This window comes from Monodelphis domestica, chromosome 3 (assembly GCF_027887165.1).
Source record: "Monodelphis domestica isolate mMonDom1 chromosome 3, mMonDom1.pri, whole genome shotgun sequence".
Lineage (NCBI taxonomy): Eukaryota > Metazoa > Chordata > Mammalia > Didelphimorphia > Didelphidae > Monodelphis > Monodelphis domestica.
In genome coordinates this window covers 72,752,436-72,821,574 of record NC_077229.1, presented here as the reverse complement: position 1 = coordinate 72,821,574, position 69,139 = coordinate 72,752,436, and the positions used below count along the sequence as shown (strand labels likewise).

At 42.1% G+C, this 69,139-nt stretch overlaps 1 protein-coding gene across 1 annotated transcript; it reads left to right on the top strand.

Annotated features, from left to right (window-relative positions):
* Nucleotides 1-10,459: 10,459 nt before the first annotated feature.
* On the top strand, nt 10,460-30,526 carry IL12RB1 (interleukin 12 receptor subunit beta 1). The gene is made up of 9 exons (XM_056820978.1): nt 10,460-10,695; nt 12,750-12,919; nt 14,417-14,592; nt 17,133-17,166; nt 20,019-20,138; nt 21,763-22,098; nt 24,023-24,202; nt 27,511-27,648; nt 30,456-30,526. Exons 1-9 carry the CDS (start codon nt 10,547-10,549, stop codon nt 30,524-30,526), a joined length of 1,374 nt encoding a protein of 457 aa, XP_056676956.1. The 5' UTR covers nt 10,460-10,546.
* Nucleotides 30,527-69,139: the final 38,613 nt, after the last annotated feature.

Genomic DNA, 69,139 nt, shown 5'->3' with positions numbered 1-69,139 from the left:
TTAAATGACTTGCCCAGGGTCACACAGCTAGGGAGTGTCTGAGGTCAAATTTGAACCCAGGACCCTCTCTAGGCCTGGCTCTCACTCCACTGAGGTTACCCAGCTGCCCCCTTATAATGTGTTTTGATACAGGAGAATGAGGAAATACATGGAAGGAAACATTTCTAGGGGCAGTTTTTAAAGGGCTTTGAATGCCGGGTTCAAGACTTTGGACTTCATTTTAGCTTGGCAAATGGCTTTGTTCATTAAAACCAACAGATAGCCAGAGAGGTATTTTGAGAGAGGGAAGGACCTTAGAGACCACAGAGTCCAACTTTTTCATTTTACAGATGGGGAAACTGAGGCCCATGGTTGCCTAGGGAAAGAAGGGCAGAACTGGCCTTTCTGGGTAGACTATTTTTCTGGGGGGGAAATTTTATCTAATTAATTGATTTAGAATATTTTTCCATGATTCATGTTCTTTCCCTCCCTTCTCCCCCCTCCCGTAGCCAATGAGTAATTCCATGTGTCATTGATCAAGACCTATTTGTGCCAGGGTGATCGCTTAGTCATATCCCCATCAGTCTGGGTAGATTTTTGCTGGGTCTAGGATTCCTCAGGGGTCTAGCGGACAATAGAAAAGAATAAAATAGGATAGAAAGATAATATATATAATATAACATATACAATATAATATATTATAATATAACAATATTATAAATATATAAAACAAAACAGAAAAGAACGCTGTGGCCTCCTGCTCAATTCAGGGGCAAAGGGTAGGGCTTCTGTGGAGTCTAGAAAAAGGAGAAACGAAGGATTTTTCAGTCCTACCCAATCTGGGGGAAAAAACCGGCAATTCTGGTGATTTTTTTATCTAAAAAAAAAATAAAAAAAAAAACCCTTACCTTCCATCTTGGAGTCAATACTGTGTATTGGCTCCAAGGCAGAAGAGTGGTAAGGGCTAGGCAATGGGGGTCAAGTGACTTGCCCAGGGTCACACAGCTAGGAAGTGTCTGAGGCCAGATTTGAACCTAGGACTGCCCATCTCTAGGCCTGGCTCTCAATCCACTGAGCCACCCAGCTGCCCCATCTAAAAAAAAATTTAAGGCAATTCTAAAGGGCTCATCTGAGACTTTTTGACAGGTAGATTCCAGATTGGAGGAGAGGATTTCCAGTGACCATGCCTTAGGATAGCAAAAAGAGCCCTGGATTCAAATCCAGACTCTTTCCCTTGGGCAAACAAGACTAAAGTGAGACCTTTGGCAAATCAACCCCTCAGCATCATCCTGACAGATTTGCCTTTGGAGCAGCAGTGTGGCACGGTAGCTTGGAGCCAGGAAGATCTGGATGCGAATCCTGCCTTAGACACTAGTTGTGTGACCTTGGGTAAATCACTTCAGTTTGCTGGGCTTCCGTTTCCTCCTCTATAAAATGAGTGTGTATGTGTGTATGGGGGCATCAATGGAGTCGGATACTCTAGGCAGAAGAGAGGGACGTAGAACAGTTGTTTTTGGAAGCATCCTTTGGGAGTGCCCTTCCTGGGCTGGGGTCTGCCCAGAGACTGATTTCTTAGTGAGTCCTGCGTCTTAGGAAGGAGGGCGGAGGAGGAGGGACCAGGCAGAGAAGGGCCAGGAAGGGGGTTTCCGGTCACACTTTGCTCAGCCTCCCCTCCAGTCCTGGGGCCCCGGTGCTTTGGGGAGGCGTTGGGGCGGGGGTTGGGCCCGTAGAGGAGGTCAAGGCAAGGCGGTTGCAAACAGGAAACAGGATGCTAAGGTGTGGGCTCTCGGGGCTGCTACAGGCTCCCAGAGAGGCACGAGAAACACGGAGCCTCTGGATGCTTGGCCTGAGGGACAGTGAAAGACCCCGCAGGTGTTGGGAATTATGGGCTCCCTGAGCTTGGGCTGCCCCCACCTCCCCTCTGGGTTTATTTTCCCTCTTCCAGTTCTGGTCACACTGATCCCTCTATAAATTCCATCTCTCACCTCCACACCTTTGACTAGCTGGTCTCCCATATTTGGAAGGCATTCTTTCCTCGCCTCTGTCTTTTTTCCCTTCTTTTAAGCCTTTGCCTTCTGTCTTAGTATCAATTCTAAGAGAGAAGAGTGGCAAGAGCTAGACAATCTGGGTTAAGTGACTTGCCCAGGGTCACGCACACTTGGGAAGCATCCGAGATCAGATTTGAACCCAGGTCCTCTTGACTCCAGGCATGGGGCTCAATCAAGCCACTGTGCTGCCTAGTTACCCCTTACCTCTGTCTAATAGAAAGTCCTGCTTCTTTTGAAGCGTGACTCAGGTGGTTACTTCTTTCAGGAATCTGCCTTGTCCAAGCTTTACAACAAACTGTTCTGCACACAGTAGGTGCTTAATGCTCATTCATTGGAGCTGAAAGTTTACAAAGCAGGGGGCAGTTGGGTGGCTCAGTGGATTGAGAACCAGGTCTAGTTCAAATCTGGCCTCAGCCACTTCCTAGCTGTGTGACCCTGGGCAAGTCACTTGACCCCCATTGCCTAGCCCTGACCACTCTTCTGTCTTGGAACCAATACACGGTATTGACTCCAAGACGAAAGGTAAGGGTTTTAAAAAAAAGTTTACAAAGCACTTTTCTCACAACTGCCTTGTCAGATCAGTTAGTCGGTTGGTCAATGTGTATTTATTAAGCTCCTATTGTATACCAGGTACACACTGAAACACAAAGAGAAACCAATAATGGTTCTTGTCCTTAAGGAGCTCACGTTCTCATGGAGGAGACATCATACCAAAAGATACGTTTATACCAATTAAATGTAAATGACTATAAATTCTAGGATGCCGGGGGGAGTGTCTAAATGGAAGATAATGCTCAGAGCTGGACAACTGGGTGGTGCAGTGAATAGAATTCCAGCCCTGGGAGTTAGGAAGACTCATCTTCATGAGTTCCTATCCAGGCTCCCACATTTACTAGTGGTGTGACCCTGGGCAAGTCACTTAACCCTGTTTACCTCAGTTTCCTTATCTGTAAAATGAGCTGGAGAAGGAAGTGGTGAACCCACTCCAGATCTTTGTCAAGAAAATCCCCAAATGAGATCATGAAAGTCAGACAAGACTGAACAACAAAAATATATGGGGCACCTAAAAGGCACAGTGAAGAGACTAGCCAGGAAGGAGATCTCTGGTCATGCTTTGCTCAGCCTTAGGGTTCTGCTGCTATGTGGAGGCTTGGGGGAGCAGGTTGGGCTCTTAAAGGTGATCAAGGAAAATCAGTTGCAAACAGTTAACAGGATGATCTGGAGTCAGAGAGACCTTGATTTTAAATCTGATTTCAGACACCTCCTAGCTATGTCATGTAACCCTATTTGCCTCAGTTTCCTCATCTGTAAAAAGGGATGGAAAGGGAAGTGGCAAACCATTCCAGTATCTTTCCCGTGAAAATCCCAAATGGGGGTCACGGGAAAGTCAGATACAACTGAAAAAATGACTCAACAGCAACAAATCTCAAAGAGAAAACACTAGCAACTGAGGTGATCAGGTAGAGCTTCTTAGAGCTCAGTCTTGAAGGAAGCAAGGGAAGTCAAGGGGCAAAGGTCCTTTTTTGGGGGAGTGGGGTAGGAGTTAGGCAATGGGGATTAAGTGACTTGGCCAGGGTCACACAACTAGAAAGTATCTGAAGCCAAATTTGAACTCAGAACCTCCCATCTCTAAACCTGACTCTTTATCCAACCCTATTGAGCCAAACTAGCTTGCTGCCCTGTAGAGGTTTTTTGGGGAATGACTTGAGTTGAAAATCCATTTTTTAATGTCTGCTTTTCAATTCCTGTATTAGTTTGTAAGGTTGATATTACAATTTTATTCTACAGAACGCTAACCATCTGACTCCTCCTTTTTGAGGTGGACCAATGGATCATGCTTATAAGTGCCTGAAATAAACAAAACTTGTAAATTCTAGATCATGGAGTCAGCCAGTGCCTGGACTCAGGCAGGGCTGGAGTGTCCTGTTTAAGGAACAGCCAGAACTTTAGAGTACTCAAAGGGCAGTGAAGCCTGGAAAGGGGTCAAGTTCTAATGGGCTTTAAAAACCAAACAGGAGAGGGGGCAGCTAGGTGGCAATAGCTGGTGGATGATAGCTAACAGGGATGGAGAGATCAAGGAAGATTTTTTGAGCATGAGGGAGACATTGGCAAATTTGTAGGCAGCAGGGAAGGAGCTGGTAAACAAGGAGTGATAGTGAGAATGACTGAAGTGACATTCTTTTGGAGGAAAGGGGATGGAATGGGAGGGTCTTACATTTGTGAGTGGGCTTTGCTTTTGTCAAGGAGAAAAACTACCATTTCATGTTAAGAAAAGGGCAAAAGGGAGGGAATGTGGCAAAATTGGGACACTAATGCATTGTTGGTGGAGTTGTAAACTGGTCCAACCATTCTGCAGGGCAATTTGGAGCTTTGCCCAAAGGGCTATAAAATGGTGATCCACTACTGGGTCTATATCCCAAAGAGATCATTAAAAAAGGGGAAAAGACCTACTTGTACACAATATTTATAGCTGCTCTTTTTATGGTGATAAAGAAAAGGACACCAATGGGATGTCCATCAATTGGGGAATAACTGAACAAATTATAGTACGTGATGATGATTGAGTAAGGAATGATGAACAGGATGAGTTCAGAAAGAGCTGGAAAGACCTCCATGAACTGATGCAGAGAGAAATAAGCAGAACCAGGATAAGATTGTACACAGTAACAGCAACATTATACACTGATCAACTGGGAAAGACTTAGCTATTCTCAGCAATATGATGATCCAAGTCACTTAAACCCCATTGCCTAGCCCTTACTGTTATTAAAACCAATATTTTATACTTTAAAATATTGTTATTCATTATAATTAATTATTATTAAACCAATGTTATTAAATATTGACTGAGAATGAAAGTAATGGTAAATAAAAAGGAAGTTAACTATTCTCTGAAACAGATGTGAGTAGGAAGTGCAATCCAGGCAGACAGCTTGTACAAAGGTTTGGGGTGAGAGAGTAGGGGTAGGCTAAGGAGCTGCACACCAGTAAGGCCATTAGGCAGGGAACTACTGTGCAGGACAGGGAGGAATGAGATAAGAGGGGAGGCTGGTGCCATACTATGGGTGTTTTTAATGCCAAGCTGAAGAATCTCTATTTTATCATAGAGGCAATAGGGAGGCACAGCTGGTTCTTGAATCTATATAATCTCAGATCTCTAGATGGAAGGGTCTTCATAAACCATCTAGAGAAATTCTTATTTTACAGATGGGGAAACTGAGGCTCAAAGAGGTAAAATAACAGAGCCAATATAACACAGGGACTAAGTGTGGCTCTGGTCAGACCTGCGTTTTAGGCAAATTATATTGACAGCACTGAGAGGAAAAGGGAGATACTGGATAGAGGAAGATGAATTAGGAAACTCTTGGAATATTCAGGTGAGAAGTGATGAGGACCTAAACTAGGTGGGTGGGTGGATGATGAGCCAAGAGAAAAGTATGGATGTGAAGTATGTAGCAGAAAAGGGAACAATGAAACTCGAGGCAGTTAGTTGGGTGAGTGGGGCAAGGAAGAGCATGGTTCTAAGTTTGTGATCTTGGGTGATGGAAAGGATGATGGAGTCCTCAAGAGAAAAAAGGGAAGGGGGCAGCTGGGTTGCTCAGTGGATTGAGAGCCAGGTCCAGAGATGGGAGGTCCTGGGTTCAAATTTGGCCTTAGCTGTGTGACCTTAGTCGAGTCACTTGACCCCCATTGCCTAGCCCTTACCACTCTTCTACCTTAGAACCAATACACAGTATTGATTCCAAGATGAAAGGTAAGGGTTTAAAAAAAAAGAGAGAAATAGGGAAGCATGGAAAAGACACACATGTATGTATATATTTGTGTATCTGAGTGTTGGAATTGGTGGAGATGGAAGGGAAGAGAACAAGTCCTGCTTTTAAAGCACTCAAGTGGGGATGTGTGACAGGCAGGCGGCTCAGGATCCTGGACTGAAGAAAAAAGAAACAGGGACAGGAAACAAAGAACCTGGAGGCAGAGACTGATGGAGGGGGAATGGAGTTATCACAAAGAGCACTTCTTCCCTCGAAATTGCTGTTTTGGGGGAAAGAATGTCTTTGGAAAATGAGCTCTCCAGGACTGATGATGTCCGAGCAGGCATTTCTGCTGCTCTTTCTATGTAGGAACTCCCAGGAGTTTATCCTGTTAGGGCCCTGTAGAACAGGTAATGTGGATTATCATATCCATTTCAAAGATGAGGAAACTGAGGTCCAGAGGGGAGAACTGACTTCACACAGCCACCCTGTGGAAGAGCCAGGTCTCCCGGCTCCTAGCCCAGAGCATCGTCCCAGGAGGCAGCCCTGTCTCCGGTCTCTCTCTTCTCTGGTCCATCTTCCACCTTGCTATCAGAATAATCTTTTTTATGACATTTGATGTCTGTGTAACCTTGGACAGATGTTCTCGTCTCCTGAGTCTCAGGTAAGATGAAGGGGTTGGATTGGATGTCCTCCAAGGCCACTTTGTTCTTTCAGACCTTTCAACGGTTCCCCAGTGCCTCCATCTCTGGTGTTGTTGCTGTTGTTGGATCATTCTCAGTCATATCCAACTCTATGTGACGGAGCCCATTTGGGGATTTCTTGGCAGAGTTACTAGAGTGCTTTGTCCTTTCCCACTCCAGCTCATTTTACAGAGCCTAAAGGGGTTAAGTGACTTGCCCAAGGTCTTACAGCTAGTATTTGCACTAAAGAAGATGAGTCGTCCTGATTCCATCCGCCACATCACCTACCTGCAACTCTCTCAGGCTGCCTCTTGGGCACCACGATATCCTGAAGAGTGCTGAACCCAGAGCCAGGCAGGCTAGAGTTTGAATCCCTTTTATGATACTGACTAAAGGCATGTCCATTAGGGAATCATAGAATCAGAGTTGGAGGGTACCTAGGAAGCCATTTAGTCCACCTCCCTCATTTTACAAATGAGGAAACGGATGCACAAAAAGTCATCCAGTGACTTGTCCAGGGTCACATAGATAGGCAGTATCTGAGGCAAGATTAGAAGAGTCAGCTTTTGAATTGAATTTGATTCAGACCTATGGCTTTCTAATTCCCAATGCCCTTCCTATCCTCTATGTGACTTTGCTTCTTCAATGCTTCTAGCCTCAGTTTTCTCATCTGAAAAATGGGAATAGTCATATATAGAAAGTATTTCCCTTCCAGGATTGTGGTGATGTCCAAATGAAATAATGTATATTAAGTATGTTGGGAACTTTAAAGAGCCCATATTAACAAAGGAAAAGAGGTAGAACTCAAGATGAAAAATGCCATTCATCACCATAGATGGAAATAATGGAGTCTGAGCACAGCCGAAAGCATCCCATTTTTCTTTTATTTCCTTCATGATTTTTCTGAATGTGCAATACGTGCCTTCTTTCACAACAAGAAGAATATGGAAATATGTGTTGCATGATAGCACTTGTAGAGCATATCAGATTGCTTAGATCTTGGAGAGGGAGGTGGGAGGGAGGGAGAGAATTTCAATCAAAAAAGGTCAGAAAACAAATGTTAAAAATTGCTTCTGCATATAAATGGGGAAAATATGATAAAATATTACTGAGAGGAGAATAAAGGGAAAAAGATTGGATTTGGGGACCTCAAGTATCTTTGATGTCCATATGGGGATCCCAACCCCTAGAGAGAGGGGCTTGGGGCATCAGAAACCAGGGATCATCTAGTATAGGGGCCACCTGGGAGCTCCGGAAGGAATTCTTTTGTAGAAATGGGACTGGAATTCTTCTTAAGGATCCTCTCTCCCCTTTCTCCTCTTCCTAGCAGGAAGTCTCAAACCTCCCATTTACTCCCTCCCACTAAATGACTAAAAAAAAAACCCCCAAACCTAACCCTTTTCCTTCTATGATTCTAAAGCAGAAGAGTAGTAACAGCTAGGCAAAGGGAGTTAAATGACTTGGCCAGGGTCACACAACAAGGAAACATCAGTCTAAGACCTCTCATCTCTAGATCTGGCTCTCCTGGAAAGGCCTATGTGAACGGATGCGGAGTGAAATAAGCAGAACCAGGAAATCCATTATACACAGTAACTGCAATATTGTGGGACGATCAAGTGTGACAGGCTTTGCTACTAACAGCAATGCAATGATGATCCACTTATGAAAAAGAATGCTGTCCACCTGCAGAGAAAGAACTGTTGGAGCAGGAATGCAGATGAAAACATAGGATTTATCATTTGCTTATTTGGGTACATGATTTGGGGTTTGGGTTCTATAAGATTATTTACTTACAAAATTGAATAATATGGAAATGTTTTGCGTGATAATACATAAATAACCCAGTTTGAATTGCTTGTTGGCTCTAGGAGAGAGGAGGGAAGAAGGGAGGGAGATAATATGGATCATATGACTTTGGAAAACTTAGGTGGGAATTTGTTATTTCAATAAATGTGGCTCTGAATCCACTGAGTCACCAAGCTGCCACCCTGCACCAAATGACTCAACCTTTGTCTTTTCCAACACAGGTGAGGCATGCAAAAATGGGGAGTGCTGTTTCCAAGAGCTGCCCTCCTGGGAAGGAGGCTCAGGTACCTTCATGTTTACAAAGTACTTTATGTGTATTATCTCATATGCTTCTTATAATGCTCCTATGAAACATGCAGCTTGGGCATTAGGGTGACAACTAGTTGACCTAGTTAAGATGCTTGGGTAAAAATGTGCTTGTTTGTAAATGTTTAACAATCAGTTCTCTGGGTGGGAATGGGAACATATACAGAACATGCTTTAAAGTTTAATCTGCATTATTAACATTGTTCCACAACTTTCTTTTTTAAAAAAATCCTTACCTTAGAATCGATTCTAAATACTGGTTACAAAACAGAAGAGTAGTAAGGGTTCAACAATAAGGGTTAAGTGACTTGCCCAGGAACATACAGCTAGGAAGTGTCTCAAGCCAGATTTGAACTTCCCAACTCTAGACCTGGCTCTCTCCACTGAACCATCTAGGTGTCCCTTCTCCATAACTTTCTTAAGTGTGAACAATCAACAAAACAATAATTCAAGTCTGATTTGTAACATTTGCTGACTTCCAAGGGATAAATGCTTCCCCTGAAAAATGTACTCATAGATTCTTGAGAGCCAATTTGAGCTAATTCCAATGCATCCTTGTACTTAGGGTGCTGCAGGTGTGGCAACGGGTCAAATCAACTCATGCTGCTTTCCTTAAGCATACAGGATGACAACTGGACACTGTTAATTATCCATCCATGCAGTGTAATACTAGAGTTGCTCACCAGGTGGCACACTTCTTCAGCCACTCCTCCCCAGGCAACTCTCTGGGACATGGATACTAGTCTCCCAAAAGTCTGCACTACCCTCTCCAGTCAACAGAGGGTACTCAGTGTACAAATATTTAAGCTCTTCCCAATTCTATTTATGGTGTCAAGTAGAAGTAGTTGACTTAGCTGTTTAAGTCCATGCTTTCTGGAGAAAGAAAATGCTAGTCAGGGGGACCAGGAAAGACTTTGAGGAGGAGGCAGGTGACAGCAGAGTGGATAGAGTTCCAGGCTTGGAGATGGAAAGGACCTGGGTTCAAATCTGACCTCAGACATTTCCCAGCTGTGTGACCCTGGGTAAGTCACTTAGTCCCCACTGCCTAGCTCTTACTGCTCTTTTGTCTTAGAATTAATACTTAGTTTTACCAGTAACAGTATCAGGTAGGCGAGGGAATAGAACTGAGTCCATAATCTTATAAAATGCTTTGTAAACATATTTACAAAGTTGCAAGGCACTTTATATTTATTATCTCATATGTTCTTTATAATATTCCTGTGAAATCTGTAGCTCAGACATTAGAGTGACAACTAGTTGTCCTGCATGGGATGCTTGGGTACGGGTTTAAAAAGGGAAGGAAAAAAGGAGGCAGCAATGAATGAAATCTTGAAGGAAAAAAGAATTCTAAGAATTCTAACAGGTACCTAAGTGGTCCAGTGGATAAAAAAAGCACTCGATCAGACCTGAATTCAAATCTAGCTTTAGAGACTTACTGGTGTGTGTGACTTTGGTAAGGTCATTTAATCTTGGTCTTCCTCAACTTATTCAACTGTAAAAAAGGAATAATAATAGTATCCAGCTTCCTAACTATTATTAGCAACTTACCAGATGCTAATATTTATAAACTATTTAGCACATAGTTGTTCAGTCATTTTTCTGTCACTCTTTATGACTCCATCTGAGGTTTTCTTGGCAAGAGATACTGGAGTGCTTTGCTAGTTCCTTCTCCAGCTTATTTGACAGATGAAGAAAGCAACGAAGTCGAACAGAGTTAAGTGACTTGGCCAGCACGACACAGAGAGTGTCTGTGGCCAGATTTGAACTTGGGAAGGTAAGTCTTCCTGACTCCAGAGAGGCCATTCGGTCCATTGCACCACCTAGCTGTCCGACATGGACGTGCTTGTTTCCCTCCTTCCACGGTGAGAATGAAGTACATTCTGGAGACGCTGGGAATATCAAACCGACAAGCTGACTGATCTGATTGACCTCCTCGAGACTTTGTTTTAAGGTCTCACCTAAGAGACAGTCAATGGACGTGGGCTTCTTGTGGTCTTTTTCAGGCTCAGTGGTAGAAGCTCCAAGGGAACTACGTTGTTACAGGATTATCTCAAGTGGTTATGAGTGTTCTTGGCAGTATGATGGTGACCCCACTGATGTCACCCACTTCCTTCGGTTCTGGTAAGTAGAACGCTCCAGAATCACCTCATTCTGTGCCTCCCAAAGGCAAAGAAAATGGCAGAACCATTAAGTCTCCAACCGTCAATAAACCAGAGCAATCCTGGCTCAACACTCACCTCCTAAAACAGAAATTCTGAAAATTTCCTCGTGTCGTGGATCCTTTTGGTCTTCGGAGGGCTCATTAGAATGATGTTTTTCAATAATATTGGGTTGTGTCTCCCTATCTCATCCATTCTGGAGATGCTGGGGTCATCTGGATCCCTTTGTTGGTGGGCACAGTCTTTGGTCTGCTTTGTTTCTGACTTGGGCCAATTAACCTCTTTTTTAAGCAGACTATAGTTCTCCCCACTTCCTCATTTTTGGATGTTCACCATATTGGTTCAGGACTTAGTGTGAGCAGCCAATCAGTTTAGCCCTCCTGAAGCTTAGAACATCAAGCAATCTTCCATATTTGGCATCATGGTCGTGCACCATCATGCCCATCTAGAATAACATGCTCAAATACATGATTACAAAGGAAAACAATTTGATTGAAATAGTGTTATTGAGATATGTATTTTTTTAAGTTGATGGAACCCAGGTTAAGAACCAATAAAGGAAGCTGTAAAAGATTGACTTTACCAGTGCCAGCCCTCCCTTCTGTATCTCCTTAATAATATAATGATAAGGGGGCAGCTGGGTAGCTCAGTGGATTGAGAGCCAGTCCTAGAGACGGGAGGTCCTAGGTTCAAATCTGGCCTCAGACACTTCCTAGCTGTGTGACCCTGGGCAAGTCACTTGACCCCCATTGCCTAGCCCTTACCACTCTTCTGCCTTGGAGCCAATACACAGTATTGACTCCAAGATGGAAGGTAAGGGTTTAAATAAAAAAATAATAATATAATGATAATTTGTGATTTATTACAAATCTCATTGTGAAAAGTATTTCCAAGTTAAGTTTAAGTAAAATAGTATTCATTATAAGGAAGGCCCCTGTGGTTGAGTCCTTTCCTCTCCCTGAGCCTCAGTTTCCCTTTCACTAAAATTTTGGGGCTGGATTACATCAGGATTGTTCACCTTTTTTTGTGCCTGGCAAAACCTATTGACCCCTTCTCAGATTAATTTTGTTGCCTACATATAATAGGAAATGATAAATTTTAGGGGTAGGTACAGTAGATAGAGTGGCAGGCCTGAAGTCAGGAAGATTTATCTTCCTGGGTTCAAATTTGGCCTCAGACTTACTAGCTGTGTGATCCTGGGCAAATCATTTAACTCTGTTTGCCTCAGTTTCTTTATCTGTCGAATGAGCTGGAGAAGGAAATGGCAAACCACTATGCTTTCTTTGCCAAGCAAAGAGTGAGACACAAATGGATGATAACAGAGAATAAATTATTGGGAACAGTTGGGTAGCTCAGTGAATAGAGAGCCAGGCCTAGAGATGGGAAATCCTGGATCTAAATCTGGCCTCAGACACATCCTAGCTGTGTGACCCTGGGCAAGTCACTTCACCCCCATTGCCTAGTCCTTATCACTCTTCTGACTTAGAACTGATATTCAGTATGATAGACAGAAGGTAAGGATGGTAAGAAAAAAATCAGGACAGACTTTTAAGTTTAATCTACATGATCAACACTTTCTCCATCACTTTCATAAATGTAGACAAGCAATGAAATAAAAAATCAAATTTAAGAAATCCATCCCTGATTTATAGTGTCTGATGATTTCTGAAGTGTCAATCAATGCTCACTCTGAGAATTTAACAATCAGTTTGAAACTCTGGGAGCCCAGAGCTAGTTCAGGAGCTCTCTGCTGGGGTACCCCTCGTGAGTGGTTAAAATGAGCGCCATGTTGTTGTTAATGGATTGGTGGTGGATCCATATGCTGACCCTTTATGTCAATTCTGTCACATGGATTGTATGCTCAGGTGGTCTTGGATGGCCGTCCCACATAGTCTTTTCCCCCTCTCGGGAGCAATTGGACATGGGCCAATCTTGGGGAGTTCCAGAGCCCCTCCAGTCTCACGGTCCTCTCCAAGGATTACAGTTTGTGACCCAAGGCTTCTCTCTCCTCTTGAGCCTTAGAAATGGGAATTGTTGCTATTTTGAAGCAGGAAAGGCCAACCGAGTCAGTTTTACTGACCAAGCTAAGGTGCCCATCCTACAGAATGTCACATTCTGGGTGGAGTCTCGAGTTGGAAATTGGACTGCAATGTCCCCGAAGATCACCCTGGTGCTCTGCAGGGCCTGTAAGTAAATCTGGAGGCTTTCTATTTCCTTTGCAAGTTGTGAATTGATGGATGCCTTGGGAGTAACTGTCTTGGATCTCCAACCCTGGAGATCCTCCAGGGGAAGCTTCTTGGCCATTTTTTCTAGAGTCCTAGTGAGAGGACTCTTTCTTGAAGCATGGATTGAACCAAATAGCCTTTGAGATCCTTTCTAAATCTAAGAACTATAACCTTGTAAGTAGGATTTAGAGTGGAAGGGGTCTCAGAGAGGAAATGGGGGCAGCTGGGTGGCTCAGTGGATAAAGCACCAGGTCTGGAGATGGGAGGTCCTGGGTTCAAATTTGACCTCAGATACTTCCCAGCTGTGTGACCCTGGGCAAGTCACTTAACCTCCATTGCCTAGCCCTCACCATGCTTCTGCCTTGGAACCCAAACACAGTATTGATTCTAAGACAGAAGGTAAGGGTTTAAAAAATAATAATAATAAAGAAAAGGAAACCAGATGCAAGGACTTGTCCAAGGTAGTAAATAATAGAGCTTGTATTTGAACCTAAGCTGCTTGGCTAAATCGAATGCAACATAGATGAAATCCCTTGTCCAGCCCCCCTTGGCCAGACAATAGTTTCCCTTCTTGAAGGAAGAGGGTCAGTCGAGGAGGACAATTCAAGGACCTGAGGTCTAGATGTGCTCTAGCGCCAGTTGAGTGCACAGTCAGGAGACAGAAACTATGGCAACAGTGAGGACAGGCTCTAGAAATAGGGGGGTTTTGAAAGTGAGTCAACAGCTGACTCAGACACGAAGCATCTCATGTGATGCCTCAGTGATTGCGTTTCCATGGTCTGGTCACCTAAGGATATAGTTTGGGGGGAGGGAGGAGTAGCAACAAATGGAATAAGCTAGGTTGTTCAGTCATCTGTGGCACGTCTGACTCTTAGTGACCCAAATCGGGTTTTTCTTGGCAAAGATATGGGACAGGGGAGGGCTACGTGGCACTGAAATAGAGTTCCAGACCTGGAGTCTGGAGGACCTGAATATGAATCTAGCATCAGACACTTCCTAGCTGTGTGACCCTAGGTAAGTCACTCGACCCTGATTGCCCAACCCTTGCCATTCTACTGTCATAGAACTGATACTAAGACAGAAGGTAAGGGTTAAAAAAAAAAAAGACACTGGAGTAGTTTGCCCTTTGCTTCTCCAGCTCATTTTTCAGATGAGGAAATTGAGGCAAACAGAGTTAAGTGACTTGTCTAGGGTCACACAACTATTAAGTTCCTGAGGTTAGATTTGAAATCGGGTCTTCCTAACTCTAGACCTGGCGTTCTAACCATTGTGCCAACCATTCTAAGCAAGCTGCCAAGCTTAATGGATGCTACATATGAAACTGGCTGGAGCAGCTAGTGAGGGGAAGAGATAAGGGCAGATTGTGCCAATGTGTCTTTGTGAAATGTTCAGACTCTTTGTGTCCCTTCTCTTCAATCCTTTAAAGTGTACGAGCATTCTATTTTTAGGGCCATTAAGTCATGCCATTTCATATGATTATGTCTGTGATTACAGTCAAGTTTGATCCTCCAAACGAAGAGATGACAGTCTCCAAGATCCATGACCAATTCATGATCAAATGGAAGATCCCTGAAAAGCAAGAGGATGCAATAGCAGAATATCGTTACAGGACGTGGAATGGAACGTGGGAACAGGTAAGCCTGGCCCACTTCAGGAGCAAGATCTTCTGTGAAAGTTCACTAGAGAGAGAGTTGTTAATCCCAAAGGATGAGTGGCTATCTTTGGCCCCCTGGTGAAATGGAAAGGACCTGGGATGGGAGTTATGAGATGAGAGTTTGGGTCCTACTCAGCCACAATTTCGCAGTGGGATCTTGGGCAAATATTTCCCCTGCTTTAGGTCTCAGTTTCCCTATTGGCAAAATTAGGGGGTTGTACGAAATGGCTTCTGGGACCCCTCCCAGTTCTGACATTCCATGTTCTAGAGACCCTCACAGCTCTTATATTCTAAGTTCTAAGGTCTCTCCCACCTCTGACATTCTCTGTTCTAAGCTCCCTCCCAGCTCTGACATTCTCTGTTCTAAGGATCCTCCCAAATCTGACATTATCTGTTCTAAGGTTTCTCCCAGCCCTGACATATTCTCTCTTCTAAGGAGTCTCCCAGCTCTGACATTCTCTGTTCTAAGGTCTCTGTTCTAAGCTCCCTCCCCGCTCTGACATTCTCTGTTCTAATCTCTCTCCTAGCTCCGACATTCTCTGTTCTAAGCTTCCTCCCAGCTCTGACATTCTCTGTTCTAAGGTCTCTCCCAGCTCTGACATTCTCTGTTCTAAGGACTCTCCCAGCTCTGACATTCTCTGTTCTAATCTCTCTCCCAGCTCTGACATTCTCTGTTCTAAGGTCTCTCCCAGCTCTGACATTCTCTGTTCTAATCTCTCTCCCAGCTCTGACATTCTCTGTTCTAAGGACTCTCCCAGCTCTGACATTCTCTGTTCTAATCTCTCTCCCAGCTCTGACATTCTCTGTTCTAAGGTCTCTCCCAGCTCTGACATTCTCTGTTCTAAGCTCCCTCCCAGCTCTGACATTCTCTGTTCTAAGGTCCCTCCCAGCTCTGACATTCTCTGTTCTAAGCTCTCTCCCAGCTCTGACATTCTCTGTTCTAAGGTCTCTCCCAGCTCTGACATTCTCTGTTCTAATCTCTCTCCCAGCTCTGACATTCTCTGTTCTAAGGACTCTCCCAGCTCTGACATTCTCTGTTCTAATCTCTCTCCCAGCTCTGACATTCTCTGTTCTAAGCTCCCTCCCAGCTCTGACATTCTCTGTTCTAAGCTCCCTCCCAGCTCTGACATTCTCTGTTCTAAGGTCCCTCCCAGCTCTGACATTCTCTGTTCTAAGCTCTCTCCCAGCTCTGACATTCTCTATTCTAAGCTGCCTCCCAGCTCTGACATTCTAGAGACACTTAGGCAAAAATTAAACAGTCCTTGCCTTCAGGATCGTATTGTTCCGTAAGGGGAAATGATATCCACAGATAAGTAAATACAAAATATATGTAGAGAGGATAAAAAGTATCTGATAGGATCTGTGATGGGACCAGCTCCGACAACTGGAGAAATCAGGAAAGTCTTCCCAGAGGAGATGATACCTGAGTTGTGCTTATTGTTTACACACACACCACACACACACACACACACACACACACACACACACACACACGAGCACACACACTATCAGTTCAGTAACAACTTGAAATGAATTTCTATTTCATTAATCACAAAAGTATTTCTCTATATGTATATTCAAAAAGAATAGCTACACAGGCATTTGTCATCCAGGCTATAGAAGGTATATTTGCTTATTTATTATGCTGTGTTAAACCACATAATGAGTTTGTGGGGGCCAAATACAGACCAAGCTGCCTCGGCTGGGGTACGTGTGAATTTGAGGAGCCCCTCCAATAACTCCAAAAGTCTCCTACAGGTTTCCAGCCCATGTTGGGAGTCACTGATGTATTTCAATGTTCTCACCTCAATTTTCCCCAGGGGCAGGAGCAGCTGGTTGGCTCTGGAGAAAGAGAGCCAAGTCTGGGACAGGAAGTCCTGGATTCAAATCTGACCTCCAATACGTCCTAGCTTGTGACCCTGGGCAAGTCACTTAACTCCAATTGCCTAGCTTGTACTGCGCTGTCCTGGAACAGATACTTAGATTCCAAGACAGACAGTAAGGGTTTGAACAATATTTACATAGGGGTAAACTGAGGCCAAGAGAGGGGAAGCAAATAGCTCATCCAAAGTCAACACAGGTACATAGTGGAGACTTGAACTCAGGACCTGTGACATCAAATTCAGGATGCCAGTCCCATTTACATAATCAATACAGTGTCAAAAGAATAAGTCACAAGCCAACATGTGGTCACGGATAAATTATTGCGTTTAGACCAGAAAACCTGGATCCAAATTCAGTCTCTGACATTTGTTGGCTTTGTCACCCTGAATATGTTATTTAAGCCCAATTTATGTTGCATCCCGCTAGGCATTCTCTTGTAAGCCACGGATGGGTTATGATCTGTGCGAAGGGGCCTCCCACACTGGAAGTTGCCCAAGAGGACCTCTTACAGACCAGTTCTAAGATAATGCATGGCCAAAGCTGTTTCTGCAGTAACTTGGAACATGCCTTTCTCTGCCCTCTGTTCCAAGGCGACTTTGCTGCCCCAAATGCTAATGACAAACCATCTCTTTCCAGGGGGACTGTGGAGCCCAGACGAACTCTGACTTTGGTAAGAACAGAGGAGCCACTTCCATGGCCCTGCTGGGGAAATAGAGTCATTCTCCCTGGCAACTGCTTGATTAATACACCTTCTTCCAGTAGGAGGCAACACAGGAGGAGAGTAGTTTGGAAATAGCCCTTCACTGGGAGGCGGGAGTCCTGGGTTCTGCTTCCAGTTCTCCCATTAGTTTACTCTGTGACCCAGGCAAGTCTCCTAACCTCTCTGGGGTTCCTGATTTTACTGTCTGTAGAGAAAGGGGTTGGATTAGATCTCTGAAGTCCCTGCCATCTGCAATAAATATATTTTCTATTTTAAAGTCTTGTCTAGATCTGTATTCTAAGGTCCCTCTCAGCTTTGATATTCTCTGTTCTAAGGACCCTTCCAGTATAGACATTTGGGGTTCTAAGGGCTCCCAGGGTACTAGGGGGCCTTTGTGCTCTCCCACCCCCAGCTCTAATATTGTTCTAAAGTTTCTTCCATTCTGACATTTTGTGTTCTAAGGTCCCTCCCATCTTTGATAATCTGTCTTTAAAGGGTTCTCCCATTCTGACATTCCATTTTTAAAGATCCTCCCAGGGGGCAGCTGAGTGGCTCAGTGGATTGAGAAGCAGGTCTAGAAACAAGGAGGTCCTGGGTTCAAATCTAACTGCCCAGCTGTGTGACCCTGGGCAAGTCACTAGACCCCCATTGCTCAGCCCTGACCACCCTTCTGCCTTGGAGCCAATACACAGTATTGACTCCAAGATGGAAAGTAAAGGTTTAAAAAATAATAATAAAGGGGAAAAAAAGATCCTCCCAGTTTGGACATTCTCTGTTCTAGAGCCCCCCTCCCCCCCCCGCCAGCTCTAATATTCTGGATTCTAAGGGTCCTCCCAGCGTGGATATTCCATTTTAATTTTTATTTATTTTTTAAATTAATTAACTAATTAGTTTAGAATATTTTTCCATGGTTACATGATTTATGTTCTTTCCCATCCCTCTTCCCTTCCCCCTCCTGGAGGTGACAAGCAATTCCACTGGGTTATTATTGTTCAAAACCTATTTCCATATTATTCTTATTTGCAATAAAGTGATCTTTTAAAGCTAAAACTTTAATCAAGGATATTCCATTTTAAAGATCCTCCCAGCTCTGACATTCTGGGTTCTAAGCTCCCTTCCAGCTCTGACATTCTCTGTTCTAAGTTCTCTCCCAGCTCTGACATTCTGGGTTCTAAGGGTCCCCCTAGCTCTGACATTCTCTGTTCTAAGCTCCCTCCCAGCTCTGACATTCCCTGTTCTAAGGGTCCTCCTAGCTCAGATAGTCTCTGTTCTAAGGACTCTCCCAGCTCTGACTGACATTCTCTGTTCTAAGCTCTCTCTGAGCTCTGACATTCCCTGTTCTAAGGGTCCTCCTAGCTCAGACAGTCTCTGTTCTAAGGGTCCTCTCAGGTCTGATGTTCCCTGTTCTAAGCTCCCTCCCAGCTCTGACATTCTCTGTTCTAAGGACTCTCCCAGCTCTGACATTCTCTGTTCTAAGCTCCCTTCCAGCTCTGACACTCTCTGTTCTAAGGACTCTCCCAGCTCTGACATTCTCTGTTCTAAGCTCCCTCCCAGCTCTGACATCCTCTGTTCTAAGGACTCTCCCAGCTCTGACATTCTCTGTTCTAAGGTCTCTCCCAGCTCTGACATTCTCTGTTCTAAGGTCTCTCCCAGCCCTGACACTCTCTGTTCTAAGGTCTGTCCCAGCTCTGACATTCTCTGTTCTAAGGACTCTCTCAGCTCTGACATTCTCTGTTCTAAGCTCTCTCCCAGCTCTGACATTCTCTGTTCTACGCTTCCTCCCAGCTCTGACATTCTCTGTTCTAAGGACTCTCCCAGCTCTGACATTCTCTGTTCTAAGCTCCCTTCCAGCTCTGACATTCTCTGTTCTAAGAACTCTCCCAGCTCTGACATTCTCTGTTCTAAGCTCCCTTCCAGCTCTGACACTCTCTGTTCTAAGGACTCTCCCAGCTCTGACATTCTCTGTTCTAAGCTCCCTCCCAGCTCTGACATCCTCTGTTCTAAGGACTCTCCCAGCTCTGACATTCTCTGTTCTAAGCTCCCTCCCAGCTCTGACATTCTCTGTTCTAAGCTCCCTCCCAGCTCTGACATCCTCTGTTCTAAGGACTCTCCCAGCTCTGACATTCTCTGTTCTAAGGTCTCTCCCAGCTCTGACATTCTCTGTTCTAAGCTCCCTTCCAGCTCTGACATTCTCTGTTCTAAGAACTCTCCCAGCTCTGACATTCCCTGTTCTAAGCTCCCTCCAAGCTCTGACATTCTCTGTTCTAAGAACTCTCCCAGCTCTGACATTCCCTGTTCTAAGCTCCCTTCCAGCTCTGACATTCTCTGTTCTAAGAACTCTCCCAGCTTTGACATTCCCTGTTCTAAGCTCCCTCCAAGCTCTGACATTCTCTGTTCTAAGAACTCTCCCAGCTCTGACATTCCCTGTTCTAAGCTCCCTCCCAGCTCTGACATTCTCTGTTCTAAGGACCCTCCCAGGTCTGACATTCTCTGTTCTAAGGACCCTCCCAGCTCTCCCATTCTGGGTTCTAAGGGCCTTCCTAGCTCTGCCACTCTATGCTCTAAGGACCGTCTCTGCTGTGCAATCTGTTGCTGGATCAGGGATTTAGAACAGGAAGGGACCCTAGAATCTAGGGCCAAGATGCTGTCTCCTCTCTCTCCACTCATTGCAGAGATGCGAATGCTGGTCTCCAGTGAGATCAAGGGCCTTTCTGGGTCACACAGGTAACTGGCAGTAGAGCCAGGGGCTGAATGCCAATGCTACGCTCGTCCGCCGTGTGTGGCACCAGCTAACAAGCCTGTGGTGCTTGGTCATTCCTTAGAGATCTGCAGCCTCCAGCTCGAGGCACCTGTTGCCTATGAAATCCAGCTCCGTCGCCACAAAAAAGCCTCCCCGACTGGTCAGTGGAGTGAATGGAGCAGGTCCATCTGCATTCCTGCTGGTAAGTGGGCAGCCCCCATTCTTCCCCTCCACCCAACCTAGCCCCAACACTCCTGGTTCTAGCTGATATTCTGTCCTAACCTCCATTCCAGCGCTGGCATCCTGGGTTCTAAGTACCTTCCCAGTCCCTGATATTCTATGTTTTAAGATCCTTTCCAATGCCAGCATTCTCCAAGGGACCTTCTATTCTCTTTTAAACCCTCACTTTCTGTCTTAGAATTCAAACTAAGTATTGGCTCCAAGGCAGAAGAGTGGTAAGGACTAGGCAATGGGGGTTAAGTGACTTGTCCAGGGTCACACAGCTGGGAAGTGTCTGAGGCCAGTTTCAAACCCAGGATTTCCTATTTCTAGGTCTCTGTCCACCAAGTCATCTTGCTCCCCCCTAGGGCCTTTCAATTTCTAATGATATTTAACTTAAAACTAATAAATGATCTAATGGACAAAATGTATTCCTCTCTTTCCAGAAATTCCAGAGCTGAATTACACAGTGGGAAAACTTGATAACAATGGAAAGAGGGACCTGATCTTTGACTGGGAGGTACTTTTGTAAATGCCAGTGGAGGTGGCACTGACATTCAATGGGGAAAGCACTAACGTGGAAGACAATGACCCTGAGTTCTAGGTCCTTCTTTTTTAAACCCTTACCTTCTTCCTTAGAATCAGTACTATGTATTGGTTCCAAGGCAGAAGAAAGGTAAGGGCTAGGCAATGGGGGTTATGTGACTTGCCCAGGGTCACACAGCTGGGAAGTGTCTGTGGTCAGATTTGAACCCAGAACCTCCCATCTCTGGGCTCCATCTACTGAGCTACCCAGCTGGCCCCTTGGTCCTCCTTCTAAATCACTGATCAATTAGAAGCTTGGACGAACTTTGGATGTGAGGTTACCCACGTATCAAAGGGAGATGACACTCTCTGCTCGGTTCCCTTCCTACAGAAGCTTGAGGATGAGTAGAATATGGACAGAGAACTCTCTGAGATCTATCATTTGTCCTATAAGAATTTGAGGGAACATCATGGTTAAATCTTGCATTCCAAGTTATTCTTGTATTTATTTACCTATGTTTAACTGGAGGGAAGCCAGGTGGCTCAGTGGATAGAGTGCTGAGAATGGAGCCAGGAAGACCTGAGTTCAAATTTAGCCTCAGCTACTTACTAGCTTTAATGACCTTGGGTAAATCACTTAACCCTGTTGGCCTCAGTTTCTTCACCTGTAAAATGAGCTGGAGAAAGAAATGGCAAACCACTCCTAATATCTTTCCAAGAAAATCGCAAATGGGGAGGCGGGCAGCTGGGTATCTCAGTGGATTGAGAGTCAGGCCTAGAGAGGGGCGGGTCCTGGGTTTAAATCTGACCTTGGACACTTCCTAGCTGTATGACCCTGGTCAAGTCACTTGACCCCCATTGCCTAGCCCTTACCACTCTTCTGCCTTGGAGCCAATACACAGTATTGATTCCAAGATGGAAGGTGAGGAGTTAAAAATAAAAACCCAAATGGGATCAGGAAGAGCAGGACAAGACTGAAAACCCCTGAACAACAATTTAAGGTAACCACAATGTTCCAGACTATGCGTGAGTTCCCAGGAAAGGAAGGGAGGGAATGAGTTAGTTCCTCCTGGGCTTCTTAGGTGTGCTTTCCCTTTTCTACTGGTTTGCATCAAGTGAACTCACTCTAAAGCTAGACTGCACGAAGCCACTAAGCATCCCCACCTCTGAATCTGTCCCTTTCACTCCTGAGCAGCCCAGGCAATCAAGGCAGCCCCAGAACTGCGTGGAGGAAGTGAGTTTCAGCCTTGTTCTTCAGATGCTTTCCTGCCCCTGCAAACCAAAGTCTAAGAAGAAAATGAGTCTGGAGAAAGTGATCCAAATTTCTGGGGCAGAATATGATGTCATCATTCGAACCCAAGGCACCCTTGGACCCCAGCTAAACAGGACATTCCATATCCCTGCTGATCCCAACTCAGGTATGTGGGTATGGGTGTGGGTGTGTCTCTCTGTGACCACATTGGAGAGAGAACAACCCAGCAGAAGAAGGGAAAACTGGCAAAATTGAGGGCGAGGACAGAGTTTCAGGGCAGAGATACCTTAGAAGTTAGAGGGAAAGGGGCCATCTGGGTGGCTTAGGGGATTGAGAACCAGGCTTAGAGACAGGTTTTAGGTTCAAATCTAGTCTCAGACACTTCCTAGCTGCGTGACCCTGGGCAAGTCACTTAACCCCCATTTCCTAGTCCTTAGTGCTCTTCTGCCTTGGAACCAATACACAGTGATTCTAAGATGGCAGATGAGGATTTTTTTTTTTAAACCCTCACCTTCCATCTTGGAATTAATACTGTGTATTGGTTCCAAGGCAGAAGAGTGGTCAGGGCTAGGCAACGGGGGTGAAGTGACTTGCCCAGGGTCACACAGCTGAGAGATGTCTGAGGCCAGATTTGAGCCCAGGACCTCCCGTCTTTAGGTCTGGCTCTCAATCCACTGAGCTACCCAGCTTCCTCCTGTTGCTTAGGATTCTTTTTTTTTTTTTTAAGAAGGAAAGATAGGAAGGGGAAGGGAATGAATGTTTGTTAAGCTTAACTATGTTAAATGTCCTAAGTGCTTACAGATATTATCCCATTTGATCCTTATGACAACCTAGGAGTTAGGTGCTATTACTATCCCTATTTAGACTTGAGCAAACTGAGGCAAGTAGAGGATAATTGACTTCCCCAGGGTCACATAGTTAGGAAATGTCTGAGCCTGGATTAGAACTCAGATCTTCCTAACTCTGGGCCCAGTGCTCTATCCGCTGTATTGCCTAGTTGGGAGGAATTTTAAAATGAAGATTTCAGAACTGGGAAGAACTTTAGAACCCTAGATCAGAGTTGGGTAGACCTTTAGAACAAGAAATGTCAGCTGGGAAGGCCCTTAAAATAGATTGTCAGCTAAATGTAAGATATAAAACATTGCCTGTTAGAATTGGAAGAACTCAGCATAGGAAAGAATGAAATCTTGGAGCACCAGAATGTGGAAAACACCTTCCAACAAAGATTAATCAACAAACACTGATTAAGGGCTCATTATCCCTTATGTGCCAGGCACCGTACAAAGCTCTGGGAATACAAGAGAGACAAAAACACAATAATAACTTCTGCTCCCAAGAAGCTCATGTAACATAGAGGGTGTAAAACTATAAATAAAAGAGAGTTACACAATATACATATAGAATAGAAGGAAGGAAGTTAGCCTTAGAAGAGAAGGTCCCAGCCCAGAGGAGGACTGAGAATATCTCCTACCTAGAGCTGAGACATGAAAGAAGCAGATGTCAAGTGTTTCAGGTGAGGTGGGAAAGCCCTCTAGGTATAGGGGACAGCCAGTGCAAAGGTAGAAGATGAGATCATGTGTTTAGAATTCCTTAAAAGTCTAGACCATTCCTACAGTGTTTATGGGAGTTGATGTCTGCCTTTGGTTACTAATCCTCTGATGAGGTTATTGGACTGAAAGGCCTGTGTAACTGACAAACCATATGAAACCATGTGAGGAAGGTCATTGTTCCTCTCAGTCTTCTCTTCTATGTCTTGCTTGGTGATCTGGCAATTGAGCTGAAACTGTGGTTTATTGAGAGGACGCATGGGTGTGCATTCCAGCTCCATTACTTTAGAGCTACGTGACCTGGGTCAACTCACTTAATTTCTTTGAGTCTCAGTTTTCCAGTCTATCAAATGGGGATAGTATCCAATAATGCCTGATTGTCCTACCTACCAGTCAATTCTACTGTAAAGAAATGAAGAGAATGGATGGGGAAACGACATATAAGCTATAAAGCACCTTGCCGACTTGTACAAAACAACTTGTAAGTGATAATGGGTGCCACAATGGTTGAAAGAGTGTGATTGTCTCTTAATATATCCTCAGGTTTCATCCAAGATGCAGGGTTTCTGAACATTAGCACCTCAGAAGACAACATGACAATGCAATGGTTCTCAGAAAGTGGTGTCAAGAGTTATTGCATTGAATGGTACCCTCACACTGCCAACTGGACCAATGCCGCCTGTGTTCTGAAGAGCTCCCGGAAAGAAAAAGATGACAGGAAAGGTACACCCAAAAGCACAATGCTAACGACGGCTTACATTTAAGGGTATTCAAGGAATATCAGAGCTGAGAGGGACTTAAAACAGAGAATGTCAGAGCTGGAAGGGCCCTTAGATCACAGAATATCATAAAATAAAAGATTTGTATAGGTGGGAGAGTAGGCTTTTTGGTTAATAATTATTGATAATCACTAGATTCTTTGCTTTTTGGCAAATAAAAGGGTCAAAATTGTATCGCTACCTTTGGTACCTTTCTTTCAAATACCATATGGATCAACGCCTCAACATCACATCAATTCAGATATTTTAAATATGTTGGTTAATTTTACTGAACATTGGGTGGGGGGAAATCTTATTGGCGAAAGGGTAGGAAAATAAATATATCAAGTGGCAAGTGAATGTGATGTAAAAAGGGAAAATATCAATTAAAATAATTTTTAAATGAAAAAATCACAGAATATCTAAGGGAGGGCCTTTAGAACATTGAATGTCAGAGATAGAATTCAGTCAGTCAACTAGCATCTTATTAAGTTCCTCCTATATGTCAGACTAAGGCAACTAGGTGACACAATAGGTAGAGTACCAGGCCGAGAGTCAGGAAAACTCGGTTCCCTGAGGTCAAATCCAGCTTCAGACACTTATTAGTTGAATTACCCTGGACAAGTCATTTATCCCTGTTTGTCTCAATTTTATCATCTGTAAAATGAGATGGAGAAGAAAATGGAAAAACACTCTAGGACCTTTGCCAAGAAAACTCCAAATGAGATCATGAAGAAGCAGCTATGACTCAAACAACTCAACAACAACCCCAAACCCAACACATTTTGTGGTTGTTGTTGTTGAGTTGTTCATTGAGGCAATTATAGGGTGGAAGTGGATAGAGAACTGGGCCTGGATTCAGGAAGACCTGAGTTCAAATCTACCCCCAGACTCATAGACCAGCTCTGTGACCCTGGGCAAAGCCTTTAACAAGACCCTGCCTCAATTTCTTTAACTTGTAAAATGGGGATTATGATAGCACCTACCTCCCAGATTGTTATGAGGCTGGAATGAGATACTCTTTGTAGAAAGTACTTAGCACAGTCCCTGGCACATAGTAAGTGCTTGGTAAATGCCTTCCCTTATTGAGTGGTGGGGGGCCATGGTCAGATCTGAACCTTAGGAATATCAGTTTCATAGCTGAGTGGAGGATGAATTGAAATGGGGAAAAACTTGAAGCAGAATAACTAACGAACAGGTAATAGGACTAGTCTAGGTACAAGGGGATGAGGTGATGTCAATGTCACAGGGGGGTAGCTAGGTGATACCACAGTGCACAGAGCACCAGGCTTGGAGTCAGGAAGACTCATCTTTCTGAGTTCAAATCCAGCCTCAGATACTTCCTAGCTGTATGACCCTGGGAAAGTCACTTAATCCTATTTGCCTCAGTTTCCTCATTTGTAAAATAATCTGGAGAAGGAAATGGCAAACCACTCCAGTATTTTTGCCAAGAAAATCCCAAATGGGATTATGGAGTCAGACATGACTGAAAATGACTGACTGACAACTACAACAATATCATAGGGAAGAAGAGGGGCAAGTAGAGATATTTTGAAGGAAGAAATTATAGAACCTAAAATGTCAGATCTGGGAGAGTTTAGTCTGACAATTGGACTATCAGAGCAGGGAAGGGAGGGTCTTAAATACATCCAAGCCCATCCCCACCCTTCCTTTCTAAGTGATAATGTTTAGACTCAGAGGAAACATTATTGAAGGAGATCTAATGTTAGATGTCAGCCAGCTCAATTTCTCTTCTCAAACAGAGAAAAATGTAGCTCTTGAGGGTGTCAGGGCCAATCACCTGTGATCACACCATACATAACACCTAGGTAATCACTCTGCAACTAGCTTCCCCAGCTCTCCAACGTGTTCTGTAAACATTGATTCTCACCCTGGGGAGAGGCTCATCCTACACCTGGCTCTGTGCCACTTGAGACCTTAAAGAGTGGGTGTGAGACTCTAATTGGCACTGGGAACAATAGTACTCTAGCCTGTGTGAACAGCCCCAGGCAGTTTTACCAAGCATTTTCGCATTTCTTCTGCTTACCCGAGGAGTGGGTGGGGGAGATAGCACTCATTTTTCAGTTAGGATGACTGAGGTCTTACGGGAAATCAGCAGCAGAGCCAGAATTCCAACCAGAATCTCCTGCCCCCCAGTAGAGCCAGAATTCCAACCAGAATCTCCTGCCTCCCAGTCCAAGTCTTTTCCCACTGGGACCAAGCTGTCTCTCTTAAGATGAAGGATAATACAAGATTTCTGAGTCAATAATAACGTCTAGTGCTGGGCCAGAGCTCTGATTAGTGGTTGGCTTGTTCCTGGTACTGGTAGAAATTTGCCCAATGTCATGAAATTAACCAGAGAATTGGGGTCTTATTTGATTTTCCAGTAACTCTCAGGGCAGTGTAATCTTATTGTCACTGGAAGAAGGTTGGTCGGTAATAGTTTTTGCTGGCTGGACTGCCCCACTACTCAGAATCCTCTAGCACTTAGGACAGCGCCTAGGTCTGCCTTTTCTATCATCTTCCTACTCAAGCTCTTCTCTTCTTATAAGCCATTCCCCACCACACTAATAAATCCATTAAAGAACATTAATTAAGCCCTTACTATGGGTCAGATTCTTTTAGGCACAGGGAACTTAGAAAAAAACAAACAAATAGTCCTCATCCTTATGGAGTCCACATTCTGTAGGGGAAACAACACTCATACAATACACAATATATACAAAGTACACACAGGGTCATATCAGTGCAGGGGAGGCATACCTAGTAGCTTAGAGAATGCAGAAAGGATTCACACAGGAGGTGGCACTTGACTTAAACTGAAGTCTCTTTTCTATGAATCCCCTTAAAACTTGACCCTAGCCCTATTCCATGGCCAGTATCTCATCTTGCCCCAAACTATAGCTATCTTGCCCATGTCTTGTTTTCCTTGAGAGATCACTTTCTTTTTCTTTTTCTCCCCACTGCAGAGGTCAGCCCAGAGCCCTGCTCACAGATGGTGTGTTGTTTGTTTTTTAAACCCTTACCTTCCATCTTGGAGTCAATACTGTGTATTGGCTCCAAGGCAGAAGAGTGGTAAGGGCTAGGCAATGGGGGTCAAGTGACTTGCCCAGGGTCACACAGCTGGGAAGTGTCTGAGGCCAGATTTGAACCTAGGACCTCCCATCTCTAAGCCTGGCTCTCAATCCACTGAGCTACCCAGCTGCTCAGATAGTGTTTTTTGAATGAGGGACAAGTTTCTCCTGGATCTGACATTGTTCTTTTCCCCCTCAGTGATCTATAGCCGGGATAAAGCTTTAGGGATCATGGACCTTTTGAAATGTTACCAGATCAATATTTATGCTTCAGACCAACCTAGAAACCCTCAGTCCTGGGTCACTGTCTTCTCTGTCCACCATTTCAGTGGAGATGGTAAGTCTACACCTATCTCCCAAATGAGAAATCAGGCCTTGGGATCCAGTTGTCATGGAGGGTTTGGGGATAGCTGATGCCAGGTACCAAGTCAGCAGAATATTGACACCTGGCATCTCACCTTGAAGGGACCTTAAAGATTCTTTAGCCAAGGAATTCTTAACTTTGCAGTATTAATCCCTTCGGTAATCTGGAGAAGTCTGGACTCCTCATAAAAAAATTTTTTTAAGTAATTGAAGGAAATGCTAACTTGTATTTAGAGGTTAGTGAAAATAAAGATGTGATTTTCCCTCCATCCAATTTAATGGACCTCTGATCTCTATCTATGGATCCTTTGGGAGTTTGTGGACTCCAGGTTAAGAACCTCTGATCTAGTCCAAAATGCTGATTTTAGGGGAAATTGAGCCTAAGAAAAGGGAAGCGACATGCCTATGTAACGGAGGATGTGGTAATCAGGTCTCTGCTCTCCCCAATCTCATCTTTTCTGGTTCAGCTCGAAGGCAATCTCCTCTGGGAAGCCTTCCCTACTGTTCCCTTCCCCAAAGGGTTCTTCCCTCCCTACAGCTCTGACTCCTACCTCTGTCTCTCTCCTGTGTCCTTTATCACATCTCACCCCTTGCTGCAGTCCTGTATGACTTATTCTGTACTCTCACATTGTAAGCTTGCTAGGACAGAGCCTTATTTATCTTTGTCACCCTCAGACTAGCCTGTACTCAGTAGCCACTTCTTGAATGTACACTGACTGAGTGAATGAATGAATGTAGTGCAAACCTGCCCTCTTTCTAACCTTCTCTGACCTGATGAGCCCTCAATGCATGACCTGAATCTTAGTTTCTCATCAGCAAAATGAAGGGTGTGTGTGTGTGGGTGTATTAGATGGCCTACAGGGTTCCTTCCAGCTTCAATTCTATGATTCTACCATTTAATTGATGCTCCTGTGGTCATCCCTATTCCTCCCATCCTGGGATCTCTCTTGGGATCTTTTCCTATTTTATTAATAAAATGTATAGTTTTCTCTTCCTAAAAGCTATTTGGGAGCTGCCCCCTCACCTCTGCTGATATTCTCAGTTTTGAAAGCTGGTCCCAGGAACTTCACAGCAAATATATCAAGATCCCACGAAGTATTCCTGGAATGGAACCCCTCTCCAATCAGCAAGTGCCCTGGAGTATTGAAGAACTATGTCATCCAATGCTGGAATGAAAAGAACAACAAAACCATCTGTAAGTTGGAAGTTACATTAACTTGCCTTATATCAGTTGGTATATTTTCTGATTTGTGTTTTAAGAACTTATCCAGTCAAGTCCTTTCTAGTTACTTCTATGTTCTCTCTTCTGAGGACCATTCCAGAGCTCACATTCTTTATGCTATTGTCCCTTTAAGTTCCACCATCCTGTGTTCTAATGGTCCTCCCAGCTCTAACATTCTCTGTTCTAAGAGTCCTCCCAGCTCTGACATTCTCAGTTCTAAGCTCCCTCCCAGCTCTGACATTCTGTTCTAAGGGTCCTCCCAGCTCTGACATTCTCAGTTCTAAGCTCCCTCCCAGCTCTGACATTCTCTGTGCTAAGGACTCTCCCAGCTCTGACATTCTCAGTTCTAAGTTCCCTCCCAGCTCTGACATTCTCTGTTCTAAGATCCCTCCCAGCTCTGACATTCTGTTCTAAGAGTCCTCCCAGCTCTGACATTCTCAGTTCTAAGCTCCCTCCCAGCTCTGACATTCTCAGTTCTAAGATCCCTCCCAGCTCTGACATTCTGTTCTAAGAGTCCTCCCAGCTCTGACATTCTCAGTTCTAAGCTCCCTCCCAGCTCTGACATTCTGTTCTAAGGGTCCTCCCAGCTCTGACATTCTCAGTTCTAAGCTCCCTCCCAGCTCTGACATTCTCTGTGCTAAGGACTCTCCCAGCTCTGACATTCTCAGTTCTAAGTTCCCTCCCAGCTCTGACATTCTCAGTTCTAAGCTCCCTCCCAGCTCTGACATTCTGTTCTAAGAGTCCTCCTAGCTCTGACATTCTCTGTTCTAAGGGTCCTCCCAGCTCTGACATTCTCAGTTCTAAGGGTCCTCCCAGCTCTGACATTCTCAGTTCTAAGCTCCCTCCCAGCTCTGACATTCTCTGTGCTAAGGACTCTCCCAGCTCTGACATTCTCTGTTCTAAGGGCCCTCCCAGCTCTGACATTCTCTATTCTAAGGTCTCTCCCAGCTCTGACATTCTCTGTTCTAAGATCCCTCCCAGCTCTGACATCCTCTGTTGTAAGATCTCTCCCAGCTCTGACATTCTCTGTTCTAAGGACTCTCCCAGCTCTGACATTCTCTGTTCTAAGCTCCCTCCCAGCTCTGACATTTTGTGTTCTAAGCTCCCTCCCAGCTTTAGCATTCTGGATTCCAAGACCTCTACCAACTCTGACATTCTGTGTTGTAAGTGTCCTTCCAGCTCTGATATCCTTTGTCCTAGGGTCCACCTAGCCCTGGCATTCTATAATTCGACAAAAAAGACTTTACACAGATATAATACTCTACAGTTTATAAAACCCCCTTCTTTCTGTTGTCTCATGCTGTTTTTGTCTGTTACGATCTCCATATGCTTGCCTGGTCTCTTACCAACGGCTTTGCCTTTACTTTGGCTGCTTTCATACTCTTAGACTCCTGGGCACTTGACTTTCTCCTGACTCCCAACTCTGGCCAGTTGGTCATCCTGTCTGGATGTGGTCCTCAGATTGTCTCACCCTGCCTTTCTATCTTGAACCTAGCTTGAGTCTTGTCCTGGTCTTGGCTTCTTGCCACCTCCTGAATTTCTCCAGTCTCTCGTGGCAGGCACCATCATGATGGACACTCCAGCAGAAAGATGGACACTGGACACACGGACACTGGAACACATTGTCTGAAGGTCAAGGGAAGGGACTTGCTCCCCTTTCCAGCAAACTCACTGTGGTCTTGTGTCTTTGAACAGTTCATCATGTGGATGCTTCTGCCTCACAGTATACAATAAGAAACCTCAGTAATGGCACTTCCTACATCATTCAGATCCGAGGAGACATGGCCACAACTTCTGTGTTATGGAGGAACTCCCTGAGTTTTAAACTAGGTTAGCATATTCTTTCAATAACTCTACAAGCTAGGTTGATATCCCTCTGTTAGAAAACAGAAAGATGGAGGCAGCTGAGTGGCTCAGTGGATTGAGAGGCAGGCCTAGAGACAGGAAGTCTTAGGTTCAAATCTGACCTCAGACACTTCCTAGCTGTGTGACCCTTTGCCTAGCCCTTACCACTCTTCTGTTTGGAACCAATACACAGTATTTTTTTCCTTTATTTTATTCTAGTGATAAATTCACACATAAGTTTTCCAAGGTTACGTGATTCATGTTCTCTCCCTCCCCTCTTCCCTTCCCCTTCTCAGAGTTGACAAGCAATTCTACTGGATTATAAATGTTATATGCAATATTGAGTTGAAGATGGAACATAAGGGTTATAAAAAAGAAAAGAAGAAAGAAAGAGAGAGAGAGAAAGAGAGAGAGAAAAAGAGAGAGAGAAAGAGAGAGAGAAAAAGAGAGAAAGAGAGAGAGAAATAAAGAAAGAGAGAAAGAGAGAGAAACAAAGAAAGAGAGAAAGAAAGAGAAAGAAAGGAAGAAAGGAAAGAAGGAAGGAATCAGGGACAAAGGGAGGAAGGAAGAAAGAAAGAAAGGAAAGAAGGAAGGGAAGAAGGAAGAAAATAGAAATATATTAGACAACATCTTTTCAACCCCATTTGTGCTTGACCTATCTAAATCATAACCATCAACACACACACACACACAAACACAGACACAGACACTCCTGAGTGTGCACACGTGCACATGCACACACACACAAGCTCCCTACCCTGAATGACTGATTTCATTTCCCTAACACAACTGGCTGTTGTTTACAGTGTTTTAAGGTGAATAAATCACTTTCCTCTCAGCTGTCTTAGTTGAAGTTGTGACTATGCCCGTTTTGTTGCAGGGAAAACTAAGACCTAGGGAAGGAACTTGTCTTAAGATCAAATAGTTTGAAGGGGTGAGCTGGGAATAGAAACCAGAACCTCTCACTTCAAGTATGGTGAACTTTCCATAATAGGAGGTTCTCTTCCTATACCCCAAAGTCTTTTTTTTTAAACACTTACCTTCTGTTTTAGTACCAACTTAAAGACCGAAGAGCAGCAAGAGTTAGGCAATCAGGGTTGAGTGACTTGCCCAGTTATACAACTAGGAAATATTTGAGCCCAGATTTGAACTGAGGTCCTCCTGACTCCAGGCTTGGCTCTCTATCCACTGTGCTACAAAGCTGCTCCCAAAAAGGAATTTTAGAGGCAAAGAATTGAAATATTAGAATAAGAAAAGGAGTTTCAATAGTCTGAACCTAGAAAATACAGGAGGGTAGGAATGAGAAAGAGTTTCATTCCAAGTATGGAGGATGGTCTATTCAATCAATATCAGAGCTAATGTCCACCTCTGGAGAAAGAACTGTTGGAGTCAGAATACAGATGAAAGCATGTTATTTTTCATTTGTTTATTTGGGTTTATATTTGGGGGTTTGGGTTTTATATGATTACTTACTAAAATGACCAATATGGAAATATGTTTTACATGATAATGCATGTATAACCCAGATTGAATTGCCTGCCAATCCTGGGAGGAGGAAGGGAAGGGAGGAGATAATTGATTATATAACTTAGAAAAACTTGTGTGGAAATTCATTACATATAATTGACAAAAAATTTAATAGTATTTAATAAAAGAACATCAGAGCTAAGTAGAATTTTAGAAGATAATAATAATAGCTAGTATTTATATAGTACTTTAAAAATGGAAAACATTTTACATGTTATTTCTCATAACAACCTTGGAAGGTGGATTCAGTTATTACCCCCATGTTACAGATGAAGAAATAGAGGCTGAGAGATGTTAAATGAGTTGCCAAGGCCATAGTAAGCGTTTGAGGCAGGATTTGAACTCTGGTGTTCCTGCTCTGAGTCCAGAGCTCTCTCTGTTCTGTACGTAAGACGTCAAAGTTGGGAGGAACCTTAGAAGACAAAATGTTGGAGCTGGGTGGTTAGATTACAGAATATAGGATCCGGGAGAGATCTTAAAACATGGAATGTTGGCAGGGAGAAATGACTTTAATTTAGAGATCATGCAATCCAAATGCCTCAATTTAGAGATGAAGAAACTAAGCCCCAAGTCACACACTGAGATAATACCAAACTAAGGAGTAGAATCCCAGTCTCTGGACCCCCTCAGTCTAGCACACAAGTTGGTAGGTCCTGGTTACTCTAGCTTCTAATTGAACTTGAATTGCCTTGAAATTAATTTTCAAACCAGAAATCTCTTTCTCCACAGATGATGAAATGCCTCCCTCATTTCCTTTTTTCCTGCTGGCCCTGGGAATTTTTGCAGCCATAATCCTCACAGCAGTCCTTGTATATTATGTCCTAAAGAGGTAACTCAAGGTCCCCTTTGTTCTGTTGTCCATTGTGATTCCTTGAGAATGTGAGTCTTAGCCAAATCCTGTTTGGTTTGATGATCCCACAGAGTCAAAAGCTATCTGTGTCCACCTCTACCCAACCCTTCCATCAGCAATGCTACGAAGTTCCTGGAAGAGGATAGGAAGCCAGTAAGTTCCTTTTACAATTAAATGCTATTACCAGTCCCCCACTATTGCCCTTGTGTTGTTCAGTCATTTCAGAAGGCTCATGTCTGAGTCTTCCTCACCCCATTTAGGGTTTTTCTGGCTTTCCCCTTGGAGGAATTTGCCATTTCCTTCTCCATCTCATTTTCCAGATAAAGAAACTGAGGCAAGCAGAGTTAAGTGACTTGCCCAGGGTCACATAGCAAGTAAGTGTTTGGGGTGTCAATGTGGAATCTAGAAACCCCAAAATTGTAGTCTAGTAAGATCTGAAGAACCCCAAGTTTTAGGACTAGCTTGTAAGTTGGTGATCCCAAGGCTTGTACTTGTTCCCTGTTCCTGTGAGGATCTACCATGAAGGGAATCCTAGACTAGCAGTTTCATACTGAATAATGGACCTCAAGGTAAAGACAATCGTCATCAGGTGGGGCCAAGCCCAAGCTAAGTGACTCTTTGGCACAGTAGGCAGCACATAAGTCTTGTAAGCAGAAGGTCCTGAGTTTGATCCTCAAAAAGAGGGTGTGATATCCTGGGAGAGGCATCTGGAGACAAGAAGAGTCACTTGGCTTGTCCTAAAAGTGTGCCAGGGAGGGGGCAGCAGCTATCACAGTGGAGAGAGAACCAGGGCTGGGGCTGGGTGGACCTGGGTTCAAATCTTGAGGCAGATACTTCCTAGCTGTGTGACCCTGGGCAAGTCGCTTCACCCCCATTACCTAGTCCTTACCACTCTTCTGCCTTGGAACCAATATACAGTACTGATTTTAAGATGGAAGGTGAGGGTTAAAAATATATATTCTCTGAAAGGATAGATGGAGAAAAGAGGAGAGATTAGAGCTGGCTTTTCATGACTGATTCTTACCTATTTATTTGCTTCTTGGGTGAGGAGAGAGTTTGGGTTTATGACTTTCTTTGTTCTTTTCCCTCTTCTAGGTCAGGCCATGGATAGGAGCCCCAGAAACAGTGGAAGATGTTGGCATCAGGGAGTCACTGATTATTGAGGTCAGCTCCCCCAAAGTGGGTCCTGAAGTGGGCTCTGAGGTCAGGCTACTTTGCCTTGAGGAACCCAAGGAGATCCCAGACACCAAAGAGAAACAAATGGTTGGAGGAAATGATCTGCCTTTGGACATCGAGATTTCTTCTGACTATAAAAGGCAGAATCACATGGAAGTAGTTGGAGATGACGGCCCACAAGATACCAGGGTCCTGGGTAGTCAAGACGATTGTGATGGAGAGAAAATGGTGCCACTTTTCATCTCTCCAGAAGCAGAGGTCCCAGCAAGGATGTTAACACTTTCTTTTCTTTCAGTTCTCAGACCATCTGAGACTTCAGAAAATTTGAAGGAATAACTTAGCATAGGTTGAACTAGAAATGATGAACTTGAAAAAATGACAATCCTTTATAGGATATCAATCCTAAAAAGGACCTTAGATAGAATGTCAGAGCTGGGAGGGAGACTAGAACAGAGAATGTCAGAACAGGGGGGCCTTAGAAAATAGTGTCAGAGCTGGAAGGGTCTTTAGAGCCCAGATTGGCAAGGCTAGGGCGGCCCTTTGGACTCAGTGTTGTAGTTGAAAGGGTCCTTAGAAGAGAAAATGTGATCTCTGAAAAGTCTGTTAATGTCTCTAAAATCCCATGATCAAAAAAAAGAGCTATGTTTTATTATATGTAATTCTATAATAGCTCTGAAACTATATGACTATCCATATTAATTCTTTCCTTGGGAAAAAATATGGAAATGAATGATGACAGTATAAACCAAAATAAAAGATGAGAGATGAGCTAATAAAATAAACTTCATTGTAGGTTAATTAATTTATTTTTAACTCTTACTTTCTAGGTCAATTCTAAGCATCTTTAGTGTCAATCCTAAGACATGTGTAAAGGGAACTCCTTCCTCCCAGGGTCATGAACTTTCTGCTCCTCCGAGCCAGACCTAGGAGCAGATCAGAGAGATTTTGTTTGTTCTTGAGATGTGATAGACCAGCTCACAGGGAAAGGAGGGGACATGGAGAACTATAAAAAATGAGACTGTATGTTGGGGGCCATCAGTCCACGACGCCTTGACAAAGTCACACATGGTAGCTGGGGAGACCACAGAGTGGTCCTTGGCGAGATGTGACTGCCACTCTTTCCCCCTTGCATGACCTCTTTCATCAATGCCCCTTACCTATGAATTGACATGATTATTATTCCTCCTAGTCTCAAAAGAAATAATGCAAGAGCAAAACACATGTGCCCTAATTCCCTAAAACATCACCAAAAGATCAGATCCTTAAACCCAATCCCAAAAAGACTATCATGGGTTAACTTTTACTTAGGTACATAATTCCCAGCAAAACCACAGCTATAGGCCAAGTCCAAAACTTTCTCATGAAGCCAGCACACAAATCAATCATAGAAGCCTATACAATACGTACAGGTACAGTACAGGTACACTAAGCTTCAATATGCCTCAGTGACTCAATTACACAAATCAGTAACTCAAACTCCCTAGAAAGCTACCTGTGATGAAATCATTTATCTTGCATTCTGTCTGTACTCACAATACAAAAATATAGAATGTTAATCAAGTGATTTGTTAAAAGTTAATGTATCACTTTTCCAATTATCTCTCTTTGATTTTGTATACCTGCATGCCAAGAAAATGGGTATAAAAATAAATCCCAGGCCTGGGAATGTTGGAGCAGCTGAGATGTAAAGCAGTCCCATGGCCGTTATGATTAAGCTGTCTTCCATTTGTTATTTATTTTATTTTATTTATTTTGACTGATCGTTCGCCATCTGTTGGGAACCCTGGAGTCGCGAGTGAGGCTGGACCCTGACCGCGGCAACTGTAGAGGAGATTGGGTTCTTCTCTGGAGGTCGTTGGCTGAGGGTCTTCCATTCGGTGTTGGTGGCTCTGGCAGAAGGCACCCTTGTAGGCTGGTAAGACTCTTGCTCCAAAGAGACTACCAGACTTCCATTTGGAGATCAGAACCTTGTCAGGGAGCAAGCTGAAATTCTATGGACCAGACTTTAAAGTGGTAGGCTAGGAAATAAATTTTCTATTTCCTTCCTTAGTTCTTTCTTATACTTTATTTACATAAAATTAAATTGTTAAAAGCTACTGTCATCCTCCTTACTTAAGGGTTAATTATATAAACAGTGACCTCAACAATTTTTTAACTAATATTTTATTTCCAAACCAATTTCTAAATGTTACAGTTAGCATATCACAGACAGAAGAGCTACAAGGTCTAGGCAACAGGAGTTAAATAACTTGTCTAGAGTCATACAGCTAAGAAGTGTCAGGCTAGATTTGAACCCAGGTCTTCCAGGCTCTAGGTGCTCTAGCCACTGTACTACTTAGTTGCCCTTCAATCTAGTTTATTTTATCAGTAAGAATATGATTAATTATCACCAATACCACCAAATAGATTCAGAAATAAATTATATTTTTTCCTAGATATAGAGAGATTGGTACCTTTGTAGGTAAAGTATAGTGGGGTTTGCAAGTGGAAAGGGTTAATGTTGGAACTAGATAAAAAGTTTTCTCTCTGTCCTGGTGCACCTACTGTCTCCATGGACATTGAAAGAAAAAAGACAGGTGTACCTGTACCCAGGTACCTTCAGAACCCATCTAGATCCTTGTCCAGATCTCATGCTTTGGCCCAAGTTTCCATCTTAGTTCAGTCAACTGAAGATTTAAAATGTAAAGTTGTTATCTTAAAAATATGTGATAAATTTATCAAAATGGATTTGTTTGCCCTTATTTCCTATTAAGATTCCTACCCATGCTCCTAACCAACTTTCATGACCCTAAAGGAAAATACACTAGCATTTTAGATTAGAAGACATTTTTTAAAAATCCTTATCTTCCATCTTAGAATCAATACAAGACAAAAGAATGGTAAGGACAACTGGATTTAAATGACTTGCCCAGGATCACATACCCTGGAAGTATCTGAGGCCAGATTTGAATCTGGGACCTCTTGTCTCTGGGCCTGACTCTTAATCCCTTCAGCTACCTACCTGTCCCAGATCAGAATTTTTCTGATATTGGAATTTAAAATGAAAGTGGGGGATGACAAGAGCAGAATGGCAAAGCTGTTGTATAGCACCAGGTTGAACCATCCTCAAAAGTTATTGAACTAAGCATGGGGGAGATGGAGCCAATATGGCGGCTTAGTAGCAGCAAAAACTGAAATCACTCTGAAAAAAAAACTGAAATCCTTCCAAACAAATCTTTAAAAAGCACCTCAAAATGACCAGAGTCAAAAACCAACAGCTAGCCAGAGAGAGGAGTCTCCTGCAGAAAACAACTTGAAAGTTAGACAGAGAGAGTTTATTTTTTGCAGGATAAGGGGGAACTAGAAGTAAAACTTCACATAGAAGAATGCTGGCCAACTATCCCCGACCTACTGCACCAGGTTCTGAGCCTGGGCATAAGCCAACTTCAGGATTCTGGGACCCTGCCTACACCAACAACCAAGCACCTCACACCCTACATTCACTCCTTGAAGTCTCAAGTCCTATTACCAGCCTGTATTGAGGCCCAGAAGTCCATAGTGCCTGACCCTTTCAAGCCTGTGCTGCTGTGGTGAAGACCTAATCCCAGGGCAAAATTGTTTATAGTACTGATCCCTGCAAGCCAACAGCAGAAGAAACAGAATCAGCAATCAGCTTTCAGAATTACCAATCCACTCCCTGTGTGCTTATATCAATAAAATGGAGAAAAAGCTGATGAATGAATTGGGCATGAAACAAAACAAAACAAAACAAAAAACCTAGAAAAAGAACAAATTTAAAATTCTCAGTTAAAGACTAAATTGGAAATTCTAAAAATCAATGGAGTAATTAATAAAATTGAAAGTAAAAGAATTATTGAACTAATAAGTAAGACTAGTTGGTTCTATGAAAAAAAATAAAGGAGAGTATTGGTTAATTTGATTTAAAAAAGAAAGAAGAATTTCAAATTACCAGTATCAAAAATAAAAAGGGTGATTTCACCTCTAATGAAGAGGAAATTAAAGCAGTTATTAGGAGCTATTTCATCCAATTATATGACAATAATTTTGATAATCTAGGTGAAATGGAGGAATATTTACAAAAATATAAATTGCCTAGATTACCAAAAGAGGAAATAGAATATTTAAATAATTTCATCTCAGAAAAAGAAATTGAACAAACCATCAATGAACTCCCCAAGAAAAAATCCCCAGGGGATGTGGCAAAATTGGGACACTAATACACTGCTGCTGGAGTTGTGAATTGGTCCAACCATTCTGGAGGGCAATTTGGAACTATGTGCAAAGGACTTTAAAACAATGTCTGCCCTTTGATCCAACCATACCACTGTTGAGTTTGTACCCCAAAGAGCTAATAAGGAAAAAGACTTGTACAAAAATCCACAGTTTGTGGTAGCAAAAAAAAAAAGGAAAATGAGGGGGTGTCCATTGATAGGAGAATGACTGAATAAATTATGGTATATATTGGCGATGGAATATTACTGTGCTGAAAGGAATAATGAACTGGAGGAATTCCATGTGAACTGGAAAGACCTCCAGAAATTGATGCAGAGTGAAAGGAGCAGAACCAGGAGAACATTGTACACAGAGACTGATATATTATGGCACAATCAAATGTAATAGACTTTTCTACTAGCAGCCATGCAATGATCCAGGACAATTCAGAGGAACTCATGAGAATGAATGCTATCCACATCCAGAGAAAGAACTGTGGGAACAGAAAAACAGAAGAAAAACATATGATTGATCATGTAGTTCAGTATGGATAGGATTAGGGTTTTTATGTTAAAAGATCACTACAAATATGAAAAATAATATGAAAAATATAGAAATATGTTTTGAACAATGATTCATGTATAACCCAGTGGAACTGCTTGTCAGCTTTGGGAGGGGAGAAGGAAGTGGGGTAGGGTGTCATGAATCATGTAACCATGGGAAAATATTCTAAATTTAAAAAAGAAAGAAAGAAAGAAAAAGGAAAAAGAAAAAATCCTCAGGGCTAGATGGATTCACAAGTAAATTCTATCAAACATTTAAAGAACAATTAATCCCAATACTATGCAAACTATTTGGCAAAATAAGAAAAGGAGTCCTACCAAATTCTTTTTATGATACAAATATGGTGCTGATATCTAGACCAGGAAGACCAAAAACGGAGAAAGAAAATTACAGATCAATGTCCTTAATGAACATTGATACAAAAATCTCAAATAAAATACCAGCAAAGAGACTACAGCAATATGTCACAAGGATTACTCATGATGACCAGGTGGGATTTATCCCAGGAATGCAAGGCTGGTTTAATATTAGGAAAACTATCAGCATAATTGACTATATCAATAATCAAACTAATAGAAATCACTTGATTATCTCAATAGATGCCAAAAAAGTCTTTGACAAAATTCAAACCCATTCCTATTGAAAACACTAGAAACTGTAAGGATAAAAGGGCCTTTCCTCAAAATAATAAGTACTGTTTATTTAAAACCATCAGTAAGTATCATTTGCAATGGGGATGAGTTAGAAACTTTTCTAATAAGATCAGTAGTAAAGCAAGGATGTCCATTGTCACCATCATAATTTAATATTATACTAGAAATGCTAGCTTTAGGAATTAAAGAAGAAAAGGAAATTGAAATAATTAAAGTGGACAATAAAGAAACTAAACTATCACTCTGTGTGGATGATATGATGGTATACCTAGAGAATACTAGAAAATCAACTAAAAATAGTTGATATAATTAATAACTTTAGCAAAGTTGCAGGATACAAAATAAACCCACATAAATAATCAGCCTTTCTCTCTCTATATATATATATATATTTTTTAATAGCACAATAGTGTGCCATCATAATCATATATCACAACTTGTTCAGCCATTCCTGAATAGGCATTCTCTCAATGTGTAATTCTTTGGATAATAAAAAGAACTGCTATAAATGTTTGTATATATAGCTTCTTTTCCTTTTCCTTTAATCTCTTTGGAGTACAGACCTAGAAGTGGTATTGTGAGGTCAAAGAATATCCAGTTTTAAAGCCCTTGGGTATAGTTCCAATTTTCTCCCCAGAATTGTTGGATATGTTCACAACTCCACCAACAATGCACGAATGTCCCAATTTTTCATATCCCCTCCAACATTTGTCATTTTCCTTTTCTGTCATATTAGCTAATTTAACAGGTGTGAGGTAGGACCTTAAAGTTGTTTTAATTTGCACTTCTCTAGTTAATAATTTTTTCGAGATATGAACCTTTTGTTGTTGTTTAGTCATTCAATTATGTCCAATTCTTCATGACCCCATGGACTAGCATTCCAGGCCCTTCTAGTCTCTGCTGTCTCCTAAAGTCTGTCCAAGTTCATGTTTGCTGTTTGTATGATACCATCTATCCATCTCATCCTCTACTGTCCCCTTCTCCTTTTGCCCTGAAAACAATATGGTACTAGCTAAGAAATAGAATGATGTATCAGTGGAATAAATTAGGTACACAATATATAGTAGGAAATGACCATAATCTTATGTTGGATAAATTCATAGATTCAAGATTTGGGGTACAAGAGTTCACTATTTGACAAAAGTTTCTGGGAAAGCTAGAAAGAAGTTTGGCAGAAACTAGATACATACCAAAATCTCACATCATATGCCAAGATAAGATCAAAATGGATACATGATTTAGACATAAAGGGTGATGTCATAAGCAAGTTAGAGGAGCATAAAACATTTTACCCGTCTGGTCTATGGATAAAAAAAAAAAGAATTTATGACCAAACAAGAGATAGGAAGTATTATGCAATGTAAAATAGATCATTTTGATTACATTAAATTGCACAAACAAAACCAATGCAGCCAAGATTTTTTAAAAAAGGAAGAAATTGGGGGGGATTATTTTTTAAAGCAAATTCCTCTGATAAAAGTCTCATTTCTCAAATTGATAGGTAAATAAATGAAATGTATATAAATATTAATCATTCCCCAATGATAAATGGTTAAAGAATATGAACAGGCAGTTTTTAGAAGAAGAAAACAAAGCTATCTAGAGTCAAATTAAAAAATGCTCTAAGTCACTATTAATTAGAGAAATTCATATTAAATGTTAGTTATTATTTCACCTTTTGGTAAGTGGCAACCCTGCTCTGACTCATAAGATCATAGATTTTAAGCTAAAAGGAGTCATGGAGGCATCTGGTCCAACCTTATTTTTCAGATGATAAGCCTGAGGATTTCAGGGATTAAGTGACTTTTCCAGGTTCCCAGTTAAGACAAAGTTTGGAAAAGGTTTTGAATGGAATTCTTCTTGACTCCAAGTTTAGGCTCTACTCACTATTCCAGGCTACACTCAAAGAGCAGAAGTAATTGTCCCTTCCTGGCTAATTGTCATATGACCATATTTGGGGTTTTCTTGGCAAAGATCCTAGACCATTTTGCCATTTCTTCTCCAGCTCATTTCACAGATAAGGAAACTCTGGCAAACAAGGTTAAGTGACTTGCCTAGAGTCATACAGCCACTAAGTATCTGAGGCCAGATTTGAACTCAGGAAGATATCTTCCTAACTCTTATTTACTGGGCTACCTAACTATCCAGCTAGCATCCAGGAGGAGGGAGATGATAATCCTGTTGTCCTATACCCTAGGTAGGTCTTGTCTGACCATTGTGTTCAGTTATGGGGTCCTAGTTCAGAAAGGATATTGACAAACTAGAACAAATCTAGAGAAGGGCAGCCAGGATGGAAGGAGTTCTAGGAACTCAGCCAGACAAAGAACAGTGAAGGAACTGGGGATATTTAAGGCTCAGGGCAGACAAATTATGAGTGCTTGAAAAATTGGAATGTAGACTAGGGAGATTTTGCTCTGGAAGGCAGGCTGAAGATAAATGGGTGGAAATTTCAGAGAGGCAGAATTCTACTTTGTAAGGGAGGGAAGTTGATTGACCCAATCAACTGATCAATCTCCCCACCCATTTGGATGAGAATATATTTCATTGAATACTCAGTAGAATACAGAGCCCCTATAGATGGGAGGTCTTGGGTTCTATTAAGATTAAAATCCTCTAGAAACTGTATCTTAATTTATAATTAGTTATTAAATAATAAAAAAGAGGGCCAGAGAAAGAAAAGGCACCAGCCACATATGGCCAGCCATTCCCTTCACAAGCTCCTTCCCAAGTTGGCCACAGTGCCAGCTTCATAGCCAAGACATCAGGCATATTGACCCTCTCTTGGGTAGCTGCGAGCCAGACATCGTGTGTGCACCGAGGCTCCACTAGCCAGCATCTGCCTGCCCTGGCACTCCCCTAGCCACCTCCTTTCTACAAAGTTCTAAGGCAAAAGAGCCCTGTTTCTTTTTCCTAGTCTAATTTATGCTCCTTGTGATGCCACTTTTCTGATTTGCTGGACCTGACCGAAGTCTGGATCAGAAGCAGGTCTTCCAGATGCCAGAAGTCACCACTCACTCCTTAGAAGAGCACTGTAGCAGCACTGGTACATTGGTACATCCTCTCTCCCAGCATTGGAGAGAGGACTCTACCCATCCTCTCAGAAACACACAGTTCAGAGATTCAGAAGTAGTATCCTTTGATTTAAAATCCAAAGTTGTCTTGATAAGCTAGTGTTGATTTTTCACCTTTCAAAACCAGCCTCAGGCACTTCCTAGCTGTGTGACCCTGGGCAAGTCACTTAATCCCAATTGCCTAACCCTTCCTGTTCTTCTGCCTTGGAACAATTCATGAATAAATTCCAAGATGGAAGATAAGGGCTTTTTTTTTTAATTTTTTTTTTAAGAAATGTATGAACAAGACCTGGACACTTCAGGTGAATCAGTCTTTAGATGAAGATGAGAAATCCTTGATCAATTTTAGAAGAGGATAAGAAGTTCTCAAAAGTCAATGGGATTAACTGGAGTGAGGTTGCAAGGGAAATAGATTCAGATTGGTTAAGGAAACATGGCCCTGGGTTTTGTATCAAATGGAAAGCCAATTAGGAACCCAAGAATACAAGCATCTGGAACTTTAGCATGGGCATCTTTGAGCCAATCCCTTGTGAAGGAATTGCTTGAAGGGAAGAAATGACTAAGCCTCTATTCTTCTCTCCCCCCATTTTGAGCCAAGGCAGATTTATGAACTTTGAAGGATTCAAACTTCTCAATGTATCTTAGTAATTTCCCTAGGAAAGCAGGGACTACTCACAAGATCTATTTTTGAAACCAAGAACCAACTAGACATACAGGGGGAAAAAAGTAGCATTAAGGATAGGTAAAAGCACTTGAGGATTTCAGGAAATAAGACTTTGGTTCTGTTATTCCCTACCACATGTGCCTTGAACCCATTTTCCCATGGACTCTATAGTATTGGTAGAAGAGTATGTTACAGATATTTGGAGGAATGTTTTGTACCAACTATTCTTACTATAAAAATGGAATAAATACACTTTCTAAAGCTAATTTCTTGGCTAACCAAATTATATCAATTGATAACCTTGGCAAAAGTGCACCAATGGGGGCTCATGAACTATTAGAAAGAGTCTCTAATTTCCCAGGATTAAATGTAAGCTTACTCTAGGAACATGATCTAACAATATTAGTGAAGGCTGGGAGAATACATTTAGAGTCTATAAATGTTCTAATTTGATATGAGGAAAACTTCCAAAGTGGGAAAGACATAATGAATGAAATGGATGACCTTGGCAGATAGGGGGTTCCCTTTCAGTGAGGATCTCTAAACAAAATATAAATATCCACTTGTTGCAGGATATCATGGAGGGAATTCTGGCCCAGTAATAGGTCTAGATTGCTAGGTCTAGACTTGCAATAGGTCTAGACTAATAGCCTAGATAACTGCTTCATCTAGATAATTTCTGAAATCCCCTTGGAGCTTTGAGATCCTATTATTCATTCCAGCTTAACTTTTTGTGACCCCATTTGGGGTTTTCTTGGCAAAGATATCAGACTGGTTTGCCATTTCCTTCTCTATCTCATTTAACAGATGAAAAACTGAGGCCAACAGGGTTAAGTGATCTGTCCAGGGTCACATGGCTAGTGACTGTCTTAGGCCAGATTTGAACTCAAGAAGATGAGTCTTCCTGACTGTAGGTCTGGCATTCTATCCATTCTGCCATCCAGCTGCCTCAGATACTATGTGTGCCTGATTTGAAGTATGACCAACAAGGGATGCTTTTACTTAGAAAGACGTGTGCTTTGGAATAGCCAAATAAAATAAACAAGGAGGATGTCCACATTCCTCCCATCTTCCATTCCTGACATTTTGGATTCCTTTGTTCTGTTGACTGCATACAAGTGCTGAAGTGTTAGATGCTGTGGGTTTGACCGACTTCCTATTGCTGATTTTGCAAACCAAGATGTACATGCAGAAGGATAGCCGTGAGACAGTTATGCCAAAAAGTGTCCCCTCCAATGGGCTTGTATAAACACATAGTAGAACTGAAACTAGCCCACAAGGACATCCTTGGCTTGAGTTTTACCTTTCTTAGGTTCCTTTATGCTCTCTCAGGACTGACTCATGCTTGGAAAGAGACTTGAATTATTGTCTTTAAATCCCTCAGAAGGATCCTTCTTGGGAGTAGAGGGCAGAGGGTACAGCCTGGCTAATTAAACAGTAAATGTTTCCTTCATATGGTTTGGGAGTAAGTTCAGGGCTTGAGCATCTGGAAAGAGCCCTGGCCTGGGAATGCTCTAACATTCTCAGCTCTAAGACCTTTTCCAACTCTAACATTTCATTTTCTATGTCCTAAGGGCTCTTCTAAGGCCAATATTCTATGTTGGAGACCTCTCAGTTTGTTTTGTTTTTTTCAACCCTTATCTTCTGTCTTGGTATCAATTCTAAGACAGAAGAGTGGCAAGGGCTAGGCAAATAGGATTAAGTGACTTGCTCAGGGACACACAGCTAGAAAGTGTCTGAGGCCAGATCCTCTCAATTCTAGACCTGGCGCTCTATCCACTGTACTACCTAGCTGCCCTCCCAGTCTTAACATTTTCTATTTTCTATTCCCTTTACCCTCTGATATTTTGTACCGAGAGTCCTTATAGTTCCAAGGTTCTATATTTTCAGAGTCCTCTCAGTTCCAATATTCTGATCACAGAAGTGACCCAACCCCTCCCCCAACCTGTTTTTAGAAGGATTAGAACACATTTTAAATATATCCTAGTCTGAAGCCTTTGGATTAATCTGAGAGAAAAATCCTTAGGGGGGAAAAAAAGGTTGTTTTTTTTTCCTTCAGTTCTGAAATTCTCTTTCTGATCAGTCCAGGAAGAGCTCCTCCCTCCTTCCTCCCTTGGAGTAGTTAGAGCAGTTACTAGACAAGGACTAGGGCAAGTTGTCTTTGATTATTCCACCTCAGTGTACTAGACATCCTTCTCCCCCAAATCAAGGAATTAGGGTATTGATTGGTAGAAGGAGGTGACTTTGAAGACTTTAGGTCAGTTATGATGAACCTTTTAGAGACCGAGTGCCCAAACAGCAACTCTCACATCTCATTCCAGTCCCCTGCCTTACCCCAGACAGGGGAAGGAGGAAGCATTCTTATTGAGCCAATGGGCAGAGGGACTGGTGATGGGAGAAAGTCCTCAGGAGCACATGGAGAGGGGAAGGGAGCAGACCCGTCTAGCATACTCTGGCATACATGCCATAGGTTCTCCAACATGGCCTTGTGGGTTTTAAAATTAATAATCAATAACTAAACATTATATTTTATAAAGTTTTATTAATAATAACTAAAACAAAAGAACTGCCTGACTTCAGCCTGGTTGCAGATCCAAGAGAGGAAGAGGGAGGACTTACAGCCACTTAAATACAATCACACAAAACAGGAGGACACAGGAAAAGGGGATTTTGGGAAATACTACGGGACTTCTGGGGGATGAAGTCCAAAGGCTCAAAATCTCCATTTATACAGTGTTAGGTCATCTTTGATCATCCACGGGCAAGGTCCAGCCTCACTCGCGACTCCAGGGGTTGCCGACAGGTGGCAAAGCATCAGTCAAGAAAATAACAAATGGAAGACAGCTGTATATTTTACAGCCATGGGGAAGCTTTGCATCTGATAGCTCCTCTGTCATCCCCAGACTTGATGTTTATTTTTATACCATTTTCTTGGCACACAGATACATTACCTATGTAGCAGTAAAACATTAGTTTTTCTCTGCTAGAAGTATTATATTTTTAGAGGTTTTATTAAAGATTAAGAATTAAGAAAATACAAGTAAAACAGCACGTGCCTAGGAGGGCTGAAAGGCCTATTCAATTTCACTTACATCACGAGAGAAGCATCTGCTTGGAAGAGAAAGTAGGAAGAGCACTCAGTAGGCTTTTACAGCCAGTTATATAGAAATTTTGATCTTGCCCAGGTGGAAATCTCAATGAGATTAGAGGGCATCTCGGGAACTAGAGCAAGGACTTCACAGAATAAAGATTTCACACAAAATAAATGATTTTGTCATAGGTGGCTTAATTTTTTCACTACCCTGTAAGGAGTTTTGAGCTTACAAACAATCAAGGAAATTTACTTATTACTTTTAATAAAAATAAATAATCAATCAGAAGTTCTTAAAGACAATTCAACAATCATATCATTGAGGTTGAGAGGTACTGAGAACACAATTCAGATTTAATATTAGACTGATCATTTTTCATTTTGGGTTTTTATTTGGGGGCTTTAGGTTTTCTATGAGTATTCTCTTACAACAATGACCAATATGGAAATTATGTTTTGCGTGATAATACATGTATGATCCAGATCAAACTGTTTACCATTTCTAGAAAGGGGAGGGAAGGAAGTGTGAACTTTAAAACAATTCCACCCTAATCAGTCCATTCTTTAGAAGATCTGATTTAGCTATTTCCTGATCAATAACAATGGAGATACTTGGAATAACAGAATCAGGTCTTGGAAAACCCACATTCTCCACCCTACTCAGTTTAACAAGATTTTGAAAGGTCTGCATCAAACTCAAGATTTAATTATCTGAGGAGATGGCCTTCAACAGACATGTGCAAAAAAAGGACAGACCTCTGAGCTATCCTAAGTCAAGCTAAGTCTTCATTGGTACAGATGAGACACAGAAAAGTGATGTAAAAATATCCATATAAGAGGCACGTCACGGGCTGCCTCTCTCTCTTTCCCTGGAGAGACGACTCTGGCTGGCAGTTTGCTAAGCAGTCTGACATCTTGGAGTGTTGGGTGGTGATTTTTCCCTAGAGCTGATTTCAGGTTCAGGCATCTTAGTTAAGCCTTTTTGGAGGTCAAACTGATTCTTTCCTCCTTCACACTCAAAAACCTTACTTTCTAGATCACCTATATTCCTTTCCCGTACTAGCCCCTTCCTTCCTCCTCCTTCTTAAAATCTTCTCTTAAATCACCATAAAATTTGGCAGCTGACTTGGGTATTTTATTATTTGGAATTTCCTTTGACAACCACTTAAATTTAGATTTTTTTCAGTCTCAACCATAATTTTACCCTTTACAGAAGGGAGAGAGACAATGTCAATCTTATAATTTTAGAAAATGTATTGTTGAAAATTGTTATTACATATAACTGGGAAAACTAAATGTATTATTTTTTTTAAAGAATCTCTGTTTGAGTGATGCCTGAGGGCAAGAGGGGAGTACACTATAATGGGCCAATTTCTAGAAAAATACTTTAATTAGAAGAATAATAAATTAATACGATAGACTAGTACCTACATGGCAGAGTATGGTATTAATGTTTTCCTTCACATCCTAGACACATAAGATCTGTGAAGATTGGATTTGGCTCTCCCCTGATTGTAACAATGAAGGTACTTAGCTCTTCCATGATTGTAAAGATTAAATTGTAATCTCCTGCCTATTTTTAGATTTTAATCCCCAAAGTGTTAGCATAGTATTTAAAGTTGAGTATGGAGATCTGCCCAACCAAAAAAGGTACGAATACCCATTTCACACACTGATTGGGAGGTCTGTGACCCACGTGAGAAAGAGTGGGTGACAAATCAGAATCAACTGACCATCTTCTGGGTGGTCCTAGAGCCGAGCATTGGCTGTGATTGGTGGACATAAAGATTAAGGGAAGTGAAGCAAGAAAAAAAGGTCTTTAAAAGAGAGTGACAAGGGCCCGAAGGCACTAAGTTCTTCTGGACTTCCACTTCTGCTGGAGTTGTACTGGCAGTTCTACTGGAGTGGAGAATAATTCTTCATTCAGAAGAGTGCTGACCTGTTTTCCTGGTAACTCTGTTCCTTTGAACTGACACATGCTGAGTGTAAAGGCTGACTCCCTTTCCCTTGGCCTTTCTGGAGGCATCAGCCTCTGGAGAGGCCCATCATCCTGAGATGCTTTTCCGTTGGCTGGGGCCTCTGAACTCCTGCCTGGTTCAGAGGAGGCTGGAGCAACTATCTCTCTCTCTTTTTCTTCTCTTTCTCTCTTCCTTAATATCTTCCCTCTTTATTGTAAAATAAACTACCATAAATTCCATTCTTACTTTAGTAATTCATTTGGGATTTGATAATTAAATCCCTGGTGACCTCTAGCTCTTCTCTGAGCTCTTATTTTTAAGGGCAAAATCTCCTATGTCACCTCCCCTAAGTTCTTCCATCTACCAATAACTGTAGATGTTTTCCAAAAGACAGCTCATTTTGAATTCACAGCTGAGTAGATTAATCTCTTTAGTAAGTCAGAAAAAAAAATGCTGCTGTGTTGACTAATTTCATTAAGAGAAAACCTCTGCGTAAGTTTTCACCTTTTAGGTCTAAGTAGCTTACAAGTTGCCCCACCTTTATAGGCACCTAGCATCCCATTGTATCAATTCCAAAAACAGGCATGGCTCAAAGAACTCCTTTCCTTTATAAGTATGGTTTTCAAGTACTTTCATTGTTTAGCAAGGAGTTTTCTGCCCTAAAGCAGTCTTAAGTAGGGGTGGAGTAGGGATACTCCCATAGCAAGGAGTTTTCACATTCAAGTAGAGTTCTCACTATCTGGTAGGGAATTATTTCAAGTAGGGAATTGGAGGATTCCTCAATGTGGAGTAAAATTTTTAACATTCATAAGTCTGTGAAATTTTAAGGTTTACAATGGTAGGAGCCAAATTTGAGATACTTGGTAGAATGTGGGATAAGGAAGACCTGCCTTTGACATATGTCAAAACAGCCTCAACCTCGAAACCCAAAGAAGTTCAAGTCCTCCTGTCTTGGTTCAAAATTACATCAATCCCATTGGAATCGTTCTCTTTGACTTGCTCTATAGGCACTGTGCAATGGCTCTTTTTGTATTCCCTTCTTCTGGAATCAGACAGAATAATTAAGTAAAGTCCCAAAATTTTTTAAACAATCAATGGCATCATTTTTATAATCTAAAGCTTTTAAGGTATGCATTGTACATTATTAGGGCAAATAGATTTTAAACTTATATTACTGCAAAATCAAAAAAGTTAAAGAAAAATCTTCTCAATATTGTTGACATGTGCTTCAAAATCAAAAAGGAGAGAAAAATAAAACTGAAATACTGCATTGCACATGCAAGGAAAAACAATAATAAAAAAAGTTTTCAAAATAAAAAATATATAGCTTACAATCAGTAACACACTGTGTCAGTCAAGGAGAGGTAGAATACAAAAGTTTCTCACCCCAAAATCAGATCCATTACCTTTTCAAACTTGGCCATGATCCACTGTGTAAGTGCAAATTATGTTTTACAAAGTAATAGTTTTTTTTTTTTTATAAAGAACAGTAGTACAACAGGTTATGCACATTCAAAAAAGTATCAAAATCCTCAAAATTATAATAGCCCATTTAATGATGATAGCAAACAAACCCACTATCATATTTTACATGAATCAGCTGTATGAAATAAAAAAAACAAACATAGAAGCTAATGGATACTTGTCACAAGTTTTTTCAGGTGTAGCAATCTTTCAACCTTGGCTGAGATATTTTTTTAAATCCATTACTGACATCATTACAAAAATGTGGCAGAGGAGTCTATAAAAAATCAAACCTCTGTACTGTTGACGTTGGGTCTAAAAAATGTCATCATGAATCTAGATCATTCTGATGAAAGAGTAGAGTAAGCTGAAGAGTTACAAATGAGAGATGTTCCCTCTTGGGAGCCATCCAGGGGTACCTCACCTTAGGAACAACTTTCCAGCTCCTCTGGTATGAGACTGTTATGTATCATCCATTTACATTTTTACAAATGTGGAGATGGGGATTATAATCGTGCTATCGCACTTCACTTCAGATACTAAATTAACTCTTTACCTCTTGTTACAAATAACTCAGAGGCAGACAAGATGATCAGTCAGAGCTATTGAAAAAAAAATCTAAAAAATCATGTCTGAAGACCCCTTAAAAACAATTTCAGATATTTAGTTCATTAAATTCTTCAAAGGTTGTTAAGCAGCTTGACAGAGTCCATCCATCATCTATGTGACAATTAACAGAGGCAAAATGGAAGAAAAAGCTATTTATGGGCTTTTACAATATTTTGTTCAGTATAGTTATAGGGGAAAGGTAACGGAATATATCTAATAGCTAAAACACAGTAAAATAAAATGATTTAGTGTAACAGAATAGAATTGATCAGATTAATATATGAACTTAAAACAACAAAATTAAATCTTAAAGCAGAAAATCAACAAAATACAATAAGATACAGACTTTCATAAAAAATGGGGTCTGAAAAGGCTTAAAAATTTCACTTACAGACTCTTTAAAGTTCCTTCTCTATCCATTCTTTTGTCACATTTCTAGGATCTCCCATAGTGAGGGAGAATTACTTGCTGAGCATAGTGTGAAGGAATCCCAAATTGGCTGTATTTTAAAGACTGGGCAGGTCCAAATGGCAAGGGGCTGTAAGGAGATGAATTTCTCCCCTAAAGCTCAGGCAAGATAATTGAAAGGACCAGTGCACCCAGGAACATTTTTTTTGTTTTTCGATGGTCTTCTGTTGTGCATAATTTTTCATTGACCCCATTTGGAGTTTGATTGGCAAAGATATTGGAGTGATTTGCTCTTTCTTTCTCCAGTTAATTTTACAGGTGAGGAAATTGAGGTAAATAAGGTTAAGTGACTTGCCCAAGGTCATACAGCTAGTCAGTGTCTAAGACCAGATTTGAACTCAGGGAAATGAGTCTCCCTGATTCTAAGTCCATACCCTATCCACTGTACCACTATGTTCAGTTCTAGGACCATATTTTTGATAGGACACTAATAAACTGGAAAGTATCTAGAGGAAGGGACTTGGGAGTTTATATCTAGAAAAGAGATTAGACAACAAAGATGTCTTTAAATAGAAGAATGATTAATATTTGCTTTCCTTCTGTCCTACAGCAGAATTAGGAGCAATGGGGGTGAGAGGGCACTATAGAAAGGGAGATTGAGTCTTGCATTAAACAAAGAAACAAACAAACACTTAATAACTCTAAAAGCTATCTCAAAGCAGAATGGGTTGACTTGATCTAGTGACTTTCCTCTCACCAGAGGTCTTCAAGCAAAGGCCAGATGACTACTTGTCATCTTGGCAGGGAAAGAAGGGAGGCAAAGAAGGGAGGGAAGGAGGAAGGAAGGAAGGAAGGAAGGAAGGAAGGAAGGAAGGAAGGAAGGAAGGAAGGAAGGAAGGAAGGAAGGAAGGAAGGAAGGAAGGGAGGGAGGAAAGAAGGAAAGAAGGAAAGAAGGAAGGAAGGAAGGAAGGAAGGAAGAAAGGAAGGAAGGAAGGAAGGAAGGAAGGAAGGAAGGAAGGGAGGGAGGGAGGGAAGGAGGGAGGAAGAAAGGGAGGGAGGAAGGAAGGAAGGGAGGAAGGAAGGAAGGGAGGGAAGGAAGAAGGAAACAATCATTTATATAGCACCTACTATGTGCCAGGTATGGTGTTAAATGCTTCACAAATAATTATCTCATTTGATTCTCACAAAGCTCTGGGAGGTGGGGTGCTATTATTATCACCATCTTACAGTTGAGGAGTCAAGAGCGATGTGATTTGCCCAGGGCCACAGAGCTAGTGTTTGGGATTCAACCTGTACTCAGGACTTCCTACCTCAAGGCCCAGTGCTCTCTCCAGTACATCACCTAGCTACCTTGGAGTATTTTTTTTTTGAACTCTTACCTTCTGTCTTAGATAGAAGAGTGGTCAGAGTTAGACAACTGGGGCTAAGTGACTTGTGCAGGGTCACACAAGTAGGAAGAATCTGAAGTCAGATTTGAATCTAGGTCCTCCCTACTCCAAGCCTGATGCTTTATCTACTGTGCTCCCTATCTGCTGTGCTCTTAGAGGTATTTTATAAAGAGCAGCTATTGGGATTTAAGAGGGGAAAGTGGGTAACAGGAGAAAGGTGCTAAGCAGATAGGATCTAGGGACTAGGGATGGTTGTTACACACAGTACAGGAAGTAAAGAATCAGTAGGCACAGCAATGGCAAACTTCTAAGGGGAAGAAATAACCCATGAAATATTAGCTCCCTGGGAAAATTGTCATGCCCTAGTTATTTACTTAACTTTGCTTTCCTCAGTTTCCTCATCTAGAAGATGAGCTAGAGAAAAAAAGTGGCAAACCAATTCAGTATCTTTTCCAAGAAAATCCTAAGTGGGGTCAAGAAGAGTCAGACATGACTGAAACAACTGAACAAAAGCCAGTTACAACTCTGTTTCTAAGACTCCTTCCAGATGCTTTAAGACAGAAGCCGTATTCACTAGGACTCCTGGGGTAAACTTTTATTAAACCAAACCCCAGAATATTTTCTCTTTTAAAAGAATGGTACTTTAGGCAGGAACCATATCAAACCAATGCAGATTTTCCACCAATTCAGCAAAAAATTCTCTAGGGTGATCCTGTGGTGGCTAGCTGACGATTTTGGTGAAGATACCCTGTTTCGGAGAAATGGCCGGGGATTCCCCCTCAGCATAGCCTTTCCTGAGGAGTGGAGAGATGAGTGACTCATCAATCTGCCTGAAACTCTGTGGTTCTTCTATTATGAAATGGGTCAGGAGGAAACCCACAGTCTTCCTACCACCCAGTTGGGGTGGGGAAGGATGAGAAGAGAAGACATGCTTTGTACTGCCCTCTGGTGTTTAGAACTCTCTGACTTTGAAGAATAAGAGGTACTGGGAACATAGAGCTCAGGATGACAGAGCTGGGAGGGCCCTTAGAACAATCCGTTTTGACAAAGGGCTGCCTTGGGAGGGGATGGAGTTCCCTTGTACAATGATGGCAAATCTTTTAGAGACTGCATACCATGCCCTGCCCCCCCCCCAAGACCTTGGGCCCTCTCCTCCCTCCACTGCCTTACCCTACACAGGGGAGGGAGGAAGTGCTCTCATTGGGCTGCTGGGTAGGGTAGTGGGTGAAATAAGGAATGTCTTCAGGTATGGTGGTGTGACAAGGAAATTTTAAGGTTTACAGTGGAGAGGGAGCTGGGAGGGACCCTGCAGGAAGCAGCTCAGACTGAGTTCCTCTATCTTTCTAGTAAGGAACTCTGGCCAGTGAGGACACGTGTGCCCACAGAGAGGACTCTGTGTGCCCTCTCTGGCACATGTGCCATAGGTTCACCACCATGGCCCTAGGAGGAAAGAAGAGTCTGGATATCTTCTTATTAGGTTTATTATGGCATATTCTTTTGCTTATAAGTTGAATTTAAAAGGCCTCTGAAGTCTCTTTCAATGCTAAATTCTGTAATTTCACTCCAAGCTCAATTCACTCTCTAGACTGCTCTACTTCCCTATAGTTGCCTTAATTCTCAGGAGGACTATACTAAGATCTCTTATCTGGGTTAGTAAGTTCTTAAGTTGGATCAACATTTTCCTTTTTAAATGTTCTCTTTCATTATTAGAATGTAAGTTTCTTAAGAGTAGGAACTGTGTTGGGGTTCTTTTGTATTTGTGTCCCTGGCACTCAGCAGTGTCTGGTACATAATAAGAACCTAATAAATGCTTCTCTTCCTCTCTCCCTCCTTCCTTCCTTCCTTCCTTCCTTCCTTCCTTCCTTCCTTCCTTCCTTCCTTCCTTCCTTCCTTCCTTCCTTCCTTCCTTCCTTCCTTCCTTCCTTCCTTCCTTCCTTCCTTCCTTCCTTCCTTCTGTCAACATGGAAATATAGAAATCCCCAGTTTACTTAGTTTAAAGGTATAAACCCCAGGTTTTGACCTTGTCACAAGAAAGGTTTCCCCCTGAGGGAAGGTCCCACTTCACCAGACAATAGACATCCACTTCAACTTTGGCGCAGTAGGTAGCGCATCAGGCTCAGGAGCTTCAAGCTGAAGGTCCTGAGTTCGATCCTCAGTAAAGGAGGGTGTGATATATGGGAGAAGCTTCTGGAGACAAAAGAGTTACTTGACTTCAGATGGGATCTGTCTCCCCACCTGAAGTGGATTAGTGATAGTTGAAGAAAAAGTACCGCTGGCAGAATTGGGAGCTTAAAACTCCAAGTGCAGATGCACTGGCTGGTGGTGAGGTGAGAAGGGAACAAAAAAATAAAGAAAGATCTTTAGAGACCATAGTAAAGCTCCAGAGAAGGAAGGATCCATATGGCCAGCAGACAGGTTAGAGAGAGAGGAGAGGAGAAAGGAAGAGGGAGGATCGCACCCGTTCCTGTCTTTTTATTAAGGCAATGAGGTAAGAGGTACGTAATACATATGCAACAGCATACAGTGGATTTACATTGGCTTGACATATCAATGATGTACAAGATAGGGGCGTGGGTAAAAGCCACTCTTTTCAAACTCCCAGAACAAAGACCGCATGGCCTGCTCATAAATCATGCATTGGAATGCTGTTTGACCAGGCCAGAGCTAAGCCCTTTGTGGCTCAGGCCCAGAGATTCTTCTGGCCTCTGAGCTGTCTCATTAACTGCTCTGACCAAGTATAATATCATATCAATACATCAACCACATTTTCCAGATGTATATACCTGGAATCCTACACTGACATTCTGTTTTTAAGAGGAGAAGGAGGAGGCAGATTCAAGGAAGAGAAATTGAGAATTTTAAGTAAATAAAATAAGTTGGTAAAACAAGATTAGTAAGAAAAGAGAAAAGAAGCTGGGTGGGACTGTCCAGCTGCTGAGGGTGAAAAAGTATTATCTGGATGACTCACTCATTCAATTAGTAAACATTTAATAAATTCCTACTATATATTATGAAGTCTTTTTTGATGAATGCGCTGTTTGGGGATATATAAAGAACTTGTCAATTTATGCCATATATACATTTTTTTTTAAACCCTCACCTTCCGTCTTGGAGTCAATACTGTGTATTGGCTCCAAGGCAGAATAGTGGTAAGGGCTAGGCAATGGGGGTTAAGTGACTTGCCCAGGGTCACACAGCTGGGGAGTGTCTGAGGCCAGATTTGAACCTAGGACCTCCCATCTCTAGGCCTGGCTCTCAATCCACTGAGCCACCCAGCTGCCCCCCATATATACATTTTAAAAACCATCTTGTGGGAGGCAGTTATTTTTAGCTTTTCAAAAACTATCATAGTAAAATATCTAAGGAAACAAATGCATACAATTCCATTTTTCCTAGTATTTCTAATGGTTGGTAAGCATCTGTGCTGTTTGGTTTCTGTACAATGAAGTCAGAATGCATTGTCACATTATTGACAATCCATAAATGGCATCATAGATGATTCTGATTCATTGTTAAATATGCAAAAATGTAAACTTAATTTTTAGGCCTAAGTTGACATTTTAAATGATTAGAAACGAACATGTCTGCATTTCCATTTTTGTTTAGCTGGGGAAATGACTGCTTAAAACACAGAGCTGTTCGCTAACGTGAACTTTTATTTCACTTTGTTCTAGCTAGAGAATATATTTTTGGCATTTTAAATTTTCTTTGCTTACTTTTAATACATTGCTTGTTCTTGTACTTTCACATTTTAAAATTGAAAATGGACTGTTAGAAGTTAAATAGAACCAGTGTCTCAGTAATTTTATATATATATATATATATATATATATATATACATATACATATGTGTATATATGTATATATATGTGTGTGTTTTGAGGGAAGTAGGTGGTTCAGTAGATGCAGTTTGGAGTTTGGTTCAAATCTGGCTTCAGACACTTCCTAGCTGTGTGTCCCTGGACAAATCATTGCGTCCCAATTGCCTAACCCTTATAGTTCTTCTGCCTTGGAAACAATACTTAGTATCAATTCCAAGACAGAAAGGAAGGGTTTTTAAATCCATATTATATTGATATAAACATAAGTATAAATACGTGTGTAGAAGAGCCTCAAAGAAACTCAAGACAAAATGAATGTGAACATTCTTCCTAAAAATATTCATTTGGAAAACTTATTACATGTTTCTGCATCTATCTTATAAACTTACTTTCACGTCCCATTATTGAGAAAATTATTTAAAGAAAAACGTGACGTAACATTTGAGATAATGAGTCACAAAAATTCCTTCCAAACAATTTCCTACTGTTTGGCATGCTAAGTGTAAGCCCAAGTTCAATATCTTGTTAATGGCCACTTGTAAATTAAAGCTCTACCACTTGTTTTGCATGGTTAATAGAATAAAGAGATGTTATCTGCAAGAAAGGAAAGTGCCTACTGTCTATTTGGTACTGTACTAGGGCATGCAAAAAAAACGCAAAAGAAAGATCCTGCCCTCAAGGAGCTTACAGTCTAATGGGGACACAACATATGCAAATAAATATATATAAAGCCAGCTCTGTACAAGATAAATAGAAAATAACAGAGGGAAGGCATTAAAATGAAGAGGATTTGGGGAAGGCTTCCTGTAGGAAGTGGAATTATAGTGGGGATTTAAAGGAAGTCAGAGAAACCAAGAGGCAATGGGAAGAGCACTGCAGGGATGAAATGCTTAGGCTGTATAATTGAAAATCTGTTACCCTAAAAAAAAGAACTACATTTCCCAGGAGCCCACTGACTTCCTGTCATTTTGTACTTCCTGTAGACAGGGAATAAATTGAGTGGACAGGCCTATCGAGCATGGTAGTGGTAAGCAAGGGTTTGAACTGGCTGATCAGTCATGGGCAAGTGATTTTTATTTTGTATTCCTTTATTTCTAAGATCATTAATAAATCTCCTAAAATATAATATTTTTATTATATGCACATTAATTTTAAATTTTATAAGGCTCACCATAGCAAGAAGATGAATGACTTTGAGGATTCTTAAAATGAGGAGACTTGGGACAGCTGGGTAGCTCAGTGGATTGAGAGTCAAGTCTAGAGATGGGAGGTCCTAGGTTCAAGTTTGGCCTCCGACACTTTCTAGCTGTGTGACCTTGGGCAAGTCACTTAACCCTGTGATGAAGAATGAATGATTGACAGGAGCATGTGACTAAGTCACATGGGAGCCTAAGGCTGGAGATCTGGGATAAGATTCTATGCCCCAACAGTCAGACATCTTCTTTCCTGAAGGACCTTGGAAAAACAGGTATTCTACTTCTCCTAACACCAGCTAAAGAAGGAAATCTTTGAATCTAGCTGCTGGCATCTTGAGGAAAAGAAGATTGAAGGCATACATCACCACTGAAGATCCTGGCCTTTTGATTGGACTCCTTGTGTGAGATTTGGCTACTGGGGAAAATTACTGTTTAGCTTAGAAAGTTTTAGATAGTTTATAGACATTAGATTTTAAGATAACTAGTATAATTTTCTCCTAACCCCTGTTCCTTCCTCCCCTTCCCAACCAATAAATCTGAATTATTTATATGTTCCCTCTTGTTCTTTCCTCACCAAATACCCAACATAACAGCCCCCATTGCCTAGCCCTTACTGCTCTTCTGCCTTGGGACCAATACACAGAATTAATTCTAAGGCAGGTGAGGGTTTAAAAAAATGAGGAGACCCAATCAGTTTCTACTACCCATTTCAATGATTCCATCTTGTTCAAGGATAAACCAAAAACCATACCAAAGAGGGGGAAAGGGAAGACAGATGCATAATATTTGCATTTCCAGAAGGGATTTATTTCAGGAAGGCTTGAGGTGGAAGTGGGGGCTGCTGCCTTGCTCCAAATCAGGACTGAGCTAATGCTAATGTCACAGCTCCCTCAAAAACAACTTCCAAGGGGGCAGCTGGGTAGCCCAGTGGATTGTGAGTCAGGCCTAGAGACGGGAGGTCCTAGGTTCAAATCTGGCCTCAGACACTTCCTAGCAGTGCGACCCTGGACAAGTCACTAGACCCCCATTTCCTAGCCCTTTCCACTCTTCTTCCTTGGAGCCAATATACAGTATTGACTCCAAGATGGAAGGTAAGGGTTTAAATAAATGAATGAATGAATGAATGAATAAATAGATAGATAGATAAATAAGTAAATAAATAGATTAATGAATGAATGAATGAATAAATAAATAAATGACAGTTTCCAAGCTTCCCTCTTGGTATAAGAAAAGCCCAATATGCCATTTGTTAGAGATTCTCCTTTCTTTTCAGGAGTTCCAGAATGGTCATCAGCGGGTAGCAAAACAATATCTATTACCTCCACTTCTGAATATATACTTTGGGATCCCTGAGTGCACTATTTTGGTTGAGGGGGAAGAGAGTATGGAATTGGTATGATTCCCAGTTTATTCAAGATTAATGAACAAGGGTGCCTGTGAAGGGTCTTATTTATACCCCACGGGGAACTGTGGGTTATTTGGGTGCAGAATGACTCTTATTTATGAAGTTATGAATGGGGAGATTTAGGAGATGATTTCATGGATAAAAGAAAAAAAAGCAAGAAAACTTTTATTTAAAATTTTTATTTTTATTTTCAGTTTCAAATTCTCTTTCTACTTCCCTCCAACTCTTCCCCCCCACCACGGAGAAGGTAATAAATATCATCCTTTTATGAATACGAAGTCATGCCAAACATACCACATTAGCTGCATTGGGGAGAAAAAAAATAAAGAATAAAAAATATGCTTCAATTTGCATAGAGTCCATCAGCTCTCTCTCCGGAGGGGGATAGTATTTTATATGATAAGGCCTTTCTAATTGTCAGGGATCGTTGTATGGGTGGGTTTTTTTCTGACACCAGCCCCTTCATCAATTCTTACAGCACAAAAGTATTCCGTCACAATCTTATACTACTTGTTGGGCCATTCCCCATGGGATGGGCATCCTCTCCATTTCCAATTCTTGGCCACCACAAATGGAATTGCTCTAAATACGCTTGCTCGTATGGGTCCTTTTCTTTTTTCTTTGCTCTCTTTTGGGATACAGACCTAGTGGTGGTACGGTAGGGTCAAAAGACACGTATAGTTTTAGAGCCCTTTGGGCATATATGAAAGCGATAAACAATGAAAGCTACATGGGTACCCAGCATAGGTGCTGTGTTGTTCAGTTATTTTCAGTCATATCCCACTCTGAGCAGCCCCTTTTGGGGATTTCTTGGCACAGATAATGAAGTGGTTTGACATTTCCTTCTCCAGCTCATTTTACAATGAGGAAACTGAGGCAAATAGGGCTAGTTAAGTGAGTTGCCCAAAGTCATACAGCTGTGTATTGTCTGAGGCCATATTCGAACTCAGAAAAATGAGTGTTCTTGACCATAGATCTGACATGCTATCTACTGTGCCACCTCGCTGCCACAAAGGACAGTGGCCAATTCTAAATTGCTCAGCCACTGCCAAGAAGAGACCCTTGGGTTAGTCTCTTTAGTGGGCATCAGAACTTTCTGGATGGGGCAGCTAGGTAGCTCAGTGGATAGAGAGTCTGCCTATGTAAGGGGCTAAAATTAAAGGGTTGGGCTAAATTTATCAGTGTGGTCACCAGGAATTATTCCTCAATTCCAAATGATTTTTTATGGTAATTTATTTTACAAAAGGAGAAAGAATAAAGTAAGAAAATCAGAGAGAGGATAGGGTAAGATATGTAACCTGACACTAAATATTTTGCTCCGGCCCCTGGCTCAACCCAGGCAGGGATAATTAGCCCTCAGCCTTCAGCAGATGGTCAAGGGATGAATAAAGAAAGGGCTTCAGTCTCTGAAGAAGGGGGGCCTCTCCTGAGGCTAGTCCCTTCAGAAAATCCAGGAAAGGAGTCAGCCTTTTCCCATTCACCCAGGTGGTAGTGGTAGAAAAGTCTCACCAAGTCCAAGGTCTCAGATCCAGTAAGCAGATTCTTCACCAGCCTCCAATTCGAACTCAGAACTCCAAAGAACCAAGAACTGCCTCACAGGAAGTTGTAACTCCTTTTTAAAGCAGCTTCTTTGAGTCACTTCCTGTGCCTTCCTCTACTTTTTATGTGGACAAATTATAGTCTATAGTTTTGCTTAGGACTGCCCAGGGGACAGTCAGTGGTTTCTGATTCAGCACCCACTTTTGCATACGTGGGTCACAGACATCCCCCCCCAAGTGTAAGTGGGGTGTATACACTTCTGGTGATTAAACCTAAAAATGGGCAGGGGAGAGTTAATCCCATTTTTATACCTAGAGGTTCAAATCTGGCCTCATATATTTCCTAGCTGGGTGACCCTGGGCAAGTCACTTGTCTAGCCCTTACCACTCTTCTGCCTTGGAACCAAAACATAGTATTGATTTGAAGATGGAAGGTAAGGGTTATTTTTTTTTTAAATTTATGGGTGCTTATGGCCCTTTCCTAACAGGATTCCACATCAGAATACTAATTCGGATCCTACAGAAGAAGGAGAACACATTTCCAATACCTAAAGATCCTCAAAGGGGGAGATGTTACTTACCTATTAATATAACCAGGTTTATGCTTTCTAGCCAGTAATATCAAATCATTTACATTCCCCAGAGGGAAGACATATATAGCATTTGCAGCTAAAAAAATTCTATCAAGCAAATAAATCCTTAGATACCTAATAAAAAAGGTCACAGAAACTATAAGCTAAATGTCACAAAATAAATCACAGTAGTCAAAGTCTAAGCCTACAACGGTATAATATCAGCATCAGCCTTGAAGAGCTCCAGAAGCAATTTGCTACAGCAATTCTCCAGGGGGAACTCCCAGTAAGAAGTGCAATGGGGTGAGAATCTCATGTCCAGCAAGTATGGGAAATAAATAGACTGTGCAATGTTTGTATTTCTTCAAAGGCCAAGTGATTGTTTATCATGTCTACCACCTAGGGCTCCCTCACACACAGACCACACATGGGGTATTTGGTTGGTCAATATTCATTCAAAACCAGAGTTGAAGAACCCAGCAACTAGCATTCCCCCATTACTGCAGGAATTGTGCCCCCATTGATTAGTTAACCCCTTTCCAATGCCTCTGCACCCAAATGACACTCTGTCTGACTCTTGCCAGAGTTAAAGCAGGAGGGTGTGGGGACTGATTTTCTACTGGTTCATTTTTGGTGTGAGCATTTACACCTTATAAATTGGCAAAGGCAATGAATTCATTCATTGTTTTGTGGATTATCTAGAGCCCCAGTGGTAAAGGGGCTGCTTCAGTTCCTCCCCTTCACCTTGCTTGAGGGCATTTTTGGATGCCCCACCCCTCTGTCCAGCAGCCCAATGCAACCACTGATTAGGGTAATGGGTGGGGGGGCTCACATGTGACTTGAAGGTATAGTTTGGGCACATGATCTCTAAAAGGTTCACCAACACTGATCTAGAGTTAAGAAAGTAATGGAGAAAATAATAATGCAGATGAAATTTGAAAGGATGTCCTGTGTTAGGAAGGGGAGATATTCTTCCCACAACACCCCCCCTCCCTTTCTAATTCAATTAAGTTCAGTAGTTACACATGGTGACCTTTTAAAGGTAAAACAAGATCTGTCTTTTCTGATTCCTTTATGATGTGGGAACACCTCTCTGATTGAATCCAAAAGAGAATAATGTGAGTGGATGAGGAACCCAATTAGTCATGCCCTTGGGGACTTTGAAGAACTAAGCCAAGGGCCCCAAACTACAGCCTGTGGGCCACATGAGGCCCCCTGAGGCCATTTATCGGGCCCCCACCTCACTTCTGGAAGGGGCACCTCTTTCCTTGGTGGTCAGTGAGAGGAGCACCATATGTGGTATATGTGGCGGCATTGCAAAGCGAGGCATTGCTCACATACAGTACTACTTCCGGTGACATAATCCTTTCTGTGGCACCTTAGAATGGGGCTGCACAATGGAAGATATCAGCATGGTGAGCAGTGATCTGGGGGAGGGGATTCCACACTGTGTATACTGCTGCCTGGTTAGGTTTAGGGTTAGGGTTAGGTTTAGGTGTTTATAGTCTAGCCCTCCAACGGTCTGAGGGACAGGGAACTGGCCTCCTATGTAAAAAGTTTGGGGACCCCTGATAAGCCCTGAGGAGCTCAAGTCAATCAAGACTTGAATCTATGATACAGTGAGACCCTATCAAGGGGAGAAGAGGAAATTTCGGTCTTCCCCATTCCAATGATCGTAACATCTAGAAGCAATTTTTTTTTAACCCTTACCTTCTGTCTTGGAGTTATTTTAGAAATGACTGGTAAGTGCTAGGCAATTTGGACTAAATGATTTGCCCAATGTCACACAGCTAAGAAGTATCTGAGGACAGATTCGAACCTAGGTCCTCTTGACTCCAGGTATAACACCCTATCCATCGTGTTACCTCACTGTCATCCCCTTCTTCTCTCCCAGAGAATATAAATTCCAGGAAGACTGGAATTATTTTCCTTTTGTCTTTCTGTCTTCAGAGCCTATCCCAATTCCTGGCACATAGTAGGCACTTAATAATTGCTTATTAACTGACTGACTAAAATAAAGAATGACAGGACTGAAGAGAAACTTAGAGATCACAGAGAGACAGGAAGGGCTTCATAGAGAAAGACCTGAAGCCAAGACCGGTTTCTGCCATTTAAGAGCTGAATGATAAGAACCAATCACATCACCTCCATAAACTTCAGATGCTTCCTCTAAAATAGGGTGGGAATATCATGGGTAGCTAGGCTCAGCAGATAGGCCCAGACACTGGATGTCCTGGGTTCAAATATGGCCTCATATACTTCCTAGCTGTGTGATCCTGGGCAAGTCACTTAACCCCCATTGCCTAACCCATACCACCTTGGAACTAATACACAGTATTGATTCTAAGATGGAAGGTAAGGGTTCAAAATAAATAAATGAATAAATAACATGAAAGAGACCATTAAGTTCAAGCCCTTTATTTAACAAATGAAGGAACTGAGACCCAAGAAGGTAAGTCCAAGGTATTACACTTATTATATTGCATTCTGTTCCATTCTATTTTGTCACATTATGTTATGTCACACTATGTCATGCTGTATTGTATTTTGTTGTATTGTACCATATTGTGCTATGTAGTATTATATTGTATCATCATTTTCCCTATACCCTTTTTGGACTTCTCCATCATGTCCCCCAGTAAACTCATTATTGGGAAATCCCATCAACCAGCATGATCAAATCAGCCTTGGATAGAGTGCTGGGTCTGGAGTCAAGGAGACTCTAAGTTCAAATCAGACTTCAGACACTAGTTGTGTGAACCTAGGCAAGTCCTTTTGCCCTGTTTGCCTCAGTTTTCTCATCTGTACAATGAAGTAGAGACAGAAATGACAGAACACTCCAATGGCTTTGCCGAGAAAACCCCAAATGCATAATCTAAGGTAATAGACTTTTCTACTAACAGCAATACAATGATCCAGGACAATTCTGAGGGACTTATGAGAACGAACGCTATCTACATTCAGAGGAAGAACTGTGGGAGCAGAAACCCAGAAGAAAAGCAAATGCTTGATCACATGGATCAGTGGGGATATGATTGGGGATGTAGACTCTAATGATCACCCTAGTACAAACATCAATAATAGAGAAATAGGCTTTGATCAAGGACACATGTAAAACCCAGTGGAATTGCACTTTGGCTATGGGAGGGGATGGGGGGTGGGGAAGGAAAGAACATGATTCTTGTAACCAAGGAAAAATATTCTAAATTGACTAATTAAATAAAAATTCCCCCCAAATATATAAATTTTAAAAAGATATTTAAAAAAACCCCAATGGAATTGTGCTATGACTATGAGAGGGGGGGTGGGAGGAGGGGAGGGAAAGAACATGAATCATGGAACCATGGAAAAATATTCTAAATTTTACCACAGTGTATCCATCTGTATACATTGTTCTCTTGGTTCTGTTCCTTTCACTCTGCATCGATTCCTGGAGGTCATTCCAGTTCACATGGAATTCCTCCAGTTTATTATTCCTTTGAGCACAATAATATTCCATCACCAGCATATATCAAAATTTGTTCAGGCATTCCCCAATCAGAGGGTATCCCCTCATTTACCAGTTGGGGAATGGCTTGATTTTTTGTACAATTGATTTAGCTCTTTATAAATTTGAGTGATTAGACCTTTGTCAGAGGTTTTTGTCATGAAGATTTTCCCCAATTTGTTGCTTCCCTTCTAATTTTGGTTGCATTGGTTTTGTTTGTACAAAAATTTTAATGTAATCAAAATTATTTATTTTGCATTTTGTAATTTTTTCTAACTCTTGCTTGGTCTTAAAATCTTTCCTTTCCCAAAGATCTGACAAGTATACTATTCTGTGTTCAGCTAATTTACTTATCGGTTCCTTCTTTATATTCAAATCATTCACCCATTCTGAGTTTATGGTGGTGTAGGGTGTGAGATGTTGATCTAAAGCTAATCTCTCCCATACTGTTTTCCAATTTTTCCAGCAGTTTTTGTCAAATAGTGGATTTTTGTCCCAAAAGCTGGGATCTTTGGGCTTATCATAGACTGTCTTGCTGAAGTCACTTACCTCAACAATTGAATGTAATGGACTTCTCTACTAGCAGCAATGCAATGATCCAGGACAGTTCTGAGGGACTTATGAGAAAGATGCTATCCACATCCAGAGAAAGAACTGTGGGAGCAGAAATGTAGAAAAAAACAACAACTGCTTGATCACATGGGTCGATGGGGATATGACTGGGGATGGAGACTCTAAAGGATCACCCCAGTGCAAATATCAATAATATGGAAATAGGTCTTGATCAATGACACATGTTAAACCCAATAGAATTGTGCCTCAGATTCCGGAGGGGGTGGGGGAGGGGAGGGAAAGAACATGTCTTGTACCCATGGAAAAATATTCTAAATCATCTAATTTAAATAAAATTTCCAAAAAATATGCAATTTGGAATAAAAAATATTCTTAATTAATTAAATTAAAAAAGAAAAAAAAAACTCCAAAGGAGATTACAAAGATCCAAAAGGAGTCATGAAGAGTAGGACATGGCTGAAACAACTCACCATTAACAACTCATAGCACATCAGGAACTCTCTCCCTTTGGACTTCCCAAACCTCCAGCTCTATTGACTGACTGATAGGTCACATGATATGCTGGGCTATTACAAAAGAAATACCAGATCTGTGGAGGGGGGTGGGGGTGGGGTTGGGGGGGAAGGGGGATGAAGGCATTCGCTTCTGAGTGGATCGGGCAGGGCTTCAGAAAAAAAGCTGAGATCTGAAGGAAACCAAGGATTCCGGAGGCAGCAGGGAGGGAGCGAGCGAGGGCATTCCAGGCACTGAGGTGAGAGAGATGGAGGCACATTCAACCATTTTGGCTGAACCATAAGGTACATAACACAAACCCCTTGCCCTCTAGGAGTCTTAACTCCCTCACATCTAACATGCGGCTTTCCTGGCTTCCGAGGCCCAAGGAGCTGGCAGAAAGCATCCGCTTCTCAGGTTTCCTCCGGAACCACACCTAGAATGTGGGCAGATGGAACTTGGCCAGCCAGCCCTGCCTTCACCTTACCTCACCTGGTCATCTTTCCTGCGCTGCCACAGTTCTGCCGGCAGAGGGCACTCCAACACAGAGCAGGGAGAGCCAGAAGTTGTTCCCTTCCTGGATTCAGTCTGTGGAAACGGAAAAGTGATCTGGACAAATCCTGGCCTGGTGTACCTGGACTGAGCTGGAGCTGGTGCCCGGATGCAGGGGCAAATGCCGTGAACTCTTTTTTTTTTTTTTGCTTTCCCCCCACGGACAGAACTGCTGCCTCACGTCCTGGATGCCAGCCTCCTTGGTTCCCTGGGCTTGTGAAGAGAATGCCACCAAATACGGGAAAATGAATGGAAAGCAGCCACAGCAGCCCAAGACCACCTGGGCTCAAGGGAAGGCTTTACAGAACTGTGGTTCTTCCCCTCCCCCTCCATCGTGATTTTTTAAAAAATGATTTAAAAAAAATATATATTTCCATGTTTACATAACCCTCGTGATTTCTTTATTGTGCTTCTGGGTGATCTCTGAACTCTTGGCAAAGCTGGGTCCTGGGGCTCCCCAAATCTAAGGTCCCCAAGGCATGCTGGGAGATGGGTCCCTTTCAAAAAGTCACTCCTGGGGAGCAGCTCAGTGGATGGAGAGCCAGGTCTGGAGACAGGAGGTCCTGCTTTCAAATCTGACCTCAGACACTTCCCAGCTGGGTGACCCTGGACAAGTCACTTGACTCCCATTGCCTAGCTCTTACCACTCTTTTGCCTTGGAACCAATGCACGATATTGATTCCAAGGCTGAAGGTGAGGGTTTAAAAAAAAAAGTCACTGCTCTCCCACCCTTGTCACAGTCCCTGATGATTCTCTGGGTGATCCTAGACCAGGTCCTTCTCCTCTAGGCCTCAGAGAGGTTAGATGTGGCCATCTCAGAGGGTTCTTCTAGCCTTGGGAGTGGGCAGGGGGAGATCTTGTAATAGAGCCTGTAGGGATGCCCCTCCCCCACCGAATGTCAGAGCTGGAAGGGTGGCCCTCACATTTAGGCCTTCTCTGCCTCCAGGACCCCTTTGACAGTCAGCAGGATGAAGCCTTTGGAGCCCTTGTCAGAAGTTTTTAAATGCATTGAAGATACACTATTAGAAAGGAAACTAGTGACAGCATATTGAAAGGAAGTTCACAGGCCTCTTGAAATCTAAATCTATATATAAACCCCAGATCCTAAGTTAAGAACCTCTGCTTCAGAGCACAGATAGAGGGACCTTAGAACACAAGGTTGAAGCTAGGAGGATCTTTAGGACACATAGTATCAGGGCTGGGAGGGCCTTAGAACAGAGAATGTCAGAGCTGGGAGGGAGCTTAGAACAGAGAATGTCAGAGCTGAGAGAGCCCTTAGAGCAGAGAATGTCAGAGCTGGGAGAGAGCTTAGAACAGAGAATGTCAGAGCTGGGAGAGACCTTAGAACAGAGAATGTCAGAGCTGGGAGAGAGCTTAGAACAGAAAATGTCAGAGCTGGGAGGGAGCTTAGAACAGAGAATGTCAGAGCTGGGAGGGAGCTTAGAACAGAGAATGTCAGAGCTGGGAGAGACCTTAGAACAGAGAATGTCAGAGCTGGGAGAGAGCTTAGAACAGAAAATGTCAGAGCTGGGAGGGAGCTTAGAACAGAGAATGTCAGAGCTGGGAGAGACCTTAGAACAGAGAATGTCAGAGCTGGGAGAACCCTTAGAACAGAGAATGTCAGAGCTGGGAGGGAGCTTAGAACAGAGAATGTCAGAGCTGGGAGGGAGCTTAGAACAGAGAATGTCAGAGCTGGGAGGGAGCTTAGAACAGAGAATGTCAGAGCTGGGAGGGAGCTTAGAACAGAGAATGTCAGAGCTGGGAGAGACCTTAGAACAGAGAATGTCAGAGTTGGGAAAACCTTAGAACAGGGAATGTCAGAGCTGGGAGGGAGCTTAGAACAGAGAATGTCAGAGCTGGGAGGGAGCTTAGAACAGAGAATGTCAGAGCTGGGAGAGACCTTAGAACAGAGAATGTCAGAGCTGGGAGGGAGCTTAGAACAGAGAATGTCAGAGCTGGGAGAACCCTTAGAACAGAGAATGTCAGAGCTGGGAGGGAGCTTAGAACAGAGAATGTCAGAGCTGGGAGAACCCTTAGAACAGAGAATGTCAGAGCTGGGAGGGAGCTTAGAACAGAGAATGTCAGAGCTGGGAGAACCCTTAGAACAGAGAATGTCAGAGCTGGGAGGGAGCTTAGAACAGAGAATGTCAGAGCTGGGAGAGAACTTAGAACAGAGAATGTCAGAGTTGGGAGAGACCTTAGAACAGAGAATGTCAGAGCTGGGAGGGAGCTTAGAACAGGAAATGTCAGAGCTGGGAGAGACCTTAGAACAGAGAATGTCAGAGCTGGGAGGGATTTTAGAACAGAGAATGTCAGAGCTAGGAGGGAGCTTAGAACAGAGAATGGCAGAGCTGGGAGGGAGCTTATCCAATTGTCATTGAAAATACATAATCTGTTTTATTATATTTTTTCTATTATGTTAAATATTTCCCAATTATACTTTTCTCTGGTTCAGTGTCGGACTCTTCTGTTAGACTCTTCTGACCTAATGGATCAAGCTTTGTAAACTATAGAGTTTTATATAAATGTAAAAAGTTGTTAATAATAAAGTCATTCCTTGCCATGAAAAAAAGGCTTGCAAGTCAGGAGGTACTGGATTCAAATCACACTACTGACCCTTACTAATTAGGTGAGGCTAAAAGAAATAAAGTAGCTTCAGTAAGGGCAATATTGTCCAATGATCAGCTGGGAATGACAGCTCTTCTCAGTAATATGGTGGTCCAAGACCAGTCTGAAGGTAATGATCAGAATGAAGATGCTGTATCCACCTCCAGGGAAAGATCGGATGGAGTCTGAATGCACCTCGAAGCATAATTTGTTTATTGCCTTTATTTTTCTTGTTTTTAAATGTTTTTTCCACATTTTTTTTGGTCTGCATTTCTCACTGTGGCTAATATGGAAATATATTTTTTGCAATTGCACATGTATAGAGTCTATATCAAATCGCTTGCCTTCTTAGGGGAGATGGGGAGGGAAGAGAAGAGAAGGGAGAGAATTTGGAACCCCCCCCCCCAAAAAAAAAGAATGTTAGAAATTGTTTTTATTGTTTTTACATGTGATTGGGAAAAAATAAAATAGAAAAATAAATAAATAAATAAAGGAACAAACAAATAAACAAACAAATGAA

Coding starts and splice junctions, on each gene's coding strand:
- IL12RB1 (XM_056820978.1), top strand. CDS start 10,547: ATGGACGTGGGCTTCTTGTGGTCTTTTTCAGGCTCAGTGGTAGAAGCT. Junction 20,139..21,762: donor GTCCATCTGCATTCCTGCTG/GTAAGTGGGCAG, acceptor TGGGCTTCTTAG/GTGTGCTTTCCCTTTTCTAC. Junction 27,649..30,455: donor CCACCATTTCAGTGGAGATG/GTAAGTCTACAC, acceptor CTCTCGTGGCAG/GCACCATCATGATGGACACT.